Here is a 72089-nt window from a genome sequence, read left to right as displayed (position 1 = left end):
GGCTTATAATTAATAACAAGTCGGGGAGTTCCCCTTTCTAATTCTGCTTGTTTCATGACGTAGAAAGCAGAACAGCTCCAGGGAGAATTTGAGGGTCTAATAAGCCTTTTATTAAGTAAGTCTTTAATTTCTTTTTTACACACTTCAAGAAGTTCTTGATTCATTTGAATGGGTCTTGACTTCGTAGGGATTTTACTTTCGTGGAAATCTTCCTCATAAGGTAAATTAATCACATGATGCTTTCTTTCCCAGAAAGCATTGGGGACTTCATTACAAACCCTTTTGATAAAACTATTTTCTATTTCTTTGATTTTTGAAACAAATCTAGGATTTTTGAGTTGTTCTTCAATTTTTTGGAAAGGAATTTCTTCTTTAAGATAACTTATTTGTTTTTGTTTTTGGGTTATCTTATTGATTTGTTTAAAGATAGAACTTCTTTGAAGGTTAAGGATTTCTTGTTTCAAAATGGGGGAGATGAAATTAAATTTTAATTCTCTTCCCTGGATATTGGTAGTAATGCCACTATCATCGACACTAAAAGGATAGATTTGAGTTAAGAAAGGTGTTCCCAGAATCATATTGTAGGTGATATCTTCAACAATTGTAAAAATATTCCGGAAACAATAACCATTATTGCAGATATGAGCTTTGGAGAGTTTGTATCTGATTCTTAAAGGGTTATTATTGGCTGTGTAAAGTTTCTCTTTTGTTTTGTCACAATATTTAGTAGGAACAACTCCTTCTCTGATAATGTTCTGGTCAGCACCCGAATCAACTAACGCCATTATGTTGGTTTTGAAGTTACCGATAACCAGAGTTACATTAACATGCCATTTTTGATAATTCATTTCTTGGATGACTTTTATGGAATTATTTTCTGAATTCTGTTCCGGATTTTCCCAGTTGTTAACTTCTGTATTTCTTTCCATGATAGAAAGTCTTGTTTCTAATTCAAAATCCTTTTCTTTAAGTCTATAAAATTCTTCATTAATTTGTTTTTTAAGATTATTAATTTCACTCTGAAGGTCTTTTGTAGTTATTTGTTTTGATATACTTTGATAAGGATATTTATCCCATAGTTTGTTTAGGCTGAAATCTTCTTTTATATTAACCTTTTTAGAAGTAGACGGCTCTTCAAGAATTAAGTCTTTTAACTTGTTAAGATAATCATCCCTAGTTTCAGCGTCAGGGATTTGGTGAAGGAGATCAAGAATAACTTCCTTCTTTTCTTTGGAAATGGTATTGATGCAAATTTTGCAAATATCTTTTTCATTTTCATTACTACTATGGTAATTACTGCTTCCAGAGGTGTTTTGAATTTCTTCAATTTCTGACTCACTTTCAGAATTGGAGGAACTATTTTCTTCTCTTAGAAGGTTATTAATCTGTTTACTTAGTAACCTAATGTTTTTATTTCTTTTCTTCCAACATCGTTCTTCAGTGTGACCCATTTTTTTGCAATATTCACATTTTAGCTTATCCCCATCCTTTTCTTTAGTTGGTTTGAATTTTCTTTTTGGTCTTGTAAACTTACTTTGTGACGTTCTATAATCATGCTTTTGAGTATCTTTCTTGAATTTTCTGATCTTTCTTTTGTTTTTAGACGAAGGAGCCTCAATTTTTTCTATTCCAAACATTTCGCAGAAACACCCTAATTCGTTTTTGGCATTTTGTTTGTCCTTCCTATATTTGTTTTGTATTTTTATTTCCATACAAAGGGCTAATCCTTCTTTTTTGATAAAAGCAAATAATTGACCAAAAGTTATATTTTCAAAAGGGATATTTTCAGAATCAATATCATCTTTAAGTTTTTGTATTATTCTTTCACTAAATAGTTTGGGTAATCCTGCTATGAATCTTTCTTTCCAAAAGGCTTGATTACAATTATTTCTTTTGAGGACATGAGTTATGAAGACATCTTTATACCATCTGTAGTCGGATAAGGAAGGGCATCTTAGGTTATTTAAAACCATAGAGGAGCTATTATATTCTTCCCTAGGGTTTCCGACAAAATACATAGAGATGGTAATAATAAGGAAATCACAAGCATCGCTTGTTTCATGTATTTCACCATCTTGATCTTCGGTATTAACAATATGATTAAGAATTTCTTCCTTGCTTTCTAGGCTTAACGCATTATCCCACCAATTTTTAAGTTGGCCCGTAAAACCATTAACAAGGAGGACACAAGCTTCTTTTTCAGAAATACCAGCATATCTAAATGCCATTTTTGCCATTCCCATTTCTTGTAAAGTATTGAGAATTTCATATTCAGGTTTTCCATCAATATTCCATTCAGTAATTGAGGTTCCATCATAACTGGACCTATGAAATTGACCTCTTTCTTCATACAGCAGATCTGCTGGCGAAGGTCTACTATAATAAGGTTTATTACTGTTAAATTTTTTCCCTTTGAAAATTTTGTTTATTTTAAGAGGGGAGTTACTAGACTCTTTGAAAACATCTTCTAGTTTTTCAACAAAATTATCCTCTTCTTCAGAGGAAGAGTGACTTGACTATTCAGAACTAGACCCGTGGAAATGTTGAATAACATTCGTAGTTGACTTGCTTGGACCAGCAAGATTTCCAGAGATTTTGTTAAGAATTTCCTCTGTTTTTGAATTGAAGGAAATATTCTTATTTTTCAAACTATCATTGCTTTTGAAAAAAGGTTTGGAAGTATCATTGAGGATGCTCTGTTTATTAACAGTAAATAACTTTGATGAAATAGTATCTAGTTGTTCAGCAATGGTACCAAGGATTTGGTTTGAAAATTTACTTTGTTGGATAATTTTTCGGAACTCTCTGTTTTCCTCAGGGTCAGTAACATTGGTTCGTTTGAAAGGGTCAGCAATAATCTCTCCTTTAGCAGTTTGAATTTTCAGAGCTTGAAGAGGGGGATGGACAGCTGAAATAACTATATCCTTTTCAGAAGAATACCATCTTTTCATAAGGCTTGAACCAACTTCTATGGCGGGCTTTTTGAAACAATTATACCATCCTTCCGAGGATAGATGAATTGCTATGAAATCATAAAAAAGGAAATTTGACTTGATCTTTTTCATTTCTCTCATCCATTTCTCTTTTATTTCGCTCTTAATTTTATCATTTAATTCATTGAACCATCTTTCTTTTTCTTTGTAGATGGGATTGCTTAATTCTTTCTTAAGATAATCCATGTCAGGTTCAAATTCTTTGTTAGTAATTATGACCATGGTACTTCTGGTAGGAGAGTAAGAGTCATCCATGTTTTATTCCGTAGGGGAATTTGGTCGAGGTATGGGTGTTTTGAAAGTCCAATTTCTTTCAGATGTGCTAGGCATGTCAGAACAGGAGGCTCTACTACTTTCGTAGTTGAAACTCCTACTGTTTCTAAAGGTTGAGAAAGAATTTGTTCTATCAAATTTGACAGTTATAGTGCCATTTGGTTCTTCAATGATCTGAGAAGGTTCCGTTCTTTCTAAGTTTCTAGGAGCCTGAGGCTCCATTATAGTAAACTGGCTTGGGATAGTAATTTCATCCCATTTTAATCTTTTAGGAGTATAGGTTGAGGATTGCTCAGCATCAACCTGAAGAAGGATAGTTTCTCCTTTTGAAAAGGGATTCTTGCTGAATTTGGGATTTAGGTTGGACGTCATTAGTCTAAGATAGACCCTAAACATGACAGCAAAGTTTTTACATACATGAAACTTATCCCCTTGGATTTGAACATCAAGGATGAGAGATTCAAGGATCATGGGGTCAGTGAGATCGACAGAGAAATTTGGACAGCAGTTGAAGTAGATGGGACCATTACATATGTTTGTTTGAACCATGGCTAAAATAGAAGTTTTGTAATCTTTGAGTCTTTTATCTCTTAGAACAAGCAAAATAGGGGCATCAACTCCTATGTGGACCAAGGGTTTGACAGCAATTTGGGCAAGACCAAAATGTGCATATCTATATTTCTGTTCCCTATATTTTTTTAGGGATTCTCCATTAAGAAGAGGAAAGCTTTCCGATTTTTGTAATATGCTTCTAGTTTCTTCATGAGTTCTTATAGAAAAGGCAGTTTTGAAATCAATAAGTCTTATATCATAGTAGTTTTCTATTTTTTCATTAGGGATGCTCCAATTAGAATAATCTATAGGGGCATGAGTTTCCCTACTTGGAACAATGCTTTTATCCATTTTATTTTTGGTTTTGGGTACTAAAAGACTTCTAAATTTACTGGCCATAGTCGAAAGGAGGGATAGATTAAGATTAGGAGATGGTTTAGATCTAAGAAACTGGTCGCAGGGGAACACTATGCGTGGAACACCTAAACTTAAGGCTTACCAACCGTCTTACAAGTTTGCCAAACCTGAATTCCAACGTTTCTTTGACTAAGGTTATTCCTAAGGATAATCTGATCATCTCAATTTCACGTATTAAGACAGTTGATTTTATAGGTCTAATAACATCCATTACCGCCATTAAAATGGCTCTGATACCATCTTGTCCCAGATTTATTTTGAAGTTTAGTTTGAACATGAACATTATGATTACAACCTTGTTGTTAGAACACGTATTGGCCGTGGCCGTGTTGTGTAATAACGTATTGGTTAACATCGTATTGTTTATGATGGAGTTATTATGAATTATTCTGTTATTGGAAGTCATTTGATTAAGAAAACACAGATGAAAACACATTTGAAAAGGAAAATACAGATTTAAAACTTGTATGAAGATAAATTGCAGTATGAAGATATGAAATTGAAAACTCACTTTGGATTAAAACTTGAAAAGGTAGCAGAGGGAAGGAGGGAGAAGAGCAATGAGTCTGAGATCAGAACTCGGTGTGCTTTTCTACATTCCAGACCTCTTATTTATAGCCAACACCCCTGGCTACATAGGAGTACAGTATCTTACAAATACGTAAGCAGTGACGAAAAACACACTAATTTACATAGTACTATTACAAAAAGTCACTATTCACTATTCACTATTCACTATTCACACGATTTTTACATAGTTATAATAGAAAGTAGCCGTCATTCCTGACTTTTGAGAAGCTTTTGAAACATCTTGTGAATGATAGCCGTAACTTTTGACATTTGAGAAGAGAGCTTTTTGAAGAGGGTGGCCCATGAAGCAATTATGCAGCCAATATGATATTGATTAACCGAATCCTGTTTTTGCAACGTTTGATGTATTGACAACGTCTCCATTCTTCATCATCATAGTAGTAGTCCATATGATGACTTCTTCTGAAGCGGTACTCATACATTTCTTCAAGACATCTTTCTTCATTAATAATCGCCGCCTGGAGCCATCTGAGCTCTGATCTAAAATCGAACCGTTGGAAGGGATGCATCGTTCAGGCTGCAGTCATAATGGAGATAATTTTGAGAGTTCTTTTCATCCTTTTGATCCTATTGACTCTATGGAAAATGTCATCAATGGTTTCTCTAATAAAAGGAAAATCCACTTCTTCAGGAGGGGCTTCGAGAACAATTTTTACTATTTCTGAGAGAGAGGTAACCATATCGGTATCAATTTTGATATTGTCAACAAGAAACCTAGAATAGGCTTCAGTATTCTTTCTTCTAAAGTAACCTGTCATCAGAAATCAAAGGGGTCTTGACCCCCGATAGGGTCAGATGAGACTGATTCTTCAGACCTGGACTTTGAAGAGACAGACTTTTGAGCCAAAAATTCAAAGAAATCCCTTTTGAGATGTTCTGGGAGATTATCCATGAAACTTCCAGGTTTTGATTCTGTTTTGCTAGATTTTTCTGGTTTTTCTGCTTTGTCTTTTCCCTTTTGATCTCTTTGGAAAACCGCCTTTTCACCAGTGGTAAAGAATTTTTTGACAGCCGGTTCGGTTCCAATATGATTTTGAAACCTAGCCCACCATTTGATTCTGAAGACTCTTGTTAAAGAGTAAGGAGAAGGATCCGGATAGATTTTTTCAAAGTTAAAATCCCAGGAAAAGATCCAAGGTACTTTGAACTCAACATGGAACATGACAAATTTTTGAAAATTTTTGAGGGTAGAGTATTCCGCAAAGGCGTGAAAACCCTTTTGAACTTCAGAAGGAAGAATATGGATGGAAGATCCTATTTTCCTCCACCAATCAGAAAACCAGATTGGAAATTGTTTCTCACAGTTATGGTGAAAGGCCATGAACCAGGAGTGGTTATAATATCTTAATAAGAAAGCTCTGAACCAAGCATTCTTATAGTCGATATAATTATACCCCTGAGCTGGGTGATTGAAGGTTTTGAATTCACTAAGGCCACCAAAGGTGGTTGTAGTATGGACTTTTTTGATAATGCATTTTGAATACTCAATCTCTTTGGATCTGTTGTAATTATGAGTTATTTCCACTGAATCAGAATCAACAAGAATAAACTCATAATACTTTTGGTCCTTTAGGCAATCATCTGATTCCCAGAGTTGGGAAGGATTTGGAAAACGGTTTCTAATGAAATCAGTATGAGAGAGTTTGGCTGGAAAATCAGTGAAAGGGGTCATCCCACAATCTTCATGCCATTCTTTTGGAAAATATTTGAATTCTTCAGGAGCATTAGGGATTTGAATATTAGCGGCCTTTGGAATATTTGAGGTAAGGACAGTATTATAAGGGATTTCGGGAATATTTTGAAGTGGGGAAAATCTATTTGAAATAATTTGATTTGAAAGGTGTCTTTGATTGGGTTTTTGAGGAGTGAGGGGAGCCGAGGATGAGACCAAGGCCTTTGAGGTTTTGTTTGAGGGGAAGATTTCATAATCTTTGACACTTTGTTTCTTGGACATCCTAGAGTCCGTCATTGCGACCTTGTAAAAATTCTCTGGTTAGGAAATCAGGTAGAGAATTATTTTCTCCTTTTATGAACTCAATTTCAAAATCAAAGACAGATAAAATGGGCTTGCCATCTGGCAAAGATTTGTTTTGAGACAATATTTTGAACATCTTTTGTGAGGACCTCTTTTGCAGATTTGCAATCAATTCTGATTAAAAATCTTTTGTTATAAAGGTCGTCTTGAAATTTTTGAATGCATAAAACAATGGACAAAATTTCTTTTTTAATAACAGAATAATTCATTTGGGCATTGTTCCAGATACCAGAATGGTATCTTACTAGTTGCTCTTTTGAATCCAGCTTTTGTTTTAATATCCCCCCATAGCCTATGTTTGAAGCATCTGTTTCAATAATCATGAAGGCTTTTGGATTAGGAATACCTAAACAAGGTAGAGTTTTGACCTTCTGTTTTATGATTTTAACCACATTGGTATGTTCTTCTGTCCAATTTGAAGGATTTTTCCTAAGTCTTTGATAGAGAGGTTTACAAGTCTCTCTGAGGTTGGGAAAGAAATCTGAGATGTAATTTAAACATCCTAAAAATCTTTGTAATTGATTCTTTTCTTTTATCTCATCAGGAAATTTGTCTGTAAAGGATATGGATCTACTGATGGGTCTAAAAGCTCCCTTTCCAATCTCATGACCTAAGAACCTTATATTAGTTTGGAAAAGTTTCATTTTTGGAGTAGAAATAACTAATCCATTTCTCTCAATGGTCCTTAAGAAGATTCCTAAATGTTTTATATGTTGATCAAGATCTTGGGAAAAGATCAAAACATCATCTATGTAGACAATGCTAAATTGACTATGAGGGTTTAAGATATCATTCATAATTTTTTGAAATTCCGAAGGAGCATTTTTGAGACCGAAAGGCATTACATTCCATTCGTAATGTCCAAAGGGAACTGTGAAGGCTGTTTTATACCTATCCTTCTCAGCGATTTGAATTTGCCAAAATCCAGATTTAAGATCGAATTTGGAAAATATTTTTGCATTATAAAGCCTGTTTATCAGATCTCTTTTATTAGGAATTGGATGCCTAATCCATTGTAAAACATTATTGAGAGGCTTATAATTAATAACAAGTCGGGGAGTTCCCCTTTCTAATTCTGCTTGTTTCATGACGTAGAAAGCAGAACAGCTCCAGGGAGAATTTGAGGGTCTAATAAGCCTTTTATTAAGTAAGTCTTTAATTTCTTTTTTACACACTTCAAGAAGTTCTTGATTCATTTGAATGGGTCTTGACTTCGTAGGGATTTTACTTTCGTGGAAATCTTCCTCATAAGGTAAATTAATCACATGATGCTTTCTTTCCCAGAAAGCATTGGGGACTTCATTACAAACCCTTTTGATAAAACTATTTTCTATTTCTTTGATTTTTGAAACAAATCTAGGATTTTTGAGTTGTTCTTCAATTTTTTGGAAAGGAATTTCTTCTTTAAGATAACTTATTTGTTTTTGTTTTTGGGTTATCTTATTGATTTGTTTAAAGATAGAACTTCTTTGAAGGTTAAGGATTTCTTGTTTCAAAATGGGGGAGATGAAATTAAATTTTAATTCTCTTCCCTGGATATTGGTAGTAATGCCACTATCATCGACACTAAAAGGATAGATTTGAGTTAAGAAAGGTGTTCCCAGAATCATATTGTAGGTGATATCTTCAACAATTGTAAAAATATTCCGGAAACAATAACCATTATTGCAGATATGAGCTTTGGAGAGTTTGTATCTGATTCTTAAAGGGTTATTATTGGCTGTGTAAAGTTTCTCTTTTGTTTTGTCACAATATTTAGTAGGAACAACTCCTTCTCTGATAATGTTCTGGTCAGCACCCGAATCAACTAACGCCATTATGTTGGTTTTGAAGTTACCGATAACCAGAGTTACATTAACATGCCATTTTTGATAATTCATTTCTTGGATGACTTTTATGGAATTATTTTCTGAATTCTGTTCCGGATTTTCCCAGTTGTTAACTTCTGTATTTCTTTCCATGATAGAAAGTCTTGTTTCTAATTCAAAATCCTTTTCTTTAAGTCTATAAAATTCTTCATTAATTTGTTTTTTAAGATTATTAATTTCACTCTGAAGGTCTTTTGTAGTTATTTGTTTTGATATACTTTGATAAGGATATTTATCCCATAGTTTGTTTAGGCTGAAATCTTCTTTTATATTAACCTTTTTAGAAGTAGACGGCTCTTCAAGAATTAAGTCTTTTAACTTGGTAAGATAATCATCCCTAGTTTCAGCGTCAGGGATTTGGTGAAGGAGATCAAGAATAACTTCCTTCTTTTCTTTGGAAATGGTATTGATGCAAATTTTGCAAATATCTTTTTCATTTTCATTACTACTATGGTAATTACTGCTTCCAGAGGTGTTTTGAATTTCTTCAATTTCTGACTCACTTTCAGAATTGGAGGAACTATTTTCTTCTCTTAGAAGGTTATTAATCTGTTTACTTAGTAACCTAATGTTTTTATTTCTTTTCTTCCAACATCGTTCTTCGGTGTGACCCATTTTTTTGCAATATTCACATTTTAGCTTATCCCCATCCTTTTCTTTAGTTGGTTTGAATTTTCTTTTTGGTCTTGTAAACTTACTTCGTGACGTTCTATAATCATGCTTTTGAGTATCTTTCTTGAATTTTCTGATCTTTCTTTTGTTTTTAGACGAAGGAGCCTCAATTTTTTCTATTCCAAACATTTCGCAGAAACACCCTAATTCGTTTTTGGCATTTTGTTTGTCCTTCCTATATTTGTTTTGTATTTTTATTTCCATACAAAGGGCTAATCCTTCTTTTTTGATAAAAGCAAATAATTGACCAAAAGTTATATTTTCAAAAGGGATATTTTCAGAATCAATATCATCTTTAAGTTTTTGTATTATTCTTTCACTAAATAGTTTGGGTAATCCTGCTATGAATCTTTCTTTCCAAAAGGCTTGATTACAATCATTTCTTTTGAGGACATGAGTTATAAAGACATCTTTATACCATCTGTAGTCGGATAAGGAAGGGCATCTTAGGTTATTTAAAACCATAGAGGAGCTATTATATTCTTCCCTAGGGTTTCCGACAAAATACATAGAGATGGTAATAATAAGGAAATCACAAGCATCGCTTGTTTCATGTATTTCACCATCTTGATCTTCGGTATTAACAATATGATTAAGAATTTCTTCCTTGCTTTCTAGGCTTAACGCATTATCCCACCAATTTTTAAGTTGGCCCGTAAAACCATTAACAAGGAGGACACAAGCTTCTTTTTCAGAAATACCAGCATATCTAAATGCCATTTTTGCCATTCCCATTTCTTGTAAAGTATTGAGAATTTCATATTCAGGTTTTCCATCAATATTCCATTCAGTAATTGAGGTTCCATCATAACTGGACCTATGAAATTGACCTCTTTCTTCATACAGCAGATCTGCTGGCGAAGGTCTACTATAATAAGGTTTATTACTGTTAAATTTTTTCCCTTTGAAAATTTTGTTTATTTTAAGAGGGGAGTTACTAGACTCTTTGAAAACATCTTCTAGTTTTTCAACAAAATTATCCTCTTCTTCAGAGGAAGAGTGACTTGACTGTTCAGAACTAGACCCGTGGAAATGTTGAATAACATTCGTAGTTGACTTGCTTGGACCAGCAAGATTTCCAGAGATTTTGTTAAGAATTTCCTCTGTTTTTGAATTGAAGGAAATATTCTTATTTTTCAAACTATCATTGCTTTTGAAAAAAGGTTTGGAAGTATCATTGAGGATGCTCTGTTTATTAACAGTAAATAACTTTGATGAAATAGTATCTAGTTGTTCAGCAATGGTACCAAGGATTTGGTTTGAAAAATTACTTTGTTGGATAATTTTTCGGAACTCTCTGTTTTCCTCAGGGTCAGTAACATTGGTTCGTTTGAAAGGGTCAGCAATAATCTCTCCTTTAGCAGTTTGAATTTTCAGAGCAGATGCTCGAGTATTCACCATTGTTGTATTTGACTGTTGGCTCTCCTTGTTTGTCGCCTTCTGGAAACGGGGATAGGTTTTTCTGGGCTGAAACGATCCTTGTGGGTGGCCGCTTTATGTGTAGTAGCCGATGAATCTTAGTTTGAAACGATTAATGGTTGGAGCTTTGTATATTTTTGCCGCTTCGTATGCCCAGAAGTAGTTGTTGATTTAGTGACTAGGGTTTTTATTGGTGGAGTAGATATATTGGGGGGAGAGATGAATTCAATGGAGCGGGAACTGAAGAATCAGGTTGATGGCGTGTGGAGTAATGATCCCACGAATTCCCCATTAAAAAATGAAACGACGGTTTAATTAAATTTTTAGTACCCAAATCGTTTAGGTTAGATGTTATTAAATTTTTAGTACCCAAATCATTTATGCCTCAATTCGACATTATTATGACCTAAAAAAATCGTTGACAAAATCAAATCGTGGCCGTTCATAAACAGATCGTCTGCTCCAGATTTGGTTTGTATTTTTATACTTAAGGGCTTCTTTTGGTAGATGAAGACCCTATCTATATAAGGGTGTGATAAACTACAAACCCTCTATAATACAAACTATACAAACATTAATCCTACTCACTTAATACAATTAACCAACGGTTAATATAAGAGATTTTTCTAATGTCAACATTTCCTACACGTCTGTACACTCCGTTGACATCGAACAATCAGAATTTGTACACCCCCGTTGACAGAATTTGTACACCCTGTTGACATCAGCCCCCGTAGACAGAATTTGTACACTCCGTTGACATCAGCCCCCCGTTGACAGAATTTGTACACTCCTTTGACATCAGCCCCTGTTGACATTAGCCCCCGTTGACAGAATTTGTGCACTCCGTTGACATCAGTTTGTATAGTTTGTATTATAGAGAGTTTGTATTTGATCACACCTATATATATATATATATATATATATATATATGGGAGCGTTATTCTCCTTTTCACATCTTAGATCATTTTTTCCTTCTTAATATTACGCGTTAGATCTAAGGCATCAACGGATCAGATTGATTCTATAAAACTGGTTCCGTGTTGCATTATAAAAGGTGGTTGTATGCATTACAGGGTTATTATTGACATTTGACGGAAAAGTAACTGCCACATTTTGGTATCTGCGAATAATGCACCACATGGTCACGAGTAGGGATGTCAATCGGGCCAACCCGTTCGGGTTCGGGCCAACCCGTTTGGGTTGTCGGGCCATTCGGGTACGGGCTATTCGGGTTATGATTTTTTCGGGTTATAAAAGTTCGACCCTAACCCTAACCCTTCGGGTTTCGGGCTAACCCACCGGGTTATTCGGGCCAATGCATATTTTTAATTCTTTTAATATTTTCAAAAAATAATACATATTTTAAATTTTCTTTAATTATATACATATTTTTAATTAATCATTCAACAATGAAATACATATTTTTAATTTTCTTTAATATTTTTAAAAAAGATTAAGTTATTTAAATTTAAATAACTTATTCATTACATAATTATTTACAAAATATCTATCAACAGTATGTTTATGTTTATGTATTTAAAACATAAATCAACACTTTGTTTCAAAATTCAAACATAAATCAATTCGTAGAAAATTAAATAAAATGTTCATAACGTGAGAGGTGCATCGTAGACGTAACAAAAATATTTTGAATTGTTAAAGAGTGAATTATCATGATGCTAGCTAATTAGAGTAACTCTAAGTTTTCTTGAATTATGATTGGTCAAATTTAATTTATTCCAGCTGTAAATAAGTCAAATAATAATTTATCTTTGTTTTAAGAATCATCAAAGTACGCATAATTCAATGACGAAGCGGCGTCAAAACACTTTGCACTATTATATACGAGTATTTATAATCCATGAACCACATGGTGATTTTTTTCGTGATCTTATATAGTCGGTTGACGTATTTGGATTTTGCATAGTTTTAGAGGGTTGTCTTTGATGATTTTGATTATATTTCTATATTTTGGTATGTTTACATGTGTTGTTGAGAAATGATAGAAAATTGATTAGAAAATGTAAACAAAATATGTGGATGTGCAGCAGCCTTGTTTGAGTCAATGTTTCTCATGATTTTGAAGTCTGATAAACCTCTAATACATATCATTCTCTTCGTCTTCGAAAGAGCTTCGCGTGGATATATTGCACGCCTCAATCGGAGCTTTGTAGAGAAAGTTATGACCGTTACAAAAACTGCTCGCTGTGCAGAAGCCTTCAACCCGACGGGCCGACCCGTAACCCGAACGGGTCAGCCCGCCTAACCCGACAACCCGAACGGGTCAGCCCGAATGGCCCGATTTTAAATTCGGGCTGTGAAATTACAACCCTAACCCTGTATTTTTATCGGGTTATTCGGGCCGGCCCGCGGGTTCGGGTTACATTGACATCCCTAGTCACGAATAATGCATATAATTGACTATATAATGCACAATATGTGAACTGCAATGCATACGAATAAGATGTACCATGTTATGATGTTTGGACACACGTTTCTTGTTTCCCCTAAGGGTTTAATAAGCTTAGGGGCTAGGGTATAGTACGTAGACACGTATGTAATCTTCACATGGTAACGAGTAATGGATATAATTGACTATATAATGCACAATTTGTGAACTGCAATGCATACGAACAAGATGTGCTGTGTTATGATGTTTGACACACGTTTCTTGTTTCCCCTAAGGGTTTAATAAGCTTAGGGGCTAGGGTATAGTACGTACGCATTAATAACAAATTATAAAACGATACGAATAATTCACCAAATTGTCACGAGTAATGGATGTTATTAACTATATAATGCACAATATGTGAACTGCAATGCATACGAATAAGATGTACCATGTTATGATATTTGACACACGTTTCTTGTTTCCCCTAAGGGTTTAATAAGCTTAGGGGCTAGGGTATAGTACGTAGACATTACTAACAAATTGTTGTTATTGGAATATACGTATGTGCATTATTTGGTTTAGGTAGTGCATTATGTAGCTGTTAATTGTCATTATCTCAGTATATTATGCATTATTAGAGGTATTGTGTATATGGGTTAATCAACGGATTGAAGATTACATACGTGCATTTAGTAATGTCTACGTACTATACCCTAGCACCTAAGCTTAGGGGAAACAAGAAACGTGTGTCAAACATCATAACATGGTACATCTTATTCGTATGCATTGCAGTTCACATATTGTGCATTATATAGTTAATAACATCCGTTACTCGTGACAATTTGGTGAATTATTCGTATCGTTTTATAATTTGTTATTAATGCGTACGTACTATACCCTAGCCCCTAAGCTTATTAAACCCTTAGGGGAAACAAGAAACGTGTGTCAAACATCATAACACAGCACATCTTGTTCGTATGCATTGCAGTTCACAAATTGTGCATTATATAGTCAATTATATCCATTACTCGTTACCATGTGAAGATTACATACGTGTCTCCGTACTATACCCTAGCCCCTAAGCTTATTAAACCCTTAGGGGAAACAATAAACGTGTGTCAAACATCATAACACAGCACATCTTGTTCGTATGCATTGCAGTTCACATATTGTGCATTATATAGGCAATTATATGCATTACTCGTGACCATGTGGTGCATTATTCGTAGCGGTTTCCAGCCATTATTAGATTACTATTGTACCCTCATAATGCACAAAATAGGACAAATAATGCAACACGGGATTAATTACCCAATGTTGATCTTGACCGTCCATTTCTCTAATCTAATGGCTGATATTAAGAAGGAAAAAGGAGGAAATATATGAAAAGGAAATGAATACATCCCTATATATATATATATAGGGTCCCCTTATTCCCACAACACCTTCTTAGTGTAGAACTAGAGACTAAATATTAGCCAATGGATTTTAATTTAGTGGCTGAGATTAGAGCTCCTACATCTTAAACTCGTAGTTCATCCTATGAGTTAAATTGTTCAGCCAAAGGGCATCTTAGTCATTCTGTAAATGAGTGTAATTGGGAAAAATTGAATGTGGCGTAAATCTAGGGAGACTGTATTAGGGTAAATCAAAAGACACCCTTTCAGTCACGTTTCATCTTCCTCCCACTCTCTTCTCCCCCAACGCGGCTGTGTCTTACTCCCTTTCTCTTCACTCATTCACCGATTAATTCCTCCCGTCGGCATTCTCCACCACAAATTATATGTGGAATTTCAACATGGTGGAGACAAGATCTGGAAAACTGAACGGTATTTGTTGTCTTCAGCATTTTTCACAATCTACGAAAAACCTTACAATCTAACCTCGAAAATTTTGGTTTTAGGTGAGAGGAGTTTGCGCTCCAAAACTTCATCTGGAGTCGGTGAGTTCAAAGCATTCGTTTATTTTGTTTAGATTTTGTGTTTGCAAATTCTCATAGATGTTCAAATAAGTTCACCGCTTATGGTAATTTAGTTCATCCTTCATGTTTTCTGATTCTCGTTTTAAAGTCCAGTGCATATGGTAATTTAGTTCATCCTTTATATTTCCTAATTTTGTGATTTCAAATTCTCGATTTGTTTTCTGATTTTGTGTTTTCGGATGCTACGACAACTGTATTCAATTGGAATACCGTTCTGGTGAGCTATCCACAATTCAGGAATTTTGATATTCGTCCACCATTTTTCGTTTGATTTTAGTTCATAAAGTTTTACGATGTAACTGAAGTTATGAAATTGTTCGATGAAGTGTTTTGAACGTAAGCTGAAGTATTTATTGGATGAAAATGAAAATGATTTAGCATATTTTAATTAAGTATAAACTGAAATTTGTTCTTCATCTGATAAAGTATTTATTTCTGATTTGTGAGTTCTACATTTTTTTCATTCTTTGAAAACCCTACATACTGATTTGTTAAACTATAGATTTTAAATGAATGGCAGTTGCGTTCGCAAATGGTATCTGATAGAGGTACATCATGATTACACATAGTTCAGTTCAGATTTAATAGATTTTATTTCATGTTTTTTAATCAAATTAGTGCATTGTCATGCAATTGGAACCTCTAAAGTTGGACGTGCTCAGAATGGGAAACCGAGATCAAGTAATAAAAAGTATAAGATGAAATTATTGTTACGTTATGAGGTTATTTTGTGGAAGGTTTAAATTAGAATATGAAGTTATTATATTATTTTTTTGGGAGGCTCAAATTTTGAATATTTGATTATATGTGTATTTTCAATTGTATTAAATCAGAAGTGTGATGCCAAGAAGCCTGTTGCGAAGAGGAATGTCAAGGCCAAGCGCACAGCCGCATATGAAGGGAAAAAACGGATGCATTGTTGGCGAAAATCAAAACAAGAAGATTAATTCAAGCACACACTATCCATTTTCATTGCATATTAACTCAATCGAATAAGATTTTTTATATGTATTTGAAATCTTATTCGGTTCACACTGATTATCAATTTGGTTCTACTAAACTTCAATTGGTTTGAATTGTTTATGTATTATGGTGAATCAAATTGCTAGTATTGTGGAACTAATTCTCAATTCGGGATTTCTTAGTGATCTTCAATATATGAGTTTTGATTTGTTTCGATGGTTCAAATCTGATTCATTTTAACTGTATAAGGTGAATTGATTATAATATAAGATGAAATGATTTTCTAATAAGATGAAGTTATTTATTTTGGATTGTTGAAATTTGTTTCATTTTAACTAAAATGTTTCTATTTCTCAGGTGAAGTTATTTCATTACAAGATGAAATAATGTGATTATAAGATGAAGTGATTGCATACCTTAATTTCTAATTTCGATTCATTTTTAGTGTATTTTGTGATGAGTTGATTTTCAAGATTTCAGTTTCGATTTGTTTGATGGTTCATTTTAAATATATACCGTGAATTAATTATATTATAAGATGAAGTCATTTCGTAAAAAGATGAAGAAATTATATCATAAGATGAAGTTATTTTTTTGGACTGTTAAAATTTGGTTCATTTAACCGACATGTTTCCATTTCTCGGATGAAGTTATTTCATTATAAGATGAAGTACAGTAATTATAAGATGAAGTGATTGAACGACAACATTGTAGCAGCGGTGGCGGTGGCACAATACATTGGGGCCGAGTTGCGGGTGAATTTCAACCCGGGATTGACCTCGAGACGGTGCCCGAACAACAACGCTGAACCGCGGGTAGGGAGGGCCGAGGCGCGGTGTTGGGAGCCGAGTTATGGGCAGTAACCGACTCGAGGTCAGTCGGAGATGTAATTGCAGGCGTGAAATCAATGGAGATTAAATTGGAGATGGTGAATGTAATTGCAGGTGCTGAATTGCAGCCGATAGAGATGTAATTGCAGACGCTGAATTAAAGATTGCGATTCATATATTGACGATAGCTGAAGAGATTGCTTGAGTAGAATTCATTCCAAATAATCGTGAATCACAATAATGCTAATCAAATTTCCTTAATTAACTTAGCATGAATTATGGTAAATCAATAACAGTATGAATTATGAATTTCCATTACAACCCTTTTGTAATATTAATTGAATAAACAAATGAGATATAATTGATAATGAATTAACCGTTAGATTAGAATAAAGGGTGGATGAGATTTGTTTTTTAGTTCGGTCTTTAAAATTAGTTCGACATTGAATACAATCCTATATATATATATATATATATATATATATATATATATATATATATATATATATATATATATATATATATATATATTTAGGGCGCATCCACAAATAGAGTGCTAATGTACATCCAATCACATGCTGCCATGTGGCACGAAAAATGCAATATTGTATACAGAAAAATGCAATATACATTTGTCAAGCTGTAAATGCATTTTCGTAAGATTGCATTTTTATTATATGCAGATTGCATTTTTTATTGTTGAGTTTTGCTTTTTAGATATAGGCTATTTATTTGCATTTTATATATAGACGGATTGCACTTATATATAATTTATTTTGCATTGTAGACAATGTATGTTAACATGCAAAACTCAACAATATAAAATGCAATTTGCCTATAACTAAAATGCAATCAACGAAAATGCATTTACAGCTTGACAAATGTATATTGCATTTTTCTGTATACAATATTGCATTTTTCTGTCATGTGGCAGCACATGATTTGATGTACATTAGCACTTTAAAATTAGTTAGCATATTAGTATAGGGATGTATTCATATCCTTTTTCTATTTTTTTTAAAGAGGATCGACGATGTATTCATATCCTTTTTCTATTTTTTGTTCAATTTTCCAACTGAATCTCGGCCCTTCAATTTTAAGATCTGATGGCCGAAAATAATGTCTCATGTATTTAATTAAAATGTTTAAATAAATTGAAAAGGGTCTTTTTGGTTATACACAATTGAATTTTTTTTTTTAAGGAGGATCGACGATGGTTCCCCATCAACCCCCAAAGTGACTCGGCCCCCCGACCTAACGGTCGGAGGTGAAGCATCTTACCACCGAGCTGCGCTTCGTTGCCAAGGTGGGAACCAACGGGTCCACCTACCTTCCCCCTAGCACGGTCCAGCTTTTTCCTTCCCCTGGCACTGGTCCAAGCCACCAGCCTCCCCCCGATACCTGGGTCCAGATCACTCCCCCGATGCCTGGGTCCACGCCAGTGAATCCATAAGCCCCCAGGGGAAATTAATCCCCAAGATACGCCTCCCAGGGGTCGAACACGAGACCTCCAGGATGGCGCGGTATCCTTGCCTCCCTCCTCTACCACTTGAGCTAGGGGGCTTGGATGGTATACACAATTGAGTTGGTTATGGTAAGTTGCTTGATTTTCTCCATCAAAAGATTGCAGTGGTTTTTGTTCAATCTTACCCGAGTCTATCTTCTCTTTCATCGTTTCTTCTCCAATGAAGACATTCTTAGTTGAAACAACCGTTGTTCAACACATTCTTTCTAAAATTTCTTCATTTGTTTTTCCTCGTACAAAATTGCTTTTGTTGGAGCAGTCGTTCATTGCTTTCGTTTTCTTCAACAATGGAAGAAGGTAATTTAATTTGTTCCTTTATTGATTATTAAACGTATTTGTTCACTTAAAAACCGATTTGTTGGAGTAATCGTTCATTGCATAAAGTGACTGTATCTTTTGTTTGGTTGTGTTATACAATTTCATGAGTAGTTTAAGATTGGGAGTGTTTGATTGTTTGGGGCACGTTTCATTCATTCCCCAAGGGTTTAGCAATCCTTGGGGCTAGGGTGTAGTATGGAGTAAGCAACTCAACCATCGCCAAAGTCCACGAGTTTCAGTCAATCCTCTAGGGTTTAGATATCAGCGCGGCTAGGGAGTAGTTTTAACTGTATAAATTTAATCAATATATATATATATAGGTTTGTGTTAAAATGACAACACCTTTTAAAATGACACCATACCACCATTTCTAGCCAATCATTTGTACACGTGGACGAATAATCAGCTGCCATGTGGCAATCATAAAAAATGCTCAATGGTAAATTTTCTCCGTCTGCAATATCCAATACGTTAGACTGCAATCTATTTATAGATTGCAGTGTACCGTTTATACTATTTCAGTGTAGCGTTTATAATATTGCAGGCTACATAGTGTCGCAGTGTCAGGTGTTGTCATTTTAACCCACCTCTAAATATAATCAATAATGATACTTTGTATAAATTTAATCAATATTGAAATGTAATCTGACATTATTATTTAAAGCTCATTATAGCAATAGCATAATGTCAAAAAAATCAATTTCCCTAAACAAAGGGCATAGAATCTAATCGAGCAAATTTATCTTCAATTCACGTGGCTTTATGCGGGATAAGAAAAACTTGCTTTCATTGGTTGATTTGTTGACACGTAATATATGAATATTTTATACCGTATTAATCATTATTAACAGTACAAAAACAGATACCAAATGTATCTATACCTCTATACATATATAAAAGGAGACATATTGGATACTAGAATGAGATGTGAGACAATAAAAGCGGATGGTCTGTATATGTGTTTACTTTGATATACCCTAGAAATTCTATTTTCTATTCTAGGATATATAGAAAAATGTATTATTCACAAAATTTCAATCGCGGATACAGATGTATCCTTAACATACTGAAACGACTGCCATTATTGGTATCAAACCAATAACGATTCATACAAGCTAGAAGACGGGCAGTCTGATACAAGACCAGTTATTTTGGTTTTCTACTAGTGGCTTTAACTATAACTTCAGCTCTATTTATTGGTCTGAGCAAGATACGACTTATTTAAACTTTCTATTTAAAAGAAACTATTTAGAAAGGAAATCCTTCTGTGAGATTCTGTGTATTCTAGAGTTACTTACCATGTCAATTACCAATTCTTGGTCATTGAGATTCACATCAATTCATATTAATATTTAGGTATAGATATTACCGCTTTTTTTCTCCTTTTCAAAAACAAAATTGAAATGATTGAAGTTTTTCTATTTGGAATCGTCTTAGGTCTAATTCCTATTACTTTGGCTGGATTATTCGTAACTGCATATTTACAATACAGGCGTGGCGATCAGTTGGACCTTTGATTAATTCAAATTTGATTGGCCTCCTCCTTTCTTTAATCCACAGGAGGTCCAATTTGAATTGTTGTGCAAGCGACTGAATTCATTTCATTTTAATTGGATCCATGAAGAAAAAATCACGCTCTGTAAGATTTGAACCCACGACATCGGGTTTTGGAGACCCACGTTCTACCGAACTGAACTAAGAGCGCTTTCTTATCAGAATAGAAAAGAATGTAAAGAAAAGATTCTTTTTTTTTAAAAGAATCCATTTTTATTTTATATGCATATATGCTATAGTTTCATAAAAATGAACGATTCCGCGCAACGCAATTTGAACCGATCTTCGTTGATTCCTCGTTACTGCTCAAAGGGTCAGTAATAGGTAGGGATGACAGGATTTGAACCTGTGACATTTTGTACCCAAAACAAACGTGCAGCTTGATAGCAAGATTGCCATTATGATTATTTTTAATTAAATAGAAATGTTTTATTTTTATTTTTATAATAAAGGAAGTAGAAGTAAAAAAGTTTTTGATTTTGTTAGATTTATTGGACGTCTAAAATCTCATGGAATCATTAACGTATTTGTTAGATTTTGAAAAATCTCATGGATTCATTAAACAATTAAACCTATATTGGATTTGATGCTACACATCTATAATTAGAAGGGTTAATGGTAAGTCGTACCTCATACAGATCAACGACGTCGAGATCAACAACGTCACGGCTACCAGCGCCACGTCATATGTCGTCACATTCAACTGCAGCCAAGCCAAGACCTGCTTACAAGTCAGGATCGAAGCCATTGATCTCAAATACATTGGCAAAAAGCCAGTGCCGGCTCCTACCAAATGTGAAAATATTAAGCCAATATTCTTCGCCACACAAAATCCCCCATCTGCTCCAGCACTTTCAGTTCATTTCTATCCTTAGCTACCCTCATTTATTACCTATTTCTGGATAATTAACAAGTGAAAAGCTATATGTTAATTATACACAAATAGGTACTAGATATGAACAAGTGAAAAGCTATATTTTAATTATACACAAATAGGTACTAGATATGAGTAGATATGAGTAGATATGGATTGGAATCTATCATAATCTAAAGTGTCAGTTTAATGAAAAGACTTCTTTGCCCTTTTTGGCGGGAAATTGTGAAGCTATTTTATTTGCCCATTTGGTCATTTTGAGAAATGACAATCATTGGATAGAAAAAAGGCTGCTCCTATGGAGCAATAGTGGTTTCTTAAATAGTCCAACCAAATGCAAACTTCTTGAAGAAGATTTGAAACACTTTTAAATAGATGGACTAGAATCTGCATTTTGTGGACTAATTTTGTGATTGCAGTATAGCAGGTTTGGTTCTGCTTGGAATCTGGCGGGTGAGGCGACGAGAGATGCCGGAGATGAAGGGAAGCGGCGATGTTGCTGCTGTGCAGGATGGGTTACTGCGGCGGCGGTGGTGCAGGAGGGTCGACGGCGACGGAAGCGGAATAAAGAGAAGGAGAGCCGACGGTGGTGGTGCAGGAGGGTCGACGGCGATGGAAGCGGAATAAAGAGAAGGAGAGCCGACGGTGGTGGCTCAACAACGGCGGTGGCATGAAACCGTGAGAGAGACGTGCGACAAAAACGAGAAGAAGAAAGGAAGAGGAAGGAGAAAAACGGGCGAAGCGGGCAGCAGTGGGCAACGACGACGGAAAGAGAGATGAGGAAAGTAGAGGGTGGCTGCTGACCGAGGGAGCCGCCGGAGTGCACCACAGCTAGGCTGGCGTGTGGAGTTGGCTGGGCGGCGGCGCATGGCAGGGTGGAAGAGAGAGAGAAAAGAGGCGCATCATTTTGACTTAGGGTTTCATGGAATAGTATAGGGTTTTTGGCTTTAAAAACCAAAAACTTTCACCAAATTCCGGTTTTTCCCACGAACTATGAGATTGGTTTTTAAAACCACGAACTTTCACATCGTATGCCATTTCCCAACCCGACCCGAATAACACATTTCCGGTGTAGAAGTTGTCCAACGTGGACAGCCGCAGAAATGACATGGATGTCGGAAATATGACCCTTTAAACGACGTCGTTTTACCCTCAATCAGGAATTAAAACACTTAAATTATGAAAATCGATCAAAATTCATCAAAATCTCCTAAACCCTAAACGAAGTCGTTAGATTTTGTTCATCTTCATTACGTCTTCGTGCGAATTCAGTCAGATTTTGGTCATCTTCATTTCGAATTCATTAGTTCCTCAGGTAGGCGAATCAATTTTGGGTGTTAGGGTTCCATCTTCATAATCGTCCGCACAAATCGTTCTTAAATTTCAAACTTCATTGATTCTCTTGCGTGCAGGTTGAATTTGAAATGTCAAGTTCTTCACAAACCTCAAACTTCAACCACTTTTGGCCTGAAGGTGACTTTGTAATCTGTAACCATGGAGTTCGGGCTGAGTTTGGGACCTCGAGGACTAATAATAATCCGGGAAGACGATTTTATCGTTGTCCGTCTTGGAAGGTATTTTGTACTCGTCCATTTAACCGTTTATAAGCAGCATGGAGTGAAAAATGATTTTTGTATCATTTTGTAGAGTGATGACTGTAAATTCTTTCGGTGGATTGAACCGACTTCTCCCCTGAGCCGGGAAATTCTCCTTAATAGGACGAGTAAAGAAAAGGCCGAGTTCGCAGAAAGATGGAGATGTGCACACTTGAAGGTGGTTTCTCTGGAAGAGGAACTAAATGCGAAGATTGCAGAGTTCAATGACAAGCTCGAAGAGTGTAATGCTAAGATTGAAGAGTGTGAAATGCTGAAATCGATGGTTGAAGATTTAGGAAGCACCACGCTAAAGTTGAAGCTGTTGATCTTCCTTTTGTGTGTCGTAATTTTCTTCATTATGTAGTAACATTTTTGTTGTAATGTGTAGCTGTTGTAGTAATTTGGATGTTAAATTTGAACACTTTTGATGCCTTTTGGATGCTAAATTTGATGCCTTTTGATGCCTTTTGATGCCTTTTGATGCCTCAAAGACACACGAGTAATATCAAAGAGTACTAATCAAAGACACTAGTTTCCTCCTCATCAACACAAGTTCGTTATAGCAAAACAAAGTGACAGATAAAGTGTTGGACAATATGCTAATAAAGTGTTGCCAAAACACATCCAATACTGAGTTATAGCAAAAAACCATCATGACAAATATAGTTTGATGGCAAAAAGGGTCAGGTAAACCGATCAACTACTTAAATCTTGCTTTCTTGTGTTGATAAGCCAGATTGTGCTTCACTTGAGTGTGCGCTTGCTTTTGGCCTTCCTCGTTTTGGGTGACCTGCTGCTTGTCCTGGCTTCGGGCGTGCTGCTGCTGCTGGGCGTGCTGCTGCTGCTGGACCTGGGCGTGCTGCTGGACCTGGGCGTGCTGCAGGTGCTGGGCGTGCTGCTACTGGGCGTGCTGCTGTTGGGCGACCTGCTGGTGCTGCTGGGCCTGGTTTTCCCTTATGAGAAAAATAGTTTCAAAGTAAACATAACAGTTTCAAAGTAAAGTTACTGACTGACCAACAATAGTTTCAAAGTAAACATAACAGTTTCAAAGTAAAGATAACAACCTTCTCCTTTGCTGGCTTTGCAATTGGATCATTTTTGCAAGATCTAGTGTTGTGCCCTTGCTGAAGGCATCTTTGACAAGTCATGACACAAATCTTGCGAAGCTTGTGTGGCCTAGATGGATCCTTCTCAAATGGGTCTCTTTTCCTCAATTTCTTGGGTCTGCCGGGCATCTTCTTAGTCGGCGGTGGCATGACATTGTATCCTTCAGCCGCATGCCACATATTCTCACCATTCAAAGGTGGAATGCCAAAGCTGTGAGCCAACTTGTACTTCTGTACAGTATAGTACTCACTGACATATGATTCAACCTTCTCGTTCAAGAATGTAATCACAGAACAAGCATGAATACAAGGGATTCCAGTAATATCCCAAACCCTACACCCACAAGACCTCAAAGATGGTGTAACCACAAATCTATGTTCATCAAAAGACACCTCAAACATACCCCCTAAAGCAGGTGTTGTGATACAATAACCCTCTGTAGTTTTGTTGACTCCAACATTAAGCACAATACCATTAAACAGATCATCAGTTATGACCCTCAAATTTGATTTCTTAAATTTGTCTCTGGCCTCGATATGCTCATCATCTTCTGAGATAAATCCATCTAAGCTGGAGTAATCAGTGTCATTGTCTCTGTCAGTTGATGGAATGTAACTCCCATCATCAAACTCATCCCAGTCTTCATATTGTTCATCCTCACCTTCCCCTCCCTTCTCCAAGCTAGGCCCATCCTCCTCTCCCTCAGGCTCATCCTTACCTAACCCATCACCATCTTCAGAATCATCCTCATCCCCCCCATAATATTCTACCTCAGTTTCACCCACTCCATCATTAGCATGCTCTCCTCCTACACTGCCCTCAACTTCTTCAAAATGTGTTTCATTCACTCCATCATCAGCATGCTCTCCTCCTACACTGTCTGCAACATGTGCTTCACCAAGCTCTCCACCAACAACATACACATCGAGTACACATATTCCTAAATCAAGGTATGACAACATCAACATAACATCATTGTCATCCTTTATGTCTATCTTTTTCATACTTTTTGGGACTGTAAATGCAACCCTACTCCATTCAGCATAACCCAACTGCTTAATCTCATCAATCAAGTCAAAATAACCAAATCTATCTGCATCAAAGTGGGATTTAAATGTTTCATCACCACCAATATATATCTGCATCCCTCCATCATTCACCATTTTCCCACCATGATGGAATTGTATAGTGAAATCATCCCTTCAAAGAGGTAAAATCACCACATTAAATGCAAAATCTGAAATATATTTTTCACAGCGTACAAGCTAAAACTCTATACGACTTAAATGCACAAAAAACCCCAGGCAATCCCAATGCACAAAAAAACCCTAAAGAAACGTTTATTTTTTGTCTTGTTTTAAAAAGGAAACACTGTATAAAACCCTACACCAGTAAAAGAACCCGACAAACATAGAATAATTTCAATTCTTTAAACGAAATGGGGCCTGAGACATCCGACAAACACTGAATAATTCTAATTCTTTAAACGAAAGTGGGGTCATTGACGAAAAGGACCGCACCTGTGAGACATTGCCGACAATCGGGACCACACCAGTAAAAGAACCCGACCAACTTCCACCTTCTTCGATAATCCACGTTTAGCACGGAAATCCACTACCTGCGCGCACCTTCCTCGCTAATCGAAGAATCGAAGTTTTGGCGGACTGGAAATCCCCAAATATGCGAGAGATAAAGAAGAAGAATGAGTGAAACAAAAGCCCTAACTTTACGACTATGAAAACTTTTTTGTTTAAGTCTTTTTTGTTTAATTTATTTACTTAATTGAATTAAATTATCTTCTATAATATTTATTTGTTTAAGTTAGTATTTTGCCAAATAGGATCCAAGTAGGATTAAATTGACACATAGACAAACCGGGTTTAGCCGTTGACCCGTCGGGGGGAAATGGCATACGATGTGAAAGTTCGTGGTTTTAAAAACTAATCTCATAGTTCGTGGGAAAAACCGGAATTTGGTGAAAGTTTTTGGTTTTTAAAGCCAAAAACCCAATAGTATATTAGTTATTGTATACTAATTGAGCTCTAATTTTGGGCTTTTATTATACTGTAGCATATAATTTGAGTTCTTATGTTAAACTCTATAATGATTATTATATTTAAAGTTAGGTTCTAACAATTTTAGAAATTTGACTGTTAGCATAAATAATAAAATGAATTGTACTTCATATTTATTTATCGATTATTAAATTATAAAATACAGTATAAATAGACGTAATGCATTTAAATTTAGTTTACTTGCTATATATATAATTCTTAAATATACTTATAGAATATTTTAACAGTATCTTTTTTGAAGATTGGAGGTTGCTAAAATATCTTCTTTTTATTACATACTTCAAGATTTAACTAATATCATGTGATATGTGAAAATTGTACTCTATTTTTATATAATAATACATAATTAAACTATATAATCATTATATTTATATAATAATTTGATTTGTTCTATTGATCTCTACTCTTACATATTTTCTTTATTTATGTATAGTATTCTAACTAACTCATACTCTTTGATCATTAGTCACATATTTCTTATTTATCATTTATTTTACTCCACTTATATCATAAATTAAAATTGTATAAAATCGTTTGCAAGTTGAAATGTTTTTATTTATTAGGAGGAATAAATTATTAATTTAGAGTAGGACATGATAAGTACTTTTTTGTTTTTGTAAATCATTCTATTGTTTTGAATTCTTATATTCTATAGTTTCATTTGTATTAATATTCATTATATAAAAATCTTATAACCCGTGCATAGCACGGGAGTTAATACTAGTTAACTAAAAGGGCCAGGTCAGATAAAGATTTTGCGTAGCAATGAAGATTGGCTTAATGTTTTTTTCATATTTCGTAGTAGTCGGCGCTATCTTTTTTTGCCTATATATTAATGGTTCCGATCCTGACTGGTTGGCAAGCTTGGCTTGGCTGCAGTTGATGTGACGACATCCTGCGTGGAACTGGTGGCCATGATTGTTCGATTCCAAAAAGAGGGACTTACATGCTCCACTTTAAGCCTCTATGCTTAACTCATTAGCTCTTTGTAATTTTGTCTCTATTGCTATGCATACTTCTATACTACTATTAAAATCAAGGTATTTTTGGTAGAGAATGGCGCCAATGGGAAAGGTTTTTTCGGTTATTTATTTATTTTTAATTATTGTATTTTTTAAAGCTAGAATCACACACATTTCTTAAACCAATCAACTTTCATTAAATTGCTTATAATTGTTTAGACCAACCGTTAATAGGATGTAAGGCTGATTATATATGTAAAATAGATTATATCATCAATCAATCAAAACAATTAAATCAGTTTACAAAAAGATAAATGGGTTTGGTAGCCCAAAGCAACGAAGCAAATTTCTTTTTGGAAAGTAAATAAAACGTAATTTTAGAAAATAAAAAATTAAAAAGTATATTTCAAAAAAGTTTTACCAATTTTGTTTTAATTCTCATACCATGCCATGTCATCCGCCTATATTTTTATGAGTATTTCTATCTAATTTACTTCTCTCATTCTCCCCAATTATCTTTTATAGTTTGTTGTTTATTTTGTTGTATAATATATTGACCTAATCTACTTCATTTAAAAAAAAACAATCTACATGAAGGAGGAAATTACAAAAAATAACTCCTATAGAAAGGATGAAATTACAACTAATGTGAAGAGGGCTTGAACTCGGCACCTCATACAATAATGTCTAAGCTCCTTGCCGCTATTGACCTAATCTACTTCTTCTCTTTATGAGTTGCATAAAAACTCTTGCAGGTATTCTATGCTATACAGAAATCTGAAACAACAATGCAAAAAGCAAACACATACATAAGAATAATAAATAAGTAAAAAAAGTTGCATCACAAAAGAAAATAAGAGAATCCATAAAAGGATTTAGAGTAGAAGAATAGACAAAGATGAGAGTGAGATTTTTGTATATTTGTTTTGCAGGGATCTTGAAGTTTTGAGGGATGTAGAGGTTCTCCCATTTTCTGTTTGAAAGGAAAAACTGTCATGGCTCTAATAACATCCACCACCATGGAGTAGTTACGCAGAGGTTCTCCCATTTCCTGCTCACAACAAGGAAAATATCATCACTTCACATATTACTCATGCCAACACAACAAGAAACTTATATATAATGAATGAAATTTGGATATCATGACTTAGCAGTGAAAATGGAAAGGTTGCTTCGAAGTTGAACATAAAATGTGAATCATATAAAAGTTAAGTGAGATTATTCGTTTAGTTTATGTGATTTTGAGCACTCCGATTAAACACAAAGAATGCTGAAAAGAATCAACCAAATAGGCAATTCGTTCATAATGAAGATTTTTCTTGGTTCTTATTAAAGCTGTTTTGAACAACCTCCCAATGTACTACCTTAGCCTTTTCCGAATGCCTAAGAAAGTTGCGGGGCGGGGCGCATCATCCAGCTACAAAGTCGGTTCTTCTGGGGTAAGAAAGATGGTGGTAAAGGAGGTAATCTTATTGCGTGGAATACAATCCAGAAACCGATGGGGCACGGAGGCCTGGGAGTTGGAGACATTTATATAAAAAATGCTTCAAGTGGTGGTGGAGGTTCGTGGATGATCAAAAGCCTTTGTGTCCATCCACGGACCAATTATCAATGGAGATGCCCAAAGAGTGAAAGGAAAATGTCAGACAAGCCTTTGGGGTCAAATTAATAATTTCAATAGATTTGGCAAGGAAATTGAAGAAGTGGCCAAGAAGGGTATTCAAGTGAAGGTGGAAAATTCTTGATCGATCATTGGTTGGGGGAGACGAGCCTCATGCTTTCCACACAAAAGGACAACTTTATTGAAGAGATGGGTGAGTGAGATATGGGTGTTTGGAGATGGTCCTTTTGTTGGAGGAGATATTTTTTTGTTTGGGGAGAGGAGGTATTCCAAGAGCTTTTTAGAGCGGTGAATCGTATCTCCCTGAGAGAAAACACTAGTGATAAGAAATTGTGGTTCGGTCTCGAGGCTACTCCTTTTTCTGTTTCTAACTTTGTGATGCAGGTGACAAAGCTGATGATGGGTGAGGAGAGCCCTTATCTCGTTGGACGACTAGCTTGGAGAAACGTTGCCCCGCCACAAGCACAACTGCATTTGTGGTTTATGCTCCAAGGGAGGCTCAATACAAAAGAGAGACTGTTCAAACTGGGTGTTACTGACGATCATTGCATTTTTTGTAAGGAGAAGCCAGAAACCATCAATCACCTCTTCTTCAGCTACAAGCTCTCCAGTAGCCTCTGGTACCACTGTTGTGATCAATGGCCTGGCACACGCCTTATGAAGATTGATAAGCAAATGAGGATTTCCATGTTCTACGTCATCTCATGGTCAATATGGGACATTCGGAATAAAGATCATATACCATGAATTTAAGCCCAACTGGGAGTTTGAGAAGAAACGACTTTTTTGGCACCTTGGTATATGGATGAGAGGGTGGTAGCCGAAGCTCCCATTTTCATCCGGACAGGTGATGGATAGCTTCTATGATGTTAGGAGTTTGGCAAACTCAAGGGCTATTTTTAGAGGTTAACTATTTTGATCCGCTTCTATGACAAGCTGAAGCAAGAAGCTTGTGCTTTTTCCACGCCCTCACCCTGGATTGAAGTGGTACCATTTCCCACTGCTCTTTTGCTACTCGTTGCTCGCTTGAAACAGGTTCAATGGCTGCCCCCTTCCTTTTTTTTGTTGTTTGGCTACGATTCTTCTTTTGGGTGTTGTGCTGTGTCGTACCCTTGTGAGCTTTAGTTCCTTTTTGTTTTGTTCTGTTTGAGTACGTTTTTCTGTTTGGAGCAGCTCGTTTTAGGACAGCTGTGAACTCCTTGTGGTTCGTTGCTGTTCAGCTCACCATGAGCATTTTTTGTTCAGCTCACCATCAAAAAAATGAAGATTTTTGTTGAACATTTTTTGTCCTTGAGCATTTTTTGTTGAGCATTTTTTGTTCAGCTCACCATCATTTTTTGTTGAGCATTTCTTTATAAAAAATGGTATAATAGACAAAGCAATCCATTTCCGTTCAAACAATAAAAAATTAAAGGTGAGATACATGATCTACGTGCCAAGGGTATAGTTCTACAATTATTTTTCGTATAGATTTATGATTATTGGGTGTAAATCAACAATTGTAGATCCGGGTTTGCACTATTCAGCTTCAAGCTACATTGATCGCTTCGAATAATAAACTCGCGACCCAGAAGATATTGTCGCTGTCCGAACTGCTTCAACAATGGCATATAGTTCTTTGTCATATGTATAGGAAAGACGACGTTTAGGTATGAGTTTCTTACTAAAAACGCAAGGGGCTGTCCTTGGAGGCGGCTAGTCGCCCTCGACGAGTATCGCCCCCAAAGCCACTGCAAACATGTGGGAAAAGAGAACTTGAGAAAGCACCAGTTAATAGAGTTTGAGTTCCCTATGAAGAAGTTTGTAGAGTACACGTAACTTGGATGAAGCAAAAGAGACAATCCCCTAGTTGGAGTGCTAGGGTTTCGAGCAATTAGGGTTTTGAGAAGAAAGATTTGTTTTTATTCTCAATGAAATTTAAGACCTCTAATGATCTTATTATATAGGATTGGACCCTATTTGATTCGATCCTCTTTTAACTCGGGAAAGAATCAAGAAGAAAATCCGAGCATTAAATAAATCCAAATTCCAAACATGAAAGGAAATAAAAATAGTTAAACAAAAGGTAAATCCTAACTATCCTGTCACGTAGTCCTTATACTTCTTCGGCTTTCGCGACGTCCATTTTGGCCGATCCGACTCAGGCGGCTTGTCCGCGTCGTCTCTGTCCTTGCGACTTTCCTTCGGGTTGGCTTCTTCCGCACTTGTGACCTCCTCGGCCTACACCACTTCCATCTCCCGTCGCTCCGGCTCGCTGGTTTCTACCTCCGTGGCGTCTGATAGGACGATCGTTGGCCAGAGTCCCTATGACAACCAAAAAATGAATATGACTCAACCCCCTTGAGACGAAGGGAGTATATTTTTAGGCGTGGGGGTAATATTTTAGGGATTTTTTATACAATTGAAATTCGTAGATTGCTTTGAATAACTTGACAATTTTATAGGATTAGTTTACAATTTATAGGCTGAAAAAATTATAATCCAAACTACTATAAATTGAATAGCTCGCAACTCAATAAGGTTGATCCAAAATTAAACCGAGTCTCATACAATTGGCCCGAAATAAGGTAATTCTCATATTAACTTTTCAATTTTCATTACTTTTTTTTTCAAACTTTTAAAAGTTAGTTAATTTTTTAAATATACATAAAAATATATTTTGATTCATTATTGAAAATTATACTGATTGTTTCATTTTTTATTTTACATTTACGTTTATCTAAATATTATATAATCATTATTTTGGATAAAAGTTATTCTTGTCACATTAAGTGATATATATATAGGGATATATATATATATATATATATATATATATATATATATATATATATATATATATTCGTTTCGGGTTGAAATAATCATCATTTCTACGTGTATTCATTTATCATATACATATAAAATTATAATTAGAAATATATTAGTTAAAATATATTACTAAAAATTTCGATCCTGATTAACTCGACGAGTTAGCCCGAAAGTTAAAAGATTAGAGTTAAAAATTTATAATCCAAAAATTTGTCAACCCGAATAACTTGCACCCAAATAGTCCGACAACCCGAATGGATTGGCCAGATTGATATGCGTGGATTATAACAACATCCTTGAAGTAGAAAAACACGAGTAAACCACATCAAATAAATGTGAAGGCAAAAAGATTTTGTCTGCTAGATTAACTATTTTGTGCGTGCACAACAAACAGGCAACTAATTTTATTTGTTGAAAAAAAAGAGAGAGAAAGAAAGCATATGCGCACACAAAGTAAGAAGAGTCCATTCTTGTGCAGTGATAGTGAAGAGGAGGTACCATGTTAGTGAATGGGAGTGTCCCACTTGACAAAAATACTTTTCAAAGTCTCCCTCTAAAAATGAATGATTATTTTCTTGAAAATATCCATTTCGTATTAAAGGGGCTCAACTAATTTTTGACAAGTTGGCATTTAGTATTGTGACAAGTTAATGAATGCAGTGTATTACATATCATAAAATTTGGCTTCAATCTTATCAATGCACAGCTTAGATACTACTACTACTAAACTCAATCTCAATCTCAATCTGTAGAAATTTTTTTAGCAAACAGTTGAAGCTTTGTTCCTCCACTTTTGCAGTTTGTTGATAACCAATCATGCTTTGGCCAATTCATCTCTCTTGTCTCCTCTCTTTCCTTCCACTTCTTGGTGTAGTAGCTTTGACGAATACAAACGATTGTAAGTTCTATATTTTTTATCTCCAGTTTTTTTACTGTATTAGCTAATTCACATAAACAACTACTACTACTTTTTTTCTTTTATGTATAATATTGCTAACATCAAGTGTTGAGATTGCAAAAATAGTTTCTCTTCATCATAAATTTGTGGAGTTGCAATGGTGAGCACTTTTTGATGATTATAAACATTGCTTCTTCAACAAAATTATATATGAAATGGTATGCAGTTGTTGCTCTGAAGGCCTTGATGTCTAACTGGGATAACCACCCACCTAACTGGAATGGCGCTGATCCATGCGGGAGTGGTTGGGACGGGATCACCTGCACAAACGATCGAGTTCAATCCATGTAATTACTAGCTTCTTTAATAACCATTGAAAAATACCTAACATGTTCATACTATTCTGTTTCAGAACTTTAGCAAGCTTAAATCTAAGTGGTCAGCTAGCATCAGACATTGAAAAACTATCTGAGTTGCAGATTTTGTAAGTTTTCTTGTCCAGATTTGTTCTACATACTAATTCATATTCTGATCATCAATTTCTTTGCATATATAGGGATCTTTCCTATAACAAAGGCATCACAGGAGAGCTCCCTTCATCAATAGGAAATTTGAATAACTTGACCAGCTTGTAAGAAATGCCATATATTTTATGACATCTCTTATTTGGGGACACTATTCTTTATCTATACGTATTGCAGGATTGTCGTAGGTTGTGGATTTAGCGGTCAGATACCACCCTCAATCGGATCCCTACAAAAGCTGGTTTACCTGTGAGCATATATGTCATCATGTTTACAACTCTAGGATTAGTTGAAAACTGACAATCCTCATCTTTGTAGGTCTCTCAACTTGAACAACTTCGTTGGTCAAATACCGGCTTCCATTGGTAATATACCGAATCTTTTTTGGCTTGATATAGCTGATAACAAGCTCACTGGGAGCATCCCCGTCTCCAAGGGAAGCACGCCAGGTCTTGATATGCTTGTCACTACTAAGCATTTGTATGTCCATCATCACCTTCTGCTGTTGAAACTTTTTTTATTTGGTTAGCTTGAAAGAGCCTTTTAACTCAACCAAAAACAATGCAGCCATTTTGGAGGGAATCTATTGTCGGGCGAAATACCATCTCAGCTATTTACCTCAGAGTTAACTCTTAAGCATTTGTAAGTACCAAAAATAAAAAGGTTCCAACTCTTGTGGAACTTTATGAAACTTTGCTTATCTAGAGCAGACTTCTCGAAAACAACCGGTTTACTGGCAGAATTCCTACCACGTTGGGGCTAGTACGAAGTTTGGAGGTTATGTAAGTAAACTAACAATAATATCCCATTTTCTACAGCATATACAATATATAGTTTCTGATGAAAATTAGTAAAAAAAAGTATAAATCTTGGTGGCGAACAGACGCCTTGATAGGAACTTGTTGATTGGAGCTGTTCCGGGCAACCTCAACAACCTCAGTAGTGTCCAAACACTGTATGTAAATCGTTGCTTTTCATGGTTCGTGTGTGTATTAGCATCGAAAATATCCATCTGAACGAGCCTTTGCAGGCACTTGGAAAACAACAAGCTGACAGGACCTCTGCCCAACCTCACTTCCATGGATTCCCTCAACTACGCGTACGTCTGCCTGTTCAATTATGTTCTCAATGATCAACGTACCCGTGTTGTAACAGTGTATATGGTAATGCAGGGACTTGAGCAATAACTCTTTTGAAGCAACAGATGTTCCACCATGGTTCTCATCTCTGCAGTACTTGACTTCATTGTACGTTTCTCTGAATTTTGATGTCGATCATTTCTTTCCTTGCGTGATGATACAATGACAGTATGTTGAATTTTACAGGATAATGGAGAATACACACATTAGAGGGGAACTGCCTGATTCATTGTTTAGCCTTTCTCAGCTGCAAACTGTGTTAGTATCATACTACTTGCATAATTTAGGCTTTGTATGGGAAAATTATGCAACTTTTCTTTTGTACCGTATTAGCGTATTGAGGAGAAATCAAATAAACGGCACGTTGACTATTGGCTCCAACCGCAACAACCAGCTGAAGCTGATCGATCTGCAGAACAACTTCATTGATGCATTCCCTGCAAGTGATGATTATAGTACTGTTGAAATTATGTAAGCATCTCTACTAGTGACTGCTATCTTGTTCTTGTTTTTACCAATAATTTCGACTGATAAGATTTTTTAAAAAAATTGAACTCAGACTTGTTGGAAATCCAATATGTGAAGAAGGGATCACAGAGGACTACTGCACCATCTCTAACGACCGGTCTAATGACACATACACATCGCCACAGCAAAACTGCACACCTCTTCAATGCAGCAAGTATCAGATTCTGAGCCCAACCTGCCAATGTGCATATCCTTACTCGGGCACCTTAACCTTCCGGGCTCCCTCCTTCTCCAACTACGGGAACAATAGTGTCTATGAATCACTTGAGCAAGCACTGATGAAATCATTCAAGTCTCACAACCAACCAGTGGACTCAGTTTCACTATCTAGTCCGGTGAAGGATTCCGTTGGCTATTTTCAGTTGCATCTTGATATCTTCCCCTACAGTCAGCTTTACTTCAACTGGACAGGGATTGAAAGAATAGGCTTCATGCTAAGTAATCAGACTTTCAAGCCCCCACATGAGTTTGGACCCTTTGTTTTCCACGGAAACGCATACCAATACTTTGCAGGTAAACAGTAACACAAAATTGATCATGGCATACATGCATGCTAAGAATGCATTGTTTGGGATGGCAGGATACACTGCAGGTTCGCATAAATCAAGTATAAGCACGGGTGTCATTATAGGAGCCACACTTGGTGCATTCGTTCTGCTTCTGTTGCTGCTGGTGGCCGGAGTTTATGCATTCCGTCAGAAGAAAATAGCCAAATCAGCTTCCAAAAGGAGTGATCCATTTGGTATGTTAACATATATACACATCCCCATACATAGGGTATGTATATGAATATGACAGTCTTGGTGAGTTGGTTCTTGCAGGATCATGGGACCCCAAAACAGACAGTGGCGGAGTCCCACAGCTGAAAGGAGGCAGAAGCTTCACGTTCGAGGAAATCAAGAAATTCACCAACAACTTCTCTACAAGCAATGAGATTGGAAGTGGTGGTTATGGAAAGGTATGCTTGTTTCATGATTTTACTTCATTGCTCAAAAATGAAGATTTGATGTTTGTATTAATTTTGGTTAGGTGTATAGAGGAACACTTGTGAATGGGCAGCTAGTTGCAATAAAAAGAGCTCAGCAAGGGTCAACACAGGGGGCATTGGAGTTCAAGACTGAGATTGAGCTTCTCTCAAGGGTTCATCACAAAAATGTCGTTGGTTTGGTCGGTTTTTGCTTCGACAAGGGAGAACAGATGCTGGTCTACGAGTACATCACCAACGGAACGTTGAAGAACAGTCTCACAGGTAGATGATGATTGATGTAGGTTTCTTTCCTTTACGTTTAGAGGTCTGATGGTTCGATTCGAGTTGCAGGGAAAACGGGGATCAGGTTGGATTGGAGCAGAAGGCTGAAAATAGCACTCGGGGCAGGGAGAGGTGTGCACTATTTGCACGAGGAAGCAAACCCTCCCGTCATACATAGAGATATCAAATCAAACAACATCTTATTGGATCATCGTTTGAATGCCAAAGTAGCAGATTTTGGTCTCTCAAAGTGTAAGCCAATGTCTGAACAGGACAAGAGTCATCTCACCACTAATGTCAAAGGCACAATGGTGAATATCATGTACATTTCAAATTTTGACTAACTTCAAGATTGTGAGCATTTGGTTTCTTTGTCTAGGGTTACTTGGACCCCGAGTACTACATGACGCAGCAGCTGACCGAGAAGAGTGACGTCTACAGCTTTGGAGTGGTGATGCTGGAGCTTCTGACGTCTAGGACCCCCATCGCGAAGGGGAAATACATCGTGAGGGAGATCAAGAAGGCGCTGGACAAGAGCAAGAACTTGTACAACCTGGAGGCCATGCTGGACCCCATAGTGGCGTCCAACATGGCGCCAGGGAGCGTGGAGAGGTTCGTTGAGATGGCGCTGAGGTGTGTCGAGGAGTCGGGGAGTAGTAGGCCGAACATGAGTGAGGTGGTGAAAGAGATAGAGAAGATCATGGATCTTGCAGGGCTGAATCCAAGTAATGAATCTGCATCAACATCAGACAACTATGAAGGAACTAGTAAAGGATCCAAGGATCCTTATGCTAATGAGAGCCTGCTTTCATACAGTGGGTCAGAATCCAAATAGAACAAACATAGGAGTATACGTGTATCTTTCTCTGCTTTCATGTACAAACGTGTATTTATGTTAAGACATTCTTCTTGTAAATGGGGGATGAAACTGTTCAAACCTTTTATGATATGAGTTTTTTTCCATTTTTCCTGCCAAATCATCATTTTCAATTCAAATTTTTTTCACAAAAATTTACCCTCAAACTAAATAATACTCCTACAGTCCTACTTCCTCCATCCACAAAATAATCATAATTCATTTTATTAGTAGTACCACACAATATATCACCTGAAACATATCCAACTTCATTATACTCCATACACGACCACGTAAAAGTCACCTACATTTCTTAAAATTCATGTCATTCTCTCATATAGGATATTTTGAGGATGCAGGAAGTACAATACAAAACACAACTAAACAGAAATTATAACAATTATGAGAATAAGGAAAAAGAATACTCAAAAAATGCTAGAGATAAAGTTGAGGTACTTTCCTATTTTCCCATATCCAATAAAAACTCAATCCAAAATAGTTTGGAAACAGATTAATTTCAAAATTCGTCTTTGCAGCTTAAGAATCTTGTGTACATCGGCAAATTGCCATACATACAGACAGAAATGTCAATGACAATATTAACAAGATCAAATGGCCACTGCGGCGTTACCCAACTAATCATCGTCAGAAACAACCTTCTGCTTCTTCCACTTGTACGCCGCTTCCAAAATTTTGAGATTTGTGGTCTGTGTTTCTTCTGGGAATAGGTAGTCGATATACTCCTCATAACTGCACCATATCAAAACATCAGAATTTCTGACATTCGAATAAAATCAAACCATTAACAAAAAGCATTCCAATTCGGAGAAATATTCATACAAGTAACAATCAAAACCTAATTTAGGTGAAGAAATCAATAACTCTCAAGTGCTAACAAACCCAAGCAGCCAGTAAACATGCGGCTGCAGCGATATGATTTTCCATGTCACAAAACAAGGATAAGTACACCATATCAATTTTTCTTTTTTTTAAAGAGAGAGAAGGCCAAGTACAGAGCTACAGATAGATCAGCAATATTCAGAAATAAAAAAAAGAACTGAAAAGATAAATTAAATACATACCCAGCTGGACCATCCTCAGTTTCAATATGCCGTCTCTTCTTTAGTTTCTTTGGAAGCTTGGAAGTAACCAACTCCACATTACCAAGCTCACCAAAACTTTTTTCTGTGTTCAACCATTCTTCCAAAAGCATTGCTCTTTCCTCTTTCAACTCAGGGGCAGAAGTTCTAAAATAGCTAAGGGCTTTCTCAAATACACCTGATGAAAGAGAGAAAGTGAGATCAGATTCATGATAATGATACAACTTAGGCATTGATGTTAGTAGAAAAGATCATTCAAAAAATTTACTCAAGATCATTGCAATTTCTTACCTCTGGCCCGCTGAAGGCACTTTTTCTTATATTCACTTTCAGACAACTCTGAGCCCTGAAGGACCTCATCCATAGCAGAAGCCTCAAACTTGGCATAACTTATCCACACCTTCAGGTGTTTAGTCCTGTCCAGTAGCCTCTCGTAAAGATCTCTAGTTCTTCTGTACTCGGATTCAGAAATTTCAAAATCAATATATGCCTGTTTCAAATAGGGAGAAGATCAAAATACATACCCAGTCAACTCACTAGGGATTCATTTATATCAAACACAGGCAATGTTTTCAATATGAATAAATTGCATACCTTCCATAGTAACTCTGGCATATCTAGAGCAGGTTGGTCAATTGCAAGCTCAAAAAGAGCTCGGGCACGTTCAGTTTCTGACAAGGACCTCTCCAATTCAGCATACTTGCTCCATGCATAACAGTTCTCGGGAGACCACTCCAAGTACTTTTCGTAGAGTTTCCTGCACCGCTCTATGTTGCCAAGTTGTAGCTCTATCTCAATGTACTTCTTGAAGATCTGTTTGCAATATGATACATTTAGGGTGCAGTCCGAGGAATATGCCAGAGCATGAACCAAATAAAGAATATGGAATTTGTAGCATGCCTTATCTTTGGGAGCCATACCAATTGCTGACCCCAATATTTTCCGAGCCCGGTCAACATTTAATTGGCGTATTTCAAACTGTGCGGTCATCAGCCAAATCTTTGCAAAAGAAAACTTCTCATGAGGAATCATCTTCAGGCACAAGCTGCTCAGTTCAAAAATGTATCCGGATCAGGAACCAGAATCATTAAAAGCTATCCACATAATACAACGACCACGGTTAAAGCAAAATTATAAACATACTGGCAACTTTATTACTGAATTTCTCAGAACGAGCTTAATCAAGCTTACAATACATCCAATACAAACAAACTTTTCCCTGAATATTGGTTACATACAATTCATATACTATGTCCTACAGCTTCAGGGGAGTTTGTCACATAGCCAAGTGAAATGCATGTATATTCTGAATCGTATTTCCGCTAATCAAGCTTCCAAGACAGCATAGACAGTAAACTTAAAAGTGAATGTACAACAAACATGTCCATGTATTTTAACTGTTGTCATCAATCCAGGAGGGTGATTGGGTGAAAATATAAGGGATAATAAACTCAATGAACTCTTTTATAACATCAACTTATATGGATAATAGAAATGGGATCATACACTCAATTAACAATTTCATAAATAGCACAGACACAATCAAGGGATCTTACTTATATATCTCTCTTGTTCGGTCAACATCCTGGGCATCAAGCTCCTCATACAAAACATAATTAATCCTGAAAATATCACAAATTCAAAACAGATATGACTCTCAGCCAAGCCCTTTGATCAACATACAATACGGGCATGCTCATGTAAGGTTAAAGCATTCTTACCACATGTATATGTATCGCTGCCAGTAGCGCTTCTCCTGAGCAGGAGGCAGATTTGTTATTGCCCTCTCATACACATCCTCGATCCTCTGCCTATTACCACAGCTCTCTTCAAGACGAATATAATCAAACCATACGTCATAATTAAGAGGATTCTTCCTGATGTCATCCTCATACTGAAACCTCCTCTTTCCAACAATAGCATCCTCAATTCCTTCCCTGTCGCCATATTGCTTCTCGAAGGCTACAAACTTCTTGTACAGCTCTTCTGCCCGCCCCTTTGGAATATGATCCAGTGCAAACTTATATATGCATCTAGCTCTTTCTGTCTCCTTACATTTCTCTTCAAACTCAGCAAAAGCCACAAACAACTCCTCTGCCTCCTCATCATCTCCCAGCTTATTAACAGCCCTCTCGTAACAGTTCCTGGCACGCGCTATCTCCCCATTTTTCATCTCAAACTTAGCAAACCGAATCCAAGCACTGACCTTGGGGTGACAGTCGACAAAGCGCTCAAAAATCTCTCTAGCCCTCTCGACCTCACTATACCTAAGCTCGAACTTTATATAGGAGAGCCATCCTTGCTGATCAGGCATCCACTTCATCCACCTCTCAAAAATCTGCCTAGCAGCAGCCACATTCCCCAAAACCTCCTCCATGTGGATGTACTTGTACCAAAGCTGATCAACCCTCGGCAGCAACTGGGTTGCACGATCCCACACATTCCGAGCGTGATTGACAAACTTATTCTTCATCTCAAAATCAGCATACTTGAGCCAGAGTGTGTGGTCTCTGTAATCCACCTCGAGCGCGCGCTCCCACACTGAGCGAGATCGGGCGAAATCCTTCTGAGATTCTTCCCATTTCGCATACTTCACCCAGACGCTCTTGTTCCAACGCACTCTCCGAATCAAATCTTCGAATTCCTTGCGTTTGCGGAGGCGGTAATCTCCGAGCTCGGTGGAGTCGGTGATTTTCTGCTTTGGGGGGCGGATTTCAGCCTCCTGGCGTTCTCTAGCTTCGCGAAGGATTTGCTCGGCAGTGATTTGAATCGAAGCAGGCGTCTTGTTCTTGACGCGGGTAGGTCGGGGCAGCTTCACCTCCGTTTCTTTCTTCGTCAAATACCCCAGATTGGGGTCGGCTTCTCTGGAGTTCGCCATGGCTGATTCAGAGGATTCCGGTTATGAGAGAATTAGGGCTATAAGAAAATGAAAATCACTCAAATCCAAAGCCAACTAGCTAGGGTTTATGTTCGATGAAATCTTTGAAATATCAATGGAGTACATATCATTAATTGAAATATAAAATAAAATACATATAAAATTAGTAAATCTGGAAAACAAAAAAAATCAATACACATATAGTACAGATTTTTTATAAACATTAATATTGTCTATCTTTATTAGGCACGAATTTTAAAAAATTAATGAAATATTAGTTAAAAAAATTAGTAAAATGTGTATCTTATTTTTATATATTATTTTTATAATAAAATAGGATTGAACTAGTGGAATAAATGTAATAAATTTTATGGGACGGACGAAAATGAAAAAATGAGACAAAACTTTCAGGGACGAAGGTATATTTTTCAAAATTATTTTAAATTTTTAGTAACAAAGAAGAATAATAAGATTGAGGATTTAGAGAGATTAATATTTAAAAAAGAGTGCAGATTGTGACGGACTAAGAGAGGGGAGAGGGCTTAAATAAAAAAGAATAACGATAGAAAGGGCTGAGCTGGATCTGGAAATCAAAAAGTTTACGGAAGAAATAAATGGCCGCCCGTCTGAATGAAGAAGATAACAATATATTACAAAAAAATGTTTTTAGAAAGTGAGGGAAATATATTACAAATGATGACCTAAAATGATCTTAATATGACATCAAACCTGAATTTTATAATATGACCTAAAACTGCCTAATAATGATCCTCAGTGTTTTTTGGTTAATCATGCATTCTTGTTTGGATTATCTCCTTATTATATATTGCATTTATAGCATTGATTATTCAGTAACTACCAAAAATTTGATTTTGCAATATACTCTTGTTGCATAAAATAAATTTTAAAGATTTGTTGTGTCATAATCTGAACAGTTGATCATGATTATCTAAGGAAAAATACTATAATTTCATCTTAGTTTTTGAAATAAGATGTGATTATTTTTTATCACAATTATATATATTATTATTGAAATTTATAAAATACACTTTCATAATCTTAAATTCTATCATACATTTGGTAAGATGAACCAAACCCAGACGTGCACAAACCGAACCGGCCCGGCGGTTAACCGCCGGTTCGGGCCCGCCGGTTCATGAACCGGAACCGGCAGTTTGAACCGTCCGTCGGGTTGCCGGTTAACACGGGCCGGTTCAAGGTCGGCGAAATCATGAAACGTGAACTGGCGGTTCGGCGGTTTGAACCGCTGGTTCAACGGTTCAAACGGCTAACTCCGGGGTAGGTTTGTAGGGTTTCAGAGTAGGGAGCAGAAAAACCGGCGGTTTCTGACGAAAACCGCCGGTTTCTGATGAAAACCGCCGGTTTATGATGAAAATCGGTGGTTTTCGTCAGAAACGCCGGTTCAAACCGGTTTCCACCGGTTCCGGGAACTTTTCAGGGATAGGGCCATGTTGCGGCGCATAGGCATGCTAAACGGTCAGAAACCGGCGGTTTTGTGTCGGAAAACCGTGGACTAAACCGCCGGTTTTGTGGAAAAACCGCCGGTTCAGGCGGTAAACCGCCGATTCGGCCGAAATTTGAAATTTGAAATTTTTTCTTTTTTTTATTTCTTCCAATTTTACTCCTATAAATACCCCACTTCCCCTTCATTTCTCCTCACCCCATTCTTGTGTTAACAAGAATTTCTCTTCTCAATCTCAATTTCTCTATTCTCTCCTCATTCTGTTGAATTGCTCAAGTTGTTTACTAGTTTCTACTTACTACTATATTTGTTTTTGTGCTCGTAATTCATCACTTATACAGTTATATACTCCATACATATTCCATCCATACTACTTTCATTTATCACTATGTCTTCTTCTCGTGGTGGATCGGGTCGTAGTGATCGGGGCAAGGGAATTGCCCAAGATCAAAGTACTAGTCGTCCCACAAAATCAAGGCGACCTAGTCGTCGAGAAATTATGGAAGAGGTTTCCCGAGTGCAGGCTGAACGCATGCAAGTAAAAAATGAAAAAATATTTTTCCAATTCATATTTCATAATTTCATACAATTGAGTTCATAATTTTTTTTGCGTTCATACTTATAAGTTATAACTTCAACTTATATAATATTTGTAGATAGAAGAAGATCATAGGACCGTCATGCTACTCGCTGAAATGCAACAAGGTGGGGGTAGGGGAGGTGGTTCCCAACAAGCTGACAAGTTCGACATTGCTATATCGTCGAACTCGGACACCAACGAGGATAGATCACATTCTCGTATTCCGTCTAGCACCGGCGGAAATGAGGAGATGCCTCCTCCCCCTCCACCCACTAACACGGCAAAAGCTTTGAAATCTGACATTTTTGTCAAACACTACAAGAAAGTCCCGGTGGTGATTCCAAGTCCTCATGATCCGACCTCTCAAGAAGAGACATCGGCGTTACATGCTTACTGCAACTATTGCGATAAAGTGTACAAATTTGCGAGTGGTGGAGGATATGGATTATGGCACCCTCCGGTGCCATTTGGTGACGAAGCATCCGGTAGAATGCGACACTACCTCTACCCAAACCCAACTCAACTTCCAACCCGGCGGATCAGGTTCGTTAGGTACGCCTCTGTTTAAATATGATCAAAATTTTTTTTCTGATGTTATGACTCGATGGGCGGCAATGAAGCACTTTCCTTTTAACGTTTATGATGACAGAAAATTTGAGGTTACTATGCAAAGTGGTTTGAACGTAGCAATCAAGAGAATTGGTAGAGTGACCATCAACGATCTACCGTTCGGCAATGTTTGGAGAAAAAGGTAGAATTATCAAGTTATTTAGTCAACTTGGGCCACAGAGTGAACATTTGCTCCGATGTGTGGACGGATTGTTTTAACCGTCATTCATACATGGGCATTACGGTTCACTTTGTGGACAATAGTTGGACTTTAAACAGGTGTTTAATAGGTTTTAGAGAATTTGAAACTTCACACACTGCACCCGAAATTGCTTCTTTGATTATACAAGTTTTAAATGAGTTTCAATTATGCAACAAGATATTTTCTATCGGTTTTGATAATGCAACTGCCAACACCGCAAGTATTGGCGATTTGATTGCGGCTTGTACACCGGTAATTGGAGGTAAGTATTTTCATCAACGATGCATTTGTCATATTCTAAATTTATATGTACAAGATGCGCTTGAATTATGGCAAAAACATGTTTCTCCTATTAGAACTGCAGTTAGATTAATCCATCAAAAGCCACCTATTGACAAAGCATGGAAGAAATATTGCCATCAAAAGAATGTCAGGTATACGAATTTTACTATGGATGTGTCTCATAGATGGAATTCGACATATGATTGTCTGAATTCTACTTTGACACATAAAGATGTTTTATGTGATTTTTATAGAACCTATCCCGTTCATGATTTATATCTTTCGCATAGTTGTTGGGAACACAGTGTGGCTTTATTTAAATTGTTTAAAAATTTTAAAAATTCCACTGTTGAATTGTCGGGTGTTTATTACTGCACTGTTGTTCGTGTTTTAGAGCATTGCATGTACATATCCCTTGGTTTTAAAACTGCAATGAAAAATGCTTCCTCTTCCCCTGAGCTAATGTGTGTCTTATATTACATGATTGAAAAATGGCTCAAGTATTTCAGTGAGATTCCAACCGTGTTTTTGATTGCAAAGGTATTAGATCCAAAATGGAAATTAGCCGGTACCTCTAGGATTTTGGAGTTTTATTATAACAATTTGAGTTCAATTGATCTTGGCCCCCTTCAAGCTATCCAATCCGATACCAGTGACGAATTTGGAGTATACCTCTCAGAAACCTTTCAAATAACCCTCCCGGACCGGTCCATTGTCCAACAAACCTTCGAGTATAACTTGCGCGCTCTCTACACCGAATATGAAACCAAGTATAACAACACCCACCAAGTCAGAAGACCCCCCTCCTCCACAACATAACTATGGCTTTGCATTTCAAGCCGATTATGATGACCCCGACGCCGCGTCCCAACTAGCCGACCTATACAGCTACAGCACCGGCGGAAGGACCTCAGGTATGGTAAGTGAATTGGATTTATATTTCGATTCACTCTTTTCATTTGGTGATGAAGGTCCTACTCCTCCCGCCCAAATCGACGTCCTCGATTGGTGGGGAACCCACGAGAAAGATTTTCCTATCCTTGCGTCAATGGCCAAGGAGATTTTCTATGTTCCGGCTTCCACTGTCGTCGTTGAGTCCGCTTTTAGTGTTGGCTCGCGTGTGTTGGATGAATCAAGAAGTAAGCTCTCGGCGAAAAATATGGAAGCCGTGATGTTACTTGATGATTGGGCCAAAGCCGACGTCAGAGAACAAGAAAATGATTGGGATGATCGTCAGGAGGGATAACAAGATGAATTCACCGGGGATGAATCGTAGGCCAACCGTTAACCGCCGCCGGCCAAGCCAAATAGGTAAGTAAGGTAAGAGAATTAAGCGGGCTTTGATTCTCTAATGCAAATGAGCATTGTGGATACGTAGACAACTCAACTTAAATTTTAAATTTAAGTTGAGTTTAAGTCCTTTTTCCTTTATTTTTTTCCCTTTTGTTCCTACTTTAAAAATATGCAAATACAATTAAATAATTGTATTTGTATATACTCTAGTCGATGAAGTAGATTTCTCTATACGACTAAATCAGGGAAACTTTTGACAATTCTATTATAATTGTTGATTGTTAGACTAAAGTCAACATTTAAAGTTGAATTGCTAAAGGTGTCCTTAATTTATTTATGTAGAAAGATCTCCTTCGCCGATTAAGAGTATATATATACTTATAAGTTTTGAACCGCCGCTTGAACCGCCGGTTTTTTGAACCGAAACCGGAACCGCCGGGACCCTTGGCGGGCCGGTTCCGGTTCATGCCTATCTTGAACCGTGAACCGCCGGTTCATGAACCAGAACCGGCGGTTCCGAACCATTGTGCATGCCTAACCAAACCATATTGATTATTAAATTAATAATAGGAATATTGGTCTAAATTATGAATTTTTGTCAAATTCTGTTCTTTTTCATTGACTTTAAAATTAATATAAAATGCCATAAACTTTACATTTCGTTTGTTATTTTCCATAACAGGTCAATCACCATATCTGATTAACTTATACGTGCCTTTATTTATTCTACCTGCACAACTAAATCAACTGTTTTTTTTATCCTACTTGGGATGAACTTTAAAAGTGGTAGTATAAAATATTACAAACGTTTCACGGTTGCCCAAATAGAAGTAAATTTTTGTCAAAAATATCTTATTTAGGTCAAGTTGGAAAATAACAAATGAAATAGTATGAAGTTTATAATATTTAAAACCATTTATAAAATTCATAGAATATATCGGATTTTGAACAAATTTATGATTTTAGGAACCAAAATCACTCAATAATACTTCCTCTAGTCACCATTAAATGTCCCATATTTTTCTATTTGGACGGTATCCAATAAATTACACAATTCACTTTTATATTTTTTTGATAGTGGGTCATACATTCAACTCACTCATTTTCATTAACATTTTATTATAAAACTAATATATAAAATTAAGATTTACATTTCACTAATTTTTTTTATATCTAGTTTTACTATCAGTCAAATAATTTATTAAATACTACACCGTTCAAATATGAGAGATTTGAAGGGAGCAGAGTATACTTTTAGAAGCAATGAAGAGTAGATAAATTTTGTGTGGTGACATACTGTATTTTTGTTTATATGTAAGCAAGCCATCATAGACGTAAGCACTGTCTGTTCAATTATTATTTGGTTTTGTAAAAATAATGAAAACGCATAATGTTAATTTGTAAAGGCCAGAGATAATGGTACATATAAGCACAAAAAGTATAGAAGGAGAGAAATAATTGTGCAATTATTTTGACAGCTCAGAAGACTGGTATTTCCGAAATTTGTCGCAAATAATAGGGTAAAACATAGAAATTCCATTTGAAAATTGGAGTGGAGGAGATAAGACAATTTCACTTTTCCTTTCTTTGTTTCATTTTAATCATAGATTCCCATTCCCATTCAAATACTAATACTCCATCCATCTCTCTTCTCACAAAGCTACAAGATTTTGGTGATTTCACAGTCAGCCAATGCAGGAAAGCTTATTTTCGAGGTATTTTGTTTTAATTAATCAGCTCCTCTGTTTATATTTATAGAGTTGCTTGATCACCATCCATATATATATATATATATATTATGAACGTTTCTGATTGGGATCCATTCGGATTCGTGAAGCTTCTTCTTCATCTTGGATTCATGATTGTTTTTCTCTTTTCTGCTTATATTTTTAGTTGTTCTTTTCTAGTTTAATTGGATAAACAATTAGCGTATATATAGAACCTAGTTGACTAGAAGTTCAAAACTAAATCGAGATGATTATTTTGTGTGCGTGTTTTTTTTCTTTTTCTCTTTCTCTTGAATTGTACATAAATTTGATCTACCAGAATATATTACTGCCTATTATTCTTGTTTTTACTCCTTTTTCCCTACCTGAATATACATATATTCTGTCTTGGCCAATTTTCTGGAGATTTACGACAAAGACGACAGATTAATTGTCGTTTTTGTAGTATCAATCGTCAAATTTAGTCATCATTTCTTACTACTTTTGATTATTTGAAAGATAAAATATCAAAGAAGCTTATAATTAATTAATTGACTGTTTTTAGTAATTCGTAAATATCCCCGAATGAATTGGAATGGTGGTTACAATAATAGTAAATAATTCAATATTTTTAATTTAAAATATGAATTGTCCTATTTTTATTAGACTGCAAATGTAAGCAATTTTTATTTGGTGAACTGGAATATGATGGCCCACGTGATCATGTGGATTCACATGGTATACTACAATAATTTTATTTAATTGATGCCCTGGAATGGATGAAGAATTTTTGTCAGTCGGTAAAAATGAGGGATTAATAGACAGATGTACAGGATTGTCTTGTAATAATATGTGATAATTAGCGTGATTTGTTAAAATAGGAGATGTTTAAGAGAATGGACCTGTTTTGTGAGCTGTAGCAATTCTGATCACATATTTTTTTGGCTCATGTGCATCAAAAGGGTAGGTATACTGCTCAATTTTATAACTTACATAGACAAACTGGACTACTATACACTATAGTAGTGTCTACCAGTATTTAATAACACAACTCAACTCAACTATAGGTATTTACACCAAATTGTTCTCTTTCAATTTCATTTTTCATACTCCCTCCCTCCACAGGCCAATTTTGATCGGCACAAACTTTAAGAAATATAGTAAAAAGCGAGTTGAAAATGTTAGTTGAAGGTGAATCTTATTTTTATATAGTATTAGCTTTATAGTGAAATGTGTCTAATATAAAATTAGTGGAATATATGGTCTATTACAAAAAAATAGTAAAAAACAAATGAGACATTTATTGGTAGACGAACGAAAATGAAACAGTAATTACTGATTTTGACTTAGGGTGTTTGGTTTAATATGTAAAAAGAAATGTTGATTTTGTCAAAAGAGTGAGAAATAAAAAAAAAGCTTATCTTATAAAAAGAAATGGTGACTTTTAGAACTACTATATTTTTTCATTGGAAGGCATAAGTAAGTTGGTACGGAATATAGTATTAGTAGATGTGTATTAGATAAAAATAATAGTAACTCTTATCTAGCGTTTTAGTGAATAACTTTCAACCTGCCCACATCAAACATAAATAAAAGATATCTTAAATTTTTTATTAAACTACCAAACACACACCACTTAAGAATATCACTAGCACAAAGATGATACCCTATACATTATGATCATTATCCAAACTAGCTGTTAATATAAGATTTAACACAAGTAATAAGTGTATAGGCATTGAATGAGGTAAACGTAACCACATTTGAGTCCACAAAGGAATTCTCTACTCTGTACTACTACTTAAAGAAGGTGAAACAAAAATAAAATGGTATTCATTTTTCAATAGATTTACAAAAGGAATTAGTCTAAATTCCCGATTACACATTTCATGCCATGTTGTTCTTCACTTTGGGCGTTGTTTTTCCCTTCTTTGTCTGTAAGTATATATATATATATATATATATATATCAGTGTTGTGAAAATCGCGCTTGGGGCGCGCTTGGGGCGTGGGGCGGTCAGGGCGCGGCTGTAGTCGCCCCAGCCACCCTGGGCCGAACGATATTCATGGGGCGGGCTAGGTCGCGACTGGGGCGGGCTGGGGCGAGCCGGGGCGGTTGGGGCGGCTGAGGCGACGGTGGAGCGACGGTGGAGCGACGAAATTTCTGTGTAAAGAGAGAGGAAGAGAGAGGAAGCTGATCCTTTCTTTTTATAAATATTTTAATACAATGAAACTTCATTTGATAAAACCTAGTCACACGCCACCGCCTCTTTTTACCACCACTCGTTCAGCTTTTACTTTTCCACTATTCTATAATATTAATTTATTATTACTACCAACTTTTCAACTTTCCTCAAAATAAATTAATTATAAAATTCATTTTAATTATCAAAACAACTAAATAGACTATAATTCCTTTAATAATTATTTTTTAGCCAATATAAACATTGAAATTTAATTTTTTTTCTTCCTATTATGTAAGTATAATTATTTATATATTAGTGAATTATATTTAATCATTATTATTACTAATATATAAATAATAAATAATTTTGCGCCCCGATTCGTGGGTCCCTCGCCCCAGCGCCCCATCGCCCCGCGACCCGGGGTCCAGCCTCAGCGCCCCGGACCGACCCGCGACCCTAACAACACTGATATATATATATATACATACCTTCATCACTTTGTAACACTTGAATCATAAAAAAAGTGGCCATATACACAGGTAAGCTGCTAGAGAAAACAGAAAACATGCCCAAGCATCGCTGGCGCGAATCGGTCAAAGCCTTTTTTGGTAATCATGTTGATCCCGAACGTAACAAGGAGCTGAGAGAAACCAAAGCAGGTGTGCATTTTCTGATAATTTCCTCAAACTTAGTGATCTGTTATAAGCATGATGTTTCAACGCCTCTACTTCTTTCCTGAATGGCCTTATTGCTTACAGTTATTGAGGGCAACGTGCAGAAGATCATACAGATTCTTAAAGACGATGATGGGAAAGAACCACTGGCTGATCTGATTGAGGATTTCCACTATCAGTACCAGTCTTTGTACGCGCGTTATGATAATCTGACTGAGGAGTTGAGAAAAAAGGGCACTTCTTCTTCTTCTTCTTCCAGCTCTGATTCCTCGGACTCGGATGGTTCTTCGCACAGGGGAAAAAGAGGCTCGAAAAATGGCATGGATGCTAACTTTGAGAACCAGAAAGCAGCAGCTGTCGAGCAAGAACTGGAAATGGCTCTTTCTGAGATTGCTGACTTGAAGAGAAAGCTTGCAATCACTGTTTATGAAAAGGAAACGCTACATCAGGAATGTCAAAATGTGAAACTGGAACTGGAGAATTCGGTTAAGATGTTGAACCAGAAGCTGGAAGAGATGAAGATCGACAGAGATGCCGCCGTTGCCAACCATGAAGAGGAGAAGGGAATCGCTGAAGAGCTGAGAAACATCAATAGCCAGCTTCAAAAGGAGAGAGAAGCCATACAGCTAGAGGTGGAAGCAATCAAGGGGGAACTCTCTACTTCAAAGGAGAAACTGGACTCCGCGGAAAGTGAAATCAGTAAGCTGCGTGAGATGCAAGACGCTGATAAAGACGAGAGAACTAATCTTACCTTAAAGATTTTACTGTTTGAGAATGATATAAAACAAGCAGAGACCAAGTTTCAGGATCTTTTGTCTGAATCAAACCAGTTAAGAGAAAGACTGGGAGAGAAAGAAAGGGAGCTTTCAAGTCATCTGGAGACTCACGAGGCTCACAATCTAGAAGCAAAACAACGACTGGAATCCGCAGAAAGAGAAATGGTCGAGGTAAATCAGATTCACACGGCCTCTCAAGAGGAGAACAGTAGACTCTCCTCAAAAAATTTGAAGCTAGAGGAAGAGATCAAACAGGCTGTAAGCAGGATTGAAGATCTCAACGCCGAATCCAGCCAGTTGAGGGAAAATTTGGCTGAGAAAGAAAGGCAGCTGTCAACTCACCTTGTGACTCACGAGGCCCACAAAAAGGACGCACTGGAGAAACTGGAGCAAGCATCAGAAGAAATCACTAAGCTCAGTCAGATGAAAAAGGCTACTGAAGAGGAGGAAACTAGTCTTACTTCAAAGATTTCACAGCTTGAGGATGACATGAGGCAGGCTGAAAAAGAGATTCAAGATCTTATTACAGAGTCGGGCATGTTGAGTCAAAATATGATTGAGAAAGAAAGGGAGCTTTCAACTCACATTGATACTCATGAGGCGTACAAAAAGGAATCACTAGAGAAACTGGAGAAAGCAGAAGAAGAAATCACTAAGCTTTGTCAGATGCATAAGGCTGCTGAAGAGGAGAATGCTAATTATTCTTCAAAGATTTCACAGCTTGACGGTGAGATTAGACAGGCTGAAAACAAAATTCAAGATCTTATTACCGATTCTAGTCAGTTGAGGGAGAAATCAGCTGAGCAGGAGAGGGAGCTTTCAAGTCACCTTGAGATTCATGAAGCTCACAAAATGGAAGCACTGGAGAAACTGGAGACAGCAACTGCAGAAATCACTAAGCTTAGTCAGATGCATAAGACTGCTGAAGAGGAGAATACCAATTTGTCTTCAAAGATTTCACAGCTTGAGAATGAGATTAAACAGGCTGAAAACAAAATTCATGATCTTCTTACTGAATCAAGCATGTTGACTGAAAAGTTGGAACAAAAGGAAAGAGAATTGTCAAACCACTTGGAAATTCACGAGTCTCACACAGTACAAGCATCAACTCGTACGTGGGAATTGGAGTTGGAACTTGATTCATCACACATTCAAAGAAGAGACATTGAGAAACAGAAAGATGGTGAAATTTCTGCACTTCTTCAAAAACTTAAAGATCAAGAAAGGTCATCATTAACCGAGATAAATGATCTAAAGGAGCAGATCAACAATGTTCAGGCTGAGGCAGAGTCCTTGCGGGTTCAAAAGGGCGAGCTGGAAGCACAATTAGCAAAGAAAGTGATTGAATCCTCTGCTCAAGTCAAGGACTTGAAAGATAAGATCCATGAAAAGCAGGTGGAACTGGAATCCTTGCTCAGTCAAAAAAAGGAATCAGAGGTGCATCTTGAAAAAAGAGTTAAAGAAATCTCTGAAATCTTACTCCAGATTGAGACTCTGAAAGAAGAGCTGACAAATAAAAGCTCGGAGCTAAAGGGGAACATTGAAGAAAAGGAGACTCTTCTGGAACGAGTAAGAGATCTGGAACTGAAGCTCAACTCCACATGCAGTCAGAAAGTGGAATTAGAGGAACAGCTGAATAGCAAAAGCCAAGAAATTTCAGAATTTGTAGTTCAGGCAGAGACTTTGAGAAAAGAGTTAGAAGACAGGAGTTCAGAAAAACAGAAAACGGTGGAAGAGAAAGAGATTCTTGTGTCGCAAATTAAAGACCTTAATCTGGAGCTCAACACCCTGAGCAACCACAAACACGAACTTGAAGAGCAGTTGAAGAGAAAAGGTGAGGAGCTTAGTGAGATGCAAGCTGAAAACGGAAAGCTGCAAGAAAAAGCTGCTGAGATGGAGAGAGCACTCACTGAGAAAGAGCATGAACTCTCTAGTTTACAGAAAATATCCGAAGATGGAGAGAGAGAAGCACTCGCTCGGATTGCTGCAGTTACTGCAGAAGTAAGCAGCCTACAAGAGCAATTGGGTTCTTTGGCTGCTCTAAAAAGTGAGGCAGATATCATTCTTGACAGAAACACTGGAGAAATATCAGAGCATCGGCTACAGATTGAAAATCTAAAAGAAGAACTATCAGGCAAAACTTCTGATGGAGAAAAGTTACTTGAAGAGAAGGAAACTCTGACAGTACAGCTAAATGATCTGCATCTAGAGCTGGAGACTCTTCGCCAACAAAATGGTGAAATGGAAGATCAAATAAACACCAAAGTTAGTGAGGGAGAGCAGCTAAGGGGGGAGAAAGATGGCCTAGAGAGCAAGATTTGTGAATTGGAGACTACGCTAGCAGAGAGAGGCAATGAACTCTTAACTGTTCAGAGAAAAATGGATGATCTGCAGCATGAGTCATCCGCCATAATTTCTGCCTTGAAAGAACAGATTAATTCTTTACAGCAGCACCTGGAACTGATGGAATCTCAGAAAAGAGGATTGGAAGTGGAAATTGAGAAAAGCAAGCAAGAGGCCGCAGAAAACTTGGCTCTCGCTGAGAACAATAATGCTGAATTAGTTAATAAGATCAAGGAGCAGGAGAAGAAACTGCAAGAACACGAAGATGCGCACAGCAGATTGTGTGAGGAGCACACACAACTGGAAAATCAGTTCCAAAGCTGTGAAGAATGTCTTAGATCATCTGAAAAGAAGCTAGAAGAGATGACACAGCAGTTTGAAATTGACATGTATGCGAAAAATCAAGAAGTGAATGAGCTGGAAGAAAACATAGAAGGGCTAAAGAGAGATCTCGAGATGAAAACAGATGAATTCTGTACACTGGAAGACAATGTTCGGAACATTGAGGTCAAGCAACGTTTAACTAGCCAGAAGCTCCGTGTCACAGAGCAGTTGTTGGTCGAGAAGGATGAGAGCTACTTGAAAAAGGAAGAAAAGTTACTGGAAGAGCAGAAATCACTACAAGAGAGAATTGCTGCACTTTCAGGGATCGTTCAAACATATAAAGAGGCTCAAGTGAGAGTGGTTGGAGAGATATCACATAAGTTGAACGACACTTTATCAGGCATAGATGCATTCCACATGAAGTTTGAGGAAGACTATGGCCACATAGAGTCTCGTATCTATGAAACAGTGAATGAGCTCAAGATCACAACAAACTGCATCAAAGATAGTAACATCGAGAAAGATCAGCTTAGGAAGGAAATCACTGTTTTGTCACAGCAACTGAGTGATGAGAAGGGTAACAGTATGCACCTCAAGGGAAGGATTGGTGAGTTAGAAACTAAATTACAAAAAGACGAGGACGAAAAGGATTGCTTGATCAAAACTGTTAGAGAGAGGGAGACTAAGATGGGAGAGCTTGAGAAAATAGTAGCAGACATGGATGAGAAAACGAGAAAGTTGGAGATGAGGATGAAGGAGAATGAGGCTGGATTTGAGAGCTTGATTGAGGAGAAAAGAGAGGCCATAAGACAGTTGTGCATATGGATTGAATACCACCGCAGTCGCAACGACGAGCTTAAAGACATGATTGCCAAAACAAGGAGAAGGTAGATGCATTGAGAAAAATTTACTCTCTCTGCACTGTTATCCTTTTAAGTCTTTTTCCCTTACTCCTTTGTCAGTGTTGAGGGAAAATTGCTAGATGTTGTCAATAATATACATAAATTTTCATTTTTTTGAGGTCAAGATAGGTTGTGGTGTGTATGGGGATAATTATTCCAATTTGTTTTTGTTTCTATAGTCAGTATTCAATTTATTTTTAGTGTTTGGGTACAGCAAATATTTTCATGATATTATCATAAAACATTTGTTGTAAAGTAAATTCCATAGAAGTGTGGCTTCTTTTCTCTCTCTAACATTTAAAGTGGACGTGTATGTTTCTAGGTAGTGAATTCTTGCTACCTATTTCACTATCAGTTACAAATCAAGCAGATAATCGCTTAATACAAAAATGGGTTCAATATTTACCGATCTGCTCTATATGAGTGAAGAATATTCCAACATGAAGTAATAAGGTAGCACCTTTTAATCTGATATTCTCATCTCTGCACCAAGAACGTCCTTAACCACCTCATATGTCACAAATGCAATCGCTATGGAAGGGACCACCTGAGCGAGAGATGATTCATTATACATTTCAAGATCTAATGTCTTCCCAAACACTCACAAAACTGCACAAGTAAAATGGTATACACATTTTCGTGTTTGAGAAAACAAACATGATTATGTAGCTGCTCTCTTGTTGAGGCTTTCGGGTCTTATTATTTTACTGTGTGCTGTGTTATTCATCCTTACCTTTCTGTGTTAGGGTGAAAAACATATATTTTCGCCACTTTCCTACACGTTTCACATGTTCTGATGTGTGAATAGTCTTCCGAGCAGCCCATTTCTCTCATTCTCACTCCAATTCATGATAATATTATCACGTGGCATTAACATGATTATATCTTCCCATGTTTTAAGTGTTTGAGAAACTTTTTCCACCTTAGAAAAAACATGCGATAAAAAGGTAGAGAGACCTAACATATGCTAAATTTTGTCTGTATTTGCTTATCCCTCATTTTCTTATGATAATTCATAATTTGCAACACAAGAACTCACCATTAGAAGTAAAAGAAATGCCAAGTATTGAACGTAGTAGAATATTCCTGCATGACAGGACTAACCTTGACAGAATTTGGGCTCAAGCCTTTGTACAGCACCCTAATTCCCTCATGCCGAACTGTTTTCCTGAATGCATCTACCATTGCTGCATATTCAAGTGGTGCTCTTGTTGTCCCATCCCCGGCGACTACAGAGGCGGCATCTTTCCATCCCCCCATCTGCATTCTTCGACGGATAACATCAAGAGGGTAGGCAACTGTCTGTCCAACAGTTCCAGCAGCAGCACCACATGCGATCTTTGTGGTCACACTTAACTCTGAGTCGTCTACCAGTCCATATGGTTAGTTTTTTATCAACCAATCTTTCAGGGATTCATATACAGCAAAGTTGAGACCTACATAGGGTAGCTGAGAAAATGATGTAACATGTATGAGGCTTTTGCGCTATTTTTATTGCAAGAAAATCTCAAAGAAAAGTAAGGCTTAATGATTTTGGTATAATGACTTGAAATCACTACATACCACTCCTATAACAGAAGGAAGCCACCCTTTATAAAATGCACGAGGTCCTTCTTCCATGGAAATTGTTTTAAGACAATGAAAGATTCCCCGGTAGTGTGATTTGTCTGTCTAAAAAGAAGAGTTGAAGAGTTGAGGCTAAAAATTATTGTTGAGACCCTTGATATATTACATTGAGACTATAATAAAATTCAGTACGAACTAGGAAGCTATATTTAGTAGCAATACCTGGACAGTAAGCCGACCTCGTACCATGTCCATGGGGTAAGTTGCTGACATGGCAATAATTCCAGCTCCAAGACGTAGAAGTGGAGTGAGCTGAGCATCCTCTGCAACATGTGAATTGAATAGTTTCCTACGCTCTCTAAATATTCAATAAGAAGAGAAAAGAAATGGTGAACCAAATTTACCATTCCCGGTTTGCTGACGATATAGCCATAATATCTGTCTGGGCAAAGAGTAAAGTTAGAACGAGAGAGGCATGTTATTTAGGACATGACTGGAATACCATACAATTCAAAGCAATAGTTGGAAACATTTATTTTTGTAGTCAAAAGAAAAACAATAGATTTGATGACTTTATCCTACCTTGAGGCTTCCGCAAGGAATTGGAAGATTTGATTCGGAGAGGGCGTTGGAACAAGAGCGTCTGGGTGAAGTATGCGAAATGGGAAGAATCTCAGAAGGATTTCGCCCGATCTCGCTCAGTGTGGGAGCGCGCGGTCGAGGTGGATTACAGTCTGTGGCTCAAGTATGCTGATTTTGAGATGAAGAATAAGTTTGTCAATCACACTCGGAATGTGTGGGATCGTGCAACCCAGTTGCTGCCGAGGGTGGATCAGCTTTGGTACAAGTACATCCACATGGAGGAGGTTTTGGGGAATGTGGCTGCTGCTAGGCAGATTTTTGCGAGGTGGATGCGTGATCAGAGAGGATGGCTCTCCTATATAAAGTTCGAGCTTAGGTCGAGAGGGTTAGAGAGATTTTTGAGCGCTTTGTCGACTGTCACCCCAAGGTCAGTGCTTGGATTCGGTTTGCTAGTTTGAGATGAAAAATGGGGAGATAGAACTGTTACGAGAGGGCTGAATTTGGAACAATACGGGCACAATTAGGGGAAAATCGGGTTTCTTGGCCAGTTGGCCTTAGAAATAACGGAAATTTACCCGTTTTGTTATCTGTTCAATTTATGGGAAACACGCCAACCGCATAGGCTTTTTTATAAGTAAAACACGCCAACAACAGTGGCGTGTTTAACGTAAAGACGCCAATTTCATCGTATTTTTTAAAAATACAGTTTTGAGTGTAACACGCCAATGGGATTGGCGTTTATACTTATAAAAGATGCCAACGAGGTCGGCGGGTTTAAGAGAAGACGCCAATACCAGTGGCGGCTTTATACAGATCTGATATATCCCCTTCTCCTCCCCCAAATCGCGAAAAACTCAGCCACAACACACACACAATCGCGATTTTATCTGCTCCACGCGAATTCGCCCTCCATCCATCTATCGGTGCTATTTCCCCCAAATTTGTATATTATTTTCGATTAGTATGCTTATCTTTTACATTATTTGAGTAATTGTTGGATAGTTAGCTAGGGTTTGTAATTGATTGTGAATTGAGTTGAAATATTATGTTGAAATATTGTGTAGATTTATTATTCAGCATATTTGATTGTTTGGATGACATTATTGTTGCTTAATAGTTGAGATATTGGTGTTGAGTTAGGGTATAAATATGGATTAACAACCTAAACCCTAGTGTTGTTCTTGCTTAAAATTCGGGCAACTTGTTATGATTTATATGAGTTTTAAAGTGTATTGCATTATTTGGGTTCAATATTGACAAATTATTGAAATTGTTTATGTCGATGTATATTGGTTAGTTTGTTTTGTGTAATATTGTGTAGGCGAATTGTTATTAATTTTGCGTAACTTTGTGTAGGCGAATTATGGCATCATCTTCTAGTGCTCGCAGAAGACTATTATGTGGTCCTGAGGACCCATCTGTACTATATTTTCAGAGACAACACGTCTCTAACAATATATGGGCTGGAGAACCCTCACAAGACCTACGCTGCAGAAGGTACGAAGGTATCATTTGGGATGTTCCCATACATCCTCGTGTCTTGGCGATTGTAGACAGGATGGGGTTTGGCAGGATGTTGAGGTGTGGTAAACCGAAAGATATTGACCACCATCTCATCACCGCTTTGATTGAACGTTGGAGGCCAGAGACGCACACGTTTCACTTTCCAGTCGGTGAAGCGACTGTGACATTAGAAGACGTGGAGGTCTTGTGGGGTCTCAACACTGACGGTGAAGCTCTGACGAGTTACATCCCCACTAAGGATGTAAACCATTGGAAGGAGGTTCCTCTGGATTTTTTTGGCTTTATTCCAGATCAAGTTGATTTGAAAGAAAAGAACTGGAAGCAGACAACGCTCAATTGAGGATTGAGTTGAGTGATGATCACGAAGAGTACATGTACGCGCAACGTGCTCGTGTGTATTGTCTGTTGTTACTTGGTGGTCTGTTGATCCCTAACGCATCTGGTAATAAAATTCCATTTTTCTACATTCAATTTTTCATGGATATAGAACGATGTAGTACCTATAGCTGGGGTGGTGCGACTCTTGCATGCTTGTACCACAATTTATGTGAAGCTGCACTTGGTAAGAGGACCGATGTTGGGGGTGCTCTTACATTGTTACAGTTGTGGGCTTGGGAGAGAATCCCAATTATTAGGCCGACAATGCTAAATCCTGTGCCTATAGACTACCTACCATGTGCAATCGCGTAAGTTGTTAACTAATTAATTTTTAAAGCATATTTTTTAATAATTGCCGTGTTATTCGCTCATAATTTATTTTTTGTAGATGGACTGGTCCGGCCTCTTATGTAAAAGCACCCGGGCATTGCATTGAAACTTTCAGAGAGCAGTTCTCTAGAATGCATGCCGACCAAGTAATTTACGTAACCTAAATTGGTGTTTGTATGACGTTTTGGTTGAACTTGTTTTGACTAAATTTGTGTCTTATGTAGTTTATTTGGAGGCCGTATGTCCACCGAAACCTGCTGGATGTTTGTGTTGCCGGTCGTCTTATATGGACGTCGAGCACAACCATTATTTGCTGGAATCTGGTTGAGCCATACGTGCCAGAGCGAGTGTTGCGACAATTTGGGATTGTCCAACCCTATATCCCGCTTGTCAACAGGTTCCACGGTGCTGATTTTTTGAAACAGGATCGACGTGGCAAAGCTGGACGGAATTGGGTTGACTGGCACGCCAATCATTTACAGGCTTGGGATAATAGGCACGACACGGTGTACGTGGATTTGGAGTACTCAATGGAGCCTATTGCACTTGATGAGTACATGGATTGGTTTCGCTGGATAACCGTGGTGTACATAACAAAACCTGACGTGCATGCTCAGGAGGGCTTCCAGCAAACGACAGCCTCTCATAACTACGCGGTAAATTGAAACAACTATTCATTATTTTATTTCATATGATGAAATATATTTAACTTTAAAAATTGTAGGTGGAGACGCTGCACAGAATACGCCACTATCTTAGTGAGCAAGACATATCAGGACATCCGGCTTTGTACACTATTTCGAGGATGGTGGAAGACGGCCTGCACATATCTGGGGAACCTGAGATGATGGACTACTGTCCTTCCCAGCGGTCTGAGCTGGACATTGACATGCCCGTGAGGCAAAAAGGGAAGCGGCGTGGTAAGAAGAAAGTGGGTGAAGAGTCGTCATCCGCAAGGATGGTAGTGGATTCCGATGACGACTTTATGCCTCCACCTCCACCAAGCTCCGTCGTTCGAGGACGACATTCAGTTAGCCACACTGGTGGAACCGGTGAAGATATCGGTCTAAGTGATGTCCCCCAATCTCCACCTCGTTCTTCTGTGCGAGACGACTTCTTTGGCGCTGATTTACAGAACATGGTTGTGCAAGATACTCCTCCGTCTCGTCTCCCTACCTCCAGAATCGGGAAGGGAATCCGTGGTTTGTTTATGCGGAAAAGGCGAGACGATTGAACATTTAACAAGTATTTAGTTGAATTGATCATTATAGCTTTATAACAATTTTTGTGTTAATTTCTCCAGTTGAACATTGTTATGGTTTATTAAAAACGACACTCTCCCTGACGTCTGAACTTTTTATATCAGGAATTTGATACATCCTCTTGATATTGGTGTTTTTTCATTGTTTTGGATAAATGAAATTAGTACTCCCTAATTAAAATGAAAAAAGAGAATAAAGAGATAGAGGAAAGGGCCTCTTGAATCGAACATTCTGTAAAAACACGCCAGCCACATTGGCGTGTTTCATAACACACCAACTATATTGGCGTTTTTGTAGAAAAATGCCAATCTTATTGGCGTCTCTAAGATGGAGTCGACATTATTGTAGAAAAATGCCAATTTTGAATGAAGTCGACATTCTGTAAAAACTCGCCGATCACATTGGCATTTTTTATAACACGCCAATCACATTGGCGTTTTTCATGGAAAAACGCCAATCACATTGGCGTCTCTAAGATGGATAAATTTTTGCCAATTTTTTCGACGAAAGAACCAGACATTCTGTAAAAACTCGCCGATCACATTGGCGTTTTTTATAACACGCCAATCACATTAGCATTTTTTATGGAAAAACGCCAATCACATTGGCGTCTCTAAGATGGATAAATTTTTGCCAATTTTTTCGACGAAAGAACCAGACATTCTGTAAAAACTCGCCGATCACATTGGCGTTTTTTATAACACGCCAATCACATTGGCGTTTTTCATGAAAAAATGCCAATCACATTGACGTCTCTAAGATGGATAAATTTTTGCCAATTTTTTCGACGAAAGAACCAGACATTCTATAAAAACTCGCCTATCACATTGGCGTGTTTCTATAAAAAGACGCCAATGAAGTTGGCATTTTTGAATAAAAAACCGGCAAAGTTTTAGAGAAAAAACGCCAGCCATAAATACAGAAAAGTCCAAATATTACACAATACATAAGTCCAAACAGAAGACCGAGGATTATAAACAAAACAATGTTCAATTCGACTAAATTGTTGTTAAACGTTCAATTGTCTCGCCTTTTCCGCGTAAAAAAGCTACGGATACCCTTCCCGATTCTGGAGGTTGAGAGTCTAGACGGATGAGTATCTTGCACAACGACATTCTCTAAATCAACCCCGAAAAATTCGTCTCGCACAGAAGCCCGAGGTGGAGAATGTTGGACATCACTAAGACCGATGTCTTCGCCTGTACCACCAGTGTGGCTGACAGAAAGACGACCTCGAACTGCAGATCTTGGTGGAGGTGGAGGTATAAAATCGTCAGCGGCATCATCTACCAACTGAGTATCCATCCTTGAAAGAGCATTCGGGCAGTTGCGCCTGTCGTGACTTGGTTGACGGCAATGTTTACATCGGCGTTTGGCTCGTGGCTGGTTAGCTTCTCGGACATCCATCTGATTAGGAATCCTAGTAGTACGGTATCGACCGCGACTTTTAGGCATTAATTGAGCTCGTGAACATTGCAAAGTCCATTCAGGAACGGCCTAATAATCTTGGTGTCTGAGTGGATTGAACACCGTAGAATATTGGTGTACCCAAACACTTGTGCGGTATACGGGATTAACAAGCGACAGCATGTTGTCGTTTCTAAACTGCGCAACTGCCGCTGCATGTGAACATGGAAGTCTCCACATCTGCCACTTTTGACATTTGCACTTCGACTCCAAGTACTTTACCTTCCACTTGTTGTCACCCTTTCCACCAAGTCGACGTTTTGTTCGAACCACATAATTCTCTGCAATTGCGTTTGTTGCTCTAACATTATGTAACTGACCTTTTACATCATGTTCGCATACTTTCACATGCGCCCACGGGGTAAGTGGCGTGACACACTGTGTTGCTGCTATTGACCGCTCATTGAACCATTCTATAGCCCTCCAAAAAATCATGTCAATGCAAGCTTTGATTGGGAGTTGTCTTGCGCCTCTCAACACATTGTTGTAAGATTCCACAATATTAGTAGACATCTCACCCCATCTTTTGTGTTTGTCGTACGCCAAATTCCATTTTTCTAACTCCACGGCATCAAGGTACTGCAAAGCCTCGTTGTCGATGTCTCGAAGTAAACGACGTCTTTTCTTAAACTTGCGCTTTTTGGTAGCTATACCAATTTTCCAAACAAGTTTTTTAACCATGATACCTTTGTGACTCTGCATAACATTCTTTCTAACATGTACCAAGCAAAACCTGTGATGACCTAAAGGTTCTTCCTTCCATATGGGAGAATTCATTGCATCTATGATTCCCACATGCCTATCAGATATGATACATATTTCATGCTTTGCTACATGAAGTCTAATGCGTTCCATAAACCAATTCCAACTTTCTTTGGTTTCCTCATCAACAATGGCAGCAACAGACAAACATTTCTTATTAGCATCAAATCCAACGGCAATAAGAATTTTACCTCGACATCGTCCACGTAGATGGGTTCCATCAACCGTTAAAACTGGTTTGCATAGTTGAAAAGCCTCCACAGCTGGTCCAAAAGCCCAGAATACGTACTTGAATACCTTGTTCATACCATTGCTTAATATGTCATCATGCAACCATTCCACAATTGTGCCTGGATTTTGTCTTTGCATTTCATTCAAATAAGCTGGTAAAACTTTGAACGACCACTCCCATCCACCGTATACAAGCTCAATCCCTGTCCTCCTAGCATACCATGCTTTCTTGTAACTAACTTTGACATGAAATCTATTTTCAATATCCGCCACAATTGCTTTTACCTTGTAGCAAGGATCGTTTTCTATCTGATGTCGAACACTCAACGCTATCATACCCGACGAAAGATTAGCGTGCCCATTATAGTTACGATCCCCAATGCAAGTATGAGCAGTGCTAAACACTCTAATTTGCCAGTGTTCATCATGCTTTCTCAGTGTTGCTCGGCACTCCCACAAACATTTCGGTAATGAGGTATCCTTCGGATTTTCTTGTGGCCACTTACAAACTGCATGCCATCTCTTTCCTTTACTTTCAGCAACTGTATATTGTCGGATTTTTTCCAAATGCCAATGAGTCACAACTGCCTTCAATTCCAACTTCGTTCTAAATTTAGTATGCAAACCGACATTGCTAGGATTTTTTTCACTCCAATAATGCACACTGGGATCATAACGCTCAAAGTTTTTGTGATCAAAACTATCATATGGACCTGGTAAGGTGCGAAAATAGTTGATTCCACGCTGTGGGAACTGTGGAACTACTCTTCCTCCAACTGCCCTTCCACCAACTGATGTTTCTCCAACTGCTGTTTCTCCAAGTGGAATGGATGGTCTTGAAGCAACAAATTGTTCATCATCCGACGGATCATCATCTGAGTCTGTACTAACCGGGTCGGAATCTTCTGAATAATAAGGTGATTGTGGATCAAGAAAGTCGGCTTTATCAGGACCTATTATGTCCTCAACCACATCACAATTGTCACTTTCCCCTAAATGCACGCCTCCAGCTTCAAAATCTTGTGTTGCAGCAAAATATGGTTCTTGGGCTCTCGTAGACGTACCAACATCAAAATCTTGTGTTGCAGCAAAATATGGTTCTTGGGCTCTCGTAGACGTACCAACATCATAACTTATGACATGATGACTATGATGTTGAGTAATTACCGAATACTCAACATATAATTCAATTAGACCTCCAATAACCATACTCTCACTAAACATTAGTTGCATGCATACTTCGTCTAGTAGAACACCTATAAACGTGACTCCGGATCCAAAGCATATTGTACGTTTCCATATTATTTGAATTTTATTTTCATATATGCTAATCCCCATCCTTTCACAAATTTTTTCCACAAGCTCATCGTACGAAATTGTTTCATCCAACATAATGAATCCTTTAGCAAAAGGAGGATCATACGAAATAACTGCTCCGGGAATTATCTTTCCACCCCAATATAAATTGACACACCACGTCATACTATCTGCAATAATGTAAAACACAAATAAATATGTATTATTTTTACATTCATCATTATGTAGAGTGAGCCAAATATGCTAAATAATAATTCTACACAATAATAATTTTACACAATAATAATTCTGCACAATAATAAATCTACACAATAATAATTCAACACAATATTTCAACTCAATTCACAACCAATTACAAACCCTAGCTAACTATCCAACAATTACTCAAATAATGTAAAAGATAAGCATACTAACCGAAAATAATATACAAATTTGGGGGAAAATAGCACCGATAGATGGATGGAGGGCGAATTCGCGTGGAGCAGTCTACCTTGGATAAAATCGCGAGTGTGTGGGCTGAGTTTTTCGCGATTTGGGAGAGGAGAAGAGGATATATCAGATCTGTCTAAAGCCGCCAATGAGAGTGGCGTCTTCTTTAAAACCCGCCGACCACGTTGGCGTATTTCATCAAAACGACATTCTACCCGGCGTTTCTACTTGCATAAACACGCCAACTTAAAAGGCGTTTTATATGTATACACGCCAATGCGAATGGCGTTTTACACTCAATACTGTATTTATAAAAATACGACTAAAATACGTTGAAATTAAAAGACGCCAACGTAGTTGGCATTTTAAATTAAAAACCGCCAATGATGTTGGCATTTTTACTTATAGAAACGCCTATGCGGTTGGCGTGTTTCCCATAAATGGAACAGATAACAAAACGGGTACATTTCCGTTATTTCTAAGGCCAACTGGCCTAGAAACCCGATTTTCACCACAATTAGAGCCATTTCCTTATAACCACCCTCTGAAACCCCCTGTTCTGCATATGTATTTCAATCCCTGAATTTTGAACCTGTGATTTTCTTGAGTGTGAATATCGAAATTATTAGTAAAAGGAAGTGAATATATGATGAGGTTGACTGATGTTAAAAAATTTAAATACAAATTCAGATAGATGTGGAGTAGTTTGCAATTGTTTTTTTTATCATCCTAATTCCTAACAACAAAAATTACTTTGTTTGAATCCAGTCTTAGAATGAACAAGAAAAATGGGTCAATCACCAACATATTCACAATCAATAGTACAAGCAAGTAATGTATTCAAATTGATTAAACCTTCCTCAGCAACATGTCTAGAACAGGTCTTCCTAAAACAATGACCAAATTTTCACAAACCCGAAATGGTTGGATGCACTTCCAAACCAGGTAACCTCTCCAAACTTGAATTTAACAGTTAGAATGAAATGGAAGGTTGGAAAAGCAACAAAAAATTACTATAATGTTGAGAATGTAAAAAAGCACCGAGCACCTATTGAAACTATGGGAAAATCGGGTTTCTAGGCGAGTTTGCCTTTAAAATAACGAAAATGTACCCATTTTGTTATCTATCCATATATGGGAAAAACGCCAATGAAACTGGCTTGTCTATAAGTAAAAACGTCAATGGTACTGGCATGTCTATACGTAAAGACGCCAGCAGAGTTGGCGTTTTACAATGCCGTCGTATTTTACTCGTATTTTCTCCAAATACAGTTAAGTTAAAACATGCCAACTAGGTTGGCGTATTACGTGATAACACGTCAACAAAGTTGACGTGTTTAATAGTTAAAGACGCCTATGGAATTGGCGTGTTTAAGTTAAAAAACGCTAAGGTCATTGGCGTGTTTAACATAAACACGCCAACCTCGTCAGCGTGTTTCTGTTGAACCATATTTCCCCAGATCTCCCCCAAAATCGCGAATCCTAAACACTATCCCTCCCCAAAATGCGAAAACCCTTCCCAAAAATGCGAAAACACTTTCCCTTGCTCGGGTCAACCCGGTGGTGGATTTAAGCGTGTAGATTTCGATTTTGGCTCATTCTTTCAAACATTAGTCCTCCCAATCGGTTAGTATATCTAATTTTTGACTCATTCTTCCAAACATTAGTCTACCAATATTTGATGGATTGTTATGATAGTTTATATTGTAGTGTAATTTATATAATTATTTGATGGATTGTTATGGTATTATATATTGTAGTGTAATTAATAGAAATATTTTGACCAATTGTTATGGTATTATATGTTGTAGTATATCTAATTTTTTACAAATATTTGATAGGTTGTTATGATAGTATATATTTTAGTGTACTTAATAGAAATATTTTTTACCAATATTTATGTTTTACATTAATGCAGATAGTATGACGTGGTATGTCAATTTATATTGGGGTGGAAAGATAATTCCCAGACCAGTTATTTCATATGATCCTCCTTTTGCAAAAGGATTCATTATGTTGGATGAAAGTATTTCCTACGATAAGCTTGTGGAAACAATTTGTGAAAGGATGAGGATAAGCATATTTGAAAACAAAGTTCAAATAGTATGGAAACGGCATATATTCTATGGATCTTCAGTCACGTTTATAGGTATTCTAGTAGAAGAAGTATGCATGCCACTAATGTTTAGTGAGAGTATGGCTACAGGATGTCAAATTGAATTGTATGTTGAGTATTCGGCAATTACTCAACAACATAGTCATCATCTCATAAGTTATGATGTTGGTACGTCTACGAGAGGCCAAGAACCATGTTTCGCTGCAACACAAGATTTTGATGTTGGTACGTCTACGAGAGGCCAAGAACCATGTTTCGATTCAACACAAGATTTTGATGTTGGAGGCGTGCATTTAGGGGACAGTGACAATTGTGATGTGGTTGATGCCATAATTGGTCCTGATAAAGCCGACTTTCTTGATCCACAATCACCCTATGATTCTGAAGATGTTGACCCGGATAGTACAGACTCAGATGGTGCTTCGTCGGATGATGACCAATTTGTTGCTTCAAGACCATCCATTTCGGTTGGAGAAACAGCAGTTGAAGAAACAGTGGTTGGAGAAACAGCAGTTGGAGGAAGAGCAGTACGAGGAAGAGTAGTTCCACAGTTCCCACAGCCTGGTATGAACTATTTTCGCACCTTACCTTGTCCATATGATAGTTTTGATCCAAAAACTTTGAGTCTGCTGATCCCAATGTGCATTATTGGAGTGAAAAAAATCCGAGCAATGTCGGTTTGCATCCTAAATTTAAAATGAAATTGAAATTGAATTCAGCTGTGACTTTTTGGCATTTGGAAAAAATCCGACAATATACAGTTGCTGAAAGTAAAGGAAAGAGATGTCATGCAGTTTGTAAGTGGCCACAAGGAAATCCGAAAGATAAGTCCTTACCGCCATGTTTGTGGGAGTGCCGAGCAACATTGAGGAAGCATGATGAACACTGGAAAATTAGAGTGTTTAGCACTGCTCATACTTGCATGGGGGATCGTAATTATAATGGGCACGCTAATCTTTCGTCGGGTATGATAGCGTTGAGTGTTCGACATCAGATAGAAAACGATCCTTGCTACAAGGTAAAAGCAATTGTGGCGGATATTGAAAATAGATTTCATGTGAAAGTTAGTTACAAGAAAGCCTGGTATGCTTGGAGGACAGCTATTGAGCTTTTGTATGGTTCGTGGGAGTGGAATTTCAAAGTTTTACCAGCTTATTTGACTGAGTTGCAAAGACAAAATCCTGACACAATTGTGGAATGGATGCACGATGACAGATTAAGCAACGGTATGAACAAGGTTTTCAAGTACGTATTTTGGGCTTTTGGTACAGCTGTAGAGGCTTTTCAACTATGCAAACCAGTTTTAACGGTTGATGGAACTCATCTACGTGGACGATGTCGAGGTAAAATTCTTATTGCCGTTGGATTTGATGCTAATAAGAAATGTTTGCCTATTGCATATGCCATTGTTGATGAGGAAACCATAGAAAGTTGGAATTGGTTTATGGAACGTATTAGACTTCATGTAGCCAAGCATGAAATATGTGTAATATCTGATAGGCATGTGGGAATCATAGATGCAATGAATTTTCCCATATGGAAAGAAGAACCCAATGTGGGTCATCACAGATTTTGCTTGATACATGTTAGAAATAATGTTTTGCAGAATCACAAAGGTATCATGGTCAAAAGACTTGTTTGGAAAATTGGTATTGCTACCAAGAAGCGCAAGTTTAAGATCAGACGTCGTTTACTTCGAAACGTCACCAACGAGGCTTTGCAGTACCTTGATGCCGTGGAGTTAGAAAAATGGAATTTGGCGTATGACAAACACAAAAGATGGGGTGAAGTGACCACTAATATGGTAGAATCTTACAACAGTGTGTTGAGATGCGCAGATAACTCCCAATTAAATCTTGCATTGATATGATATTTTGGACGACAATAGAATGGTTCGACGAGCGGTCAATTGCATCAACACAGTGTGCCACACCACTTACCCCGTGGGCGCATGAAAAGGTATGCAAAAATGATGTAAAAGGTCAATTACATAATGTGAGAGCACCAAACACAATCGCAGGGCTTTATGTGGTTCGAACAAAACGTCGAATTGGTGGAAAGGGGGGTAATAAGTGAAAGGTAAAGTACTAGGAGTCGAACTGCAATTGCTAAAAGTGGCAGATGTGAAGACTTCCATGTTCACATGCAGCGGCAGTTGCGCGGTTTAAAAATGACAACATGTTGTCGCTTGTTGACCCCGTATACCACACAAGTGTTTGGGTACACCAATATTCTACGGTGTTCAATCCAATCAGACACCAAGATTATTGGGACGTGCCTGAGTGGAATTTGCAGTGTTCACGAACTCAGCTAATGCCCTGAAGTCGTGGTCGATACCGTACAACTAGGATTCCTAATCAGATGGATGTCCGTGAAGCTGACCAGCCACGAGCCCGACGCCGTTGTAAACATTGCCGTCAACTAGGTCATGACAGGCGCAACTGCCCCAATTCTTGAATGTTTGGACTCATGCATTGTGTATATTTGGAGTTATGAGAAGATGTCGTTTCGTGGAAGCCCTCTTCAGCATGCACGCCAAGTTTGGTTAAATATACCACAGTTATTTGGCGAAACCAATTCATATATTCATGGGTTGCAACAGATTCCATAGTGTACTCCACATCAGTCCACACCAAGTCGTTCCTATTGTCCCACTCCTGTATATGATGGGCGTGCCACTCAGCCCAATTCCGGCCAGATTTTCCACGGCGATCCTGTTTTGTAAAATCAGAACCGTGGAAGCGGTGGAGGAGCGGGACATACGGTTGGACAATCCCAAATTGTCGCAACACTCGTTGTGGCAGGTGTGGCTCAACCAGATTCCAGCAGATAAGAGTTGTTATCGACGTCCATATAGGACGACCGACAACACAACATTCAGGCAAGTTCCGCTGGAGATAAGGCCTCCAAATGAACTACATGTGAAACAAATTTATTCAAAATAATTTGAATAAAAAACAACAAACAAAAAACAATTTATAGGTATATGAATTACCTGGTTGGCGTGCATCATGGAGAACTGATCTCAGAAATTTTCAATACAATGCCCGGGTGAATTTACATATGACGCCGGACCATTCCATCTAAAAAATTTAAATTATGAGCGAATAACACGGAAATTGATGAACATTAAGTATACAAACTGAATTAGTGAACAACTTACGCGCTTACACACGGTGCATAGTCTATAAGCACGAGATTTAGCATCCTTGGTCTAATATTTGGGATTCTCTCCCAAGCCCACAGCTGTAACAAAGTTAAAGCTCTTCCGACATCGGTCCTCTTAGCAACGGCAGCTTCACATAAATTATGGTACAAGCAAGCAAGCGTCGCACCACCCCAGCTATAGTTAGAACACTGTTCTATATCCATGAAAAATTGCAGGTGGAAGAACGGAATTTTATTTCCGGAGGCGTTCGGGATCATCAGCCCACCAAGTAATAGCAGACAATAGATACGAGCCCGTTGAGCATATATGTTGTGATCGTGCTCATCATTCAGCTCAACCCTCAATTGATTTGATAAGCTTGTCTGCTTCCAAACCATTTCTTTCAACTCGGTTGCGTCTGGCACAAATCCTAGAAAATCCAAACACACGTCCTTCCAATATCCCACATCCTTCGTGGGGATGTAACCCGTCACAGCCTCTCCGTCAACTTTGAGGCCCCATAAGACCTCCACGTCTTCCAATGTCACAGTTGCTTCACCGACTGGAAAGTGAAACGTGTGAGTCTCTGGCTCCAACGTTCAATCAATGCGGTGATGAGATGGTGGTCAATGTCCTTTGGTTGACCACACCTCAATATACAGCCGAACCCCATCTGGTCCACTATTTCCAAAACACGATGATGTATGAGAACATCCCAAATGATTCCTTCATATCGTCGGCAGCGGACGTCTTCTGATAGAATTCCTGCCCATATGTTATTAGAGACGTGTTGTCTCTGAAAATACAATACAGAAGGATCCGCAGGACCACATGCAAGCCGGTGACGAGAAGTTGAAGATGATGCCATAATTTACCTACACAACATTCATAATCCAAATTAAACAATAACCAAACCTAAACCATTTCAATAATTAGATACAATTTGATCCAATATCACAAAATAGAACACCAAAATCAAATAATTCACAATACACAAATTCACCTACACAACATTGCACATTCAAAATCATAACATAATTCACCTACACAAAATTAACAATTCAAACTAAACAATATACGTCAACCTAACTATTTCAATTTGCCCAATTTCAATTAACAATTTCAATTTCAACCTAACAATATACACAAAATTAACAATTCAAACTAAACAATATACATCAACCAAAACACACATAAATCAAATCAATTTGCCTAATTTTTAAGCTATAACAACCCTAGGGTTTAGGTTTATAATCAAATTTATACACAAATTCACTTAAACCCAAACAATCCAACATAATAATCAACAATAACGTCATTCAAACAATCCAAAATGCACAATATTTCAACTCAATTCACAACCCATTACAAACCCTAGCTAACTATCCAACAATTACTCTAATAATGTAAAAGATAAGCATACTAACCGAAAAAAATATACAAATTTGGGGAAGAATAGCACCGATTGATGAATTGAGGGCGAAATCACGGAGAGGAGGACGAATTCGCGACGAGAGGCGCTGCTTGGATAAAATCGCGAAGTGTGTGGTGTGAGTTTTTCGCGATTTGGGAGAGGCTCGCCTGCTATATCAGTCTGTATAAACACGCTGCTCGTGTTGGCGTTTTTCAATTGTAAAACGCCATCCGTGATGGCGTCTTTATATAAACACGCCATTCTTTACGGCGTTTCTTTATACAAACACGCTAATCCAAAATGCGTTTTCAAATTAAACATGCCAACCAAATTAACGTGTTTTAACTTAACTGTATTTGGAGAAAATACGAGCAAAATACGACGGCATTGTAAAACGCCAACTCTGCCGGCGTCTTTACGTATAGACACGCCAGTACCATTGGCGTTTTTACTTATAGACACGCCGGTTTCATTAGCGTTTTTCCCATATATGGAATAGATAACAAAATGAGTACATTTTCGTTATTTTAATGGTAAATTCGCCTAGAAACCCAATTTTCCCTTGAAACTATGGCACATCACAGGTAAAGAAAATAGAAAATGAAGCATGCTACAAAACTTCAAATAATGACCTGAAGCAAGATTTTCAACCGTTCCAGGGGAGCAACTGCAGTACGTGACCTGTGACACAAGGGCCGTTGAATCATTAGTCAAAGAGAAGCGCGGAAGAATGCACAAAATCTCCTCTATACTTACATAACATCAAAATCATACAATCGAGAGTTAACTTTCCATTTAGAGTAGTATTTATAATAAAAATAGTTTTTCAAATTAATACTGTATTATGCAGTCCTTAACCAACAATGCAAAACAAGAAGGGATTAGAATCATAACCTTGTTAAGCCATTCTAAATTTACAGCATAACTAATATTTTGAACCGTTGAGAAGTTTAGCTAGAACAAAACCACAAATATTGGCCAGTGTTACATCCCACATGTTGACTCAAGCTAATCCTTAGAATTTCTAAAATAAAAATAGTAGCAGAAATGTAGATAACATAATTGGGGATTTAAGGTATTTGAGAAGATCGAAAATCTATAACAAACATAAGTATTTTATTTGTACAAGTAAACGAGTGATTTATGAAGAGAGGGATCTGACAGTCCACCGGCAACGCCTCCTGCAACGAGAGATTTAAGAATGGTGAGCAAAGCGCGGTTGGGTCCTTGCTTTGAAACTGCAGCGCTCTTCTCCGACGCCATACAGCTAAACCAAGCAATTCCGCGCGGGCTACGAATTCCGATATTTTTCCATTTGTACACGTGTGTGTCAACCAAACACTCTCGCGCGTGTTTTGAGCATCTCCAATGGTTTTAGGTTAGCCGCTAGCCACAAACTCCTTCTGCCACATTATCAGCACTAAAAACTCCACCTCCTGCCACCTCATCAAGACAAGCAACTAGACAAGCAATAGGCTAGCCACAATAAACAAATTTATAAAAAATAAATAATTAACAATCACACAAAATACGGAATTAAATTTGCGACACGGATACGAGAAAATTCAATAATAATATTTAAATTAAAAAAATTACATTAATTA

The 72089-nt window shown here is 37.4% G+C and overlaps 4 protein-coding genes, 1 non-coding gene and 1 pseudogene across 8 annotated transcripts; 2 read left to right on the top strand and 4 right to left on the bottom strand.

The window, feature by feature from the left end:
- Positions 1-20463: 20463 nt before the first annotated feature.
- TRNAW-CCA lies at positions 20464-20537 on the bottom strand. Its single transcript has one exon. It is a non-coding gene; the product is annotated as a tRNA-Trp (tRNA).
- An 11569-nt stretch (positions 20538-32106) lies between these two features.
- On the top strand, positions 32107-36705 carry LOC121755964 (leucine-rich repeat receptor protein kinase HPCA1-like). 4 transcript variants are annotated; one of them, XM_042151414.1, is made up of 19 exons: positions 32108-32326; positions 32553-32673; positions 32739-32810; positions 32883-32957; positions 33028-33099; positions 33169-33330; positions 33418-33492; positions 33561-33632; positions 33734-33805; positions 33881-33949; positions 34023-34097; positions 34176-34247; positions 34323-34460; positions 34549-35030; positions 35098-35259; positions 35339-35475; positions 35547-35766; positions 35836-36077; positions 36146-36705. In XM_042151414.1, exons 1-19 carry the CDS (start codon positions 32245-32247, stop codon positions 36599-36601), a joined length of 2856 nt encoding a protein of 951 aa, XP_042007348.1. In that variant the 5' UTR covers positions 32108-32244; the 3' UTR covers positions 36602-36705. The 4 variants fall into 4 exon arrangements, with proteins under 4 accessions (XP_042007347.1, XP_042007346.1, XP_042007348.1 ...); XM_042151413.1 differs by having other exon boundaries at positions 32107-32326; positions 33591-33632; positions 34176-34460; XM_042151412.1 differs by having other exon boundaries at positions 32107-32326; positions 34176-34460.
- Positions 36706-37055: 350 nt separating this feature from the next.
- LOC121753617 (crooked neck-like protein 1) lies at positions 37056-40716 on the bottom strand. Its single transcript, XM_042148836.1, has 7 exons — positions 39444-40716; positions 39279-39344; positions 38623-38767; positions 38317-38535; positions 38014-38212; positions 37705-37900; positions 37056-37372 (listed from the first exon to the last, which is right to left on the bottom strand). Exons 1-7 carry the CDS (start codon positions 40598-40600, stop codon positions 37258-37260), a joined length of 2097 nt encoding a protein of 698 aa, XP_042004770.1. The 5' UTR covers positions 40601-40716; the 3' UTR covers positions 37056-37257.
- A 2561-nt stretch (positions 40717-43277) lies between these two features.
- Positions 43278-54219, top strand: LOC121754491 (COP1-interactive protein 1-like). Its single transcript, XM_042149839.1, has 4 exons — positions 43278-43400; positions 46581-46764; positions 49480-49599; positions 49699-54219. Exons 1-4 carry the CDS (start codon positions 43278-43280, stop codon positions 53946-53948), a joined length of 4677 nt encoding a protein of 1558 aa, XP_042005773.1. The 3' UTR covers positions 53949-54219.
- A 115-nt stretch (positions 54220-54334) lies between these two features.
- On the bottom strand, positions 54335-57719 carry LOC121754490 (annotated as a pseudogene).
- Positions 57720-67989: 10270 nt separating this feature from the next.
- LOC121756056 (serine/threonine-protein phosphatase 7 long form homolog) lies at positions 67990-68980 on the bottom strand. Its single transcript, XM_042151514.1, has 2 exons — positions 68919-68980; positions 67990-68838 (listed from the first exon to the last, which is right to left on the bottom strand). The coding sequence occupies exons 1-2, from the start codon at positions 68934-68936 to the stop codon at positions 68350-68352; spliced, it is 507 nt and encodes a 168-aa protein (XP_042007448.1). The 5' UTR covers positions 68937-68980; the 3' UTR covers positions 67990-68349.
- Between the last annotated feature and the right edge of the window lie 3109 nt (positions 68981-72089).

The sequence above is a fragment of the Salvia splendens genome, chromosome 11 (genome assembly GCF_004379255.2).
Source record: "Salvia splendens isolate huo1 chromosome 11, SspV2, whole genome shotgun sequence".
Taxonomy (NCBI): Eukaryota; Viridiplantae; Streptophyta; class Magnoliopsida; order Lamiales; family Lamiaceae; genus Salvia; species Salvia splendens.
Note: the sequence above shows the minus strand (reverse complement) of the source record. Positions and strands in the feature narration are given on the sequence as shown.

Coding starts and splice junctions, on each gene's coding strand:
- LOC121755964 (XM_042151412.1), top strand. CDS start 32,245: ATGCTTTGGCCAATTCATCTCTCTTGTCTCCTCTCTTTCCTTCCACTT. Junction 32,327..32,552: donor TTTGACGAATACAAACGATT/GTAAGTTCTATA, acceptor AATGGTATGCAG/TTGTTGCTCTGAAGGCCTTG. Junction 35,031..35,097: donor CGCATACCAATACTTTGCAG/GTAAACAGTAAC, acceptor TTGGGATGGCAG/GATACACTGCAGGTTCGCAT.
- LOC121753617 (XM_042148836.1), bottom strand. CDS start 40,600: ATGGCGAACTCCAGAGAAGCCGACCCCAATCTGGGGTATTTGACGAAG. Junction 38,536..38,622: donor GTATGGCTCCCAAAGATAAG/GCATGCTACAAA, acceptor TATTGCAAACAG/ATCTTCAAGAAGTACATTGA. Junction 37,373..37,704: donor ACTGAGGATGGTCCAGCTGG/GTATGTATTTAA, acceptor GATATGGTGCAG/TTATGAGGAGTATATCGACT.
- LOC121754491 (XM_042149839.1), top strand. CDS start 43,278: ATGAAGCACTTTCCTTTTAACGTTTATGATGACAGAAAATTTGAGGTT. Junction 46,765..49,479: donor CAGGAAAGCTTATTTTCGAG/GTATTTTGTTTT, acceptor CCATATACACAG/GTAAGCTGCTAGAGAAAACA. Junction 49,600..49,698: donor GCTGAGAGAAACCAAAGCAG/GTGTGCATTTTC, acceptor TATTGCTTACAG/TTATTGAGGGCAACGTGCAG.